The sequence below is a fragment of the Dipteris shenzhenensis genome, chromosome 27 (genome assembly GCF_047967505.1).
Source record: "Dipteris shenzhenensis isolate YYH24624 ecotype China chromosome 27, Dip_SZ_1.0, whole genome shotgun sequence".
Taxonomy (NCBI): domain Eukaryota; kingdom Viridiplantae; phylum Streptophyta; class Polypodiopsida; order Gleicheniales; family Dipteridaceae; genus Dipteris; species Dipteris shenzhenensis.
Genome location: NC_141622.1, coordinates 27,027,476 through 27,099,564, shown reverse-complemented (window position 1 = coordinate 27,099,564; position 72,089 = coordinate 27,027,476). Strand labels below are relative to the sequence as shown.

Here is a 72,089-nt window from a genome sequence, read left to right as displayed (position 1 = left end):
TGAAGATTTATAGACAAGGTGAGAGCACAAACACCAATGCTTCCCATGCTGCTATCAAACCCACCATCGCTACTAACATCATGAACTTACTCCAATAGCATGTTGTAAAACCAGCTCAAATGCACTCCGTGCCACCACCGTCGTGGCTCCTCCATCCCCCTACTCCCACATCAACCGATGGAGGGATGAGGAGAAAAAAATAAATAAATAAATTTTATTAAAGTCTTCGAAAGACCAAGAAAGGTCTACGAGATTAAAGGGGAACCAAGTACAATGAGCTGAAGGGGTGGAGCCTCCAACCGGACCACAACGCCCAGATAGAAAGATATAAGTAGAAATATAGAAACATTGATACAAGAGACATAGGTGAAGTATATGTCTATCTATCGGGACTCGAGGGGGTCTGCATCCGTGGCAATTTAAGAGCAAAGTCCGATGGAATGATAGTCTGCTGCAGCAAGAGAGATGCAATGGAGCACTGACGGGAATCAATACGTGTGGTCCGCTGTGGTCTCCTAGCGGCAACTCTACGTCAATTGTCACACCTGTTAAGCATGTCGTTGAGGTGATTAATATGGAGGAAATGTCCCTTGTGCATCAATCCGTTGGGCAGGACAGTCGGGACTCATGCTACATGTCGCGGCCCCGTCGTCTCCCTGTAATCAATCGGTCCGTCCTTCGTGTCCGGAAAAAATCCGTGAGCATGCTCTAGGTGGAGTCTGGCTATAGCCCTAATCCCGTCCATGTGTCCTGAGTATATGATCTCTGTATCGAGTCATCTCAAGAAGAAAAGTCGCCAGGCACCTCTAATCAGGGTACAAGAGAAAACTGGATTGTCTCTAAAGAGGCATTGGTAGCGGATTTAATCTCATGCTGATTCAAATACGGTCCTCCGGGGAATACCCTCGGCCCGTCCTCTCTCAATGCGTAGGTGATGTAATGAAACATGGAACTGACTGATCGATATCCGCAAAGAGAGAGTGAAGGAGGTGTATCTGTGTATATCCTGGCGGAGTGATAAAACCCTCCGCTGAAATACGGAGACAGTGGTCCCTTAGAAGCTCGTTGGGTGCCGATCATGTCTTGAAGTATGCAGGTGTAGAAGATCCTCCCGAATAACCTGGTTGCCTGTAAGAGGACAAAGGGGCATCAATACTATACTGAAAGGGAGGTAGTCGATCAACATGGAGGCCGAGACTCTCAAACCATCTGCATGTGCATGCATACCAACATGTCTGATCACCCTAATGTATATACAACCTCTCTTGAATCTATACCCCAAGCCCACACTTGTGAGACTTGTGCGCTTCGTAGGTTAGGCATGACATCTCACAAGTCGCCCTTCAGGACACTTATATACCATGGGATATGCTATGCCGTAACCTATTATTGTTGCCTTTAATTAGTAAGTTGGGAAGGTTCCTCCCTTTTATACTTCACGAGACCCTCCCACCCCATCCATGCAATGTGGTCATACTGACCCACACTCTTGTAAACGAAAAACTTAGGGTTAGTCATACATGCTAACCCCACGTTAGCATTACCCTATATTAGTTTAGGACATAGCATTATCCTACCCTTCTTTTATTTATGAAAAAGAGAACCACTTTAAGTTAACTTCGGCTTCCTATAATTCTTCGTAGCAGTTCCCTTGCTCATAAACCCTAGTACTCGAATTTAAAAATCCCTATGAGGGAACTCGCTTACAATCCATGAAGTGTAACTCTAGTAGCAATCCACTATAATTTTCAGCCATCATGCTCACAAGTAGCCGGCTATCAACAGTTTAAAGCAATTATGCTTCTCAAATTTTGTTAGTGATACTTTATCTTTTGCATCTTTACAGGGAAGGATTGGACTTCTGACGAAAAGATGTGCTTACTAGGTTGATAGCAAGGCCATAGTTCAGCTCTTGGTGAGTCTGAAAAGAGATCTTGTGTTCAAAATTTGGTGCTTGTGAGCACAGGTTGAGCACATGTCCCAGAGCAACATGATTTACTTTCTTGCATGTTGAGTTATGCTAGGACTGCTTTAATGCATTGGTGTTTGTCTTTTTGGAGTGGATATGCCTAGTCAGCACTTGTTGCAGTTGTATGAGTTTTTTAATGAACTCATAGAGAATCTCCCGGAATTTTATTGTTTGTTCTCGAAAGTCTCGAGGTGAGATTTTTGACCTAGGAATCTCCTCGAAGGGTTTGGATTCCACTGGCCTGGGTTAGCTTTTCCGCACACTTGGGAAGCCTCTCAACAAGGTTGAGATGGTTGTGTGATATGAGATAGCTTTATGGAAACTTGACGTGTGGTTTGGCCATAATTGGTGGGGTGTAAACGTAGCTTGACCACTCTTGCATGGCTCTTGGTTCATGAGGTGGACCACTTATACTTGGCAGTTAGAGAGCATATATGATCTTGAAGTATTGGTGGCCTTTTGGATGGACTTGCTCTAGGAATGCTAAATGACTCAAGGAGTCTAGCTGCTAATCCCTGATTGTCAAGAGTGTTGGTTCTCTAATCACTCCATAATAGAAATGGATTACATTTGCTTTTGCAAATTTTGGGTAACCTTTCTTGTATTTGTTTATGGATCTCACGTAAGAGTTTAGGTTGTCCGTTGATAGATCTTGATGGAAGTGAAGGGACTAAAGTCGGGAAGGAGGTTGGTCCATAGGCCTTTGTTGTATCATAGCTGACTATGTGCTACATAGTTAACCATGCCTTTGATTTGGAATTCTATCCAGGTACTCTATCGAAAGTGGTCAGTATAATGTCATCGACAGCGAGATTCTAGACCCCAAAACCTCATAAAATCTTAACTCCTTACTAACTAACAAGAGAGAAATCCATGATCAGCTCTCACAGGTCCCTCCGGAAAAAACCAATTATAATTCTAGGAACAAGGAAAATACTTTTTTGGCCAGCCATGGGAAAGTAGTTCTCACTCTAGGAAAGCATTCATCCTCACACAATTTAAGTCTTTCTCTCACTAGGAAGTAAGCTCACACATGTGCGTACCCATGGTGGGTTCTATGGGAACACCTTCCTTTAAGATGGGAGAAATCGTGTTTCTCAAGATCTTTGGCTCAACTGTTTATACTTCGCATAATGTTCCGTTGAACATGTGGGCCAGTAATGGTGCCACCAAGTCCGAAGCATGTGAAAGATGCTTAGCTACCAATCCTTTGTGGTCATGCGCTCTACCATTTTGAAGTTTCTTAATACCTCTAGATACCATGCCTACTATAAAGTACATGTAGGTAAGTAGTTTGGCAATGGGTCGGTAGGGGAGAGGTGGCATATTAGAGATAGGTATAAGAACTCGACATATGTAACCAATTGGCAGCTGATGGCAGTGGGTGGATAGCTAGCATAATTTTTACCAAGCCTCCTTGTAGTCTGAGCTCAAAAACTACAGTATAATTGGTCTTCTACCTATGCATACTGGGCTCGCTTCTTCCAGCAAATAAGGCGTCAATTAATACACTACACTTACCATTTTCTTGATCCTTACCTAGGTAGATTCGTGTGTCACAACATTCCTCATCATACTGATTGATTTGAGGTACGCTGCCACAAGGAATTGGCAGTGGATTTTCTAGTGCATGGAAAGGATGTAGTGGTTGATGTGTGTAGGACCTCTAAAAGCTACGTTGTGAGTGTAGAAAGAAAGAAAATCTCCAGAAAACCAGCAGAACAATAGCGACACTACCCCTCCATCCGCATCATAGTCACAATGAAATGCATTTCATTGGTAACAAAACATTTCAAACTTGCAACACGTTTCGAAATGTTTCATTACCAATGAAATGTGGAGTACCTATAGCTATATTAACCTAAATCAAAATTTGATATTTAGACTTTGTAATCTACATTCTAGTGTCTATATTACTGATTTTTAAAGTTCAAAGCTCACACTCTGATTTAAATTATCTTCAATCTTCTGTAACAACTAGCTAGTAACAACTTACAGACTAGAGTACTTCCAAAATCATTGGGCATTATATGCATTGTATGAAGGCATTTTGTGATCTCTTAGCTTATTTGAATAGTTTCAACATATTATATGTATGTAGGGAATAAAATTTGCATTTATTAGGACCCAAATATACAAACTGAATTTTTGAAATGCCCTCTATTTTTTTTAAACGTTTTCATGTTTCTAAGTATTGAAACGTTTCTTTGAACTATGATCTGCATCTACTCCAACCATGGGCCAATGGGCAAGCCTCCGTATGGGCGGCCAACCAGAAGAAGTAGGATATCTTCTTCGGCCGCAAACTAGACCATAACGTGGAACGGACATCTAAGTGCACTCTCTAGGCCACCCAATGCCTCTCCCTCAAAGGGATCCACATCGAAGAATCCATCCGAATCCTCTTGTCAATCCGTGTGGTGTGGGAAAATAAGGGCACCTCGTCCACCTGCTCGGCAAGGCTGCCCCTGGAGGACCAAAACCGCTCTCTCCGATCCCACTAGACTTCTCTCAAGGGCCTACCCTCCCAAAGCCAGAGGTGCCATCTAGGGGCATCCTGCTTTGAGATACTGGGAGGGTCAATGTGCCACTCCTTCCCCAAACATCCCACCACTCTGATCATCTGCCAGTGAATCCCATCAAGACTCCCATCCATCTCTGGGCCTCCAAGTCCTACACGAAAAAAACTGGGCTGCATGCTACCTCGTTGCATCATCATCCTCAAGGGAACACCAGTCCGAGAAAACTAGCCCAACCATCTGATGTCCATCCACACGTGAAGTCCCTCTCACCAGGATTCAAGGATAGCTAGGTCAATCTCTCTCATCCAGCCTTGCCTCTGCCTCCATGGGTAATCTGCTCCATCTGCCAAAGGACCCAGGCGGTCCATTGTCCCACTATGCCCAACCAATGTGAGTCCGTCGTCCGAGCATACGCCCCTCCTGATCTCGGATCTCTAGGTGCCAAACAAGGGGTTGACACTTGAACTCCTCTCTTCATTGGGGCTGAGCTCGAATGAGGCCCCCTGCTAATCTCTGCCAGACCCTATGGAGGCTCCTCATCAAGGGGAACCCTTCCTCGTAAGGGGGGCCTCTGAAAAGATCCATTTATGTGAAAGCTACCACTGCGCCCCAGTGCGTGGGGTGTTCTTAAGAAGCCCTCGCTATAAGAGGAGCTTCCAAGGCTCTATGGCAAGATACCTCAGATGTGAGGTTGGTATTGACATTATAGCAGAGCAACAGATCGCCCCAGTCCTTGAGAGTGTTCGACGCAAGCTTCTCTACTGGAGCTTGGCCAAATTCTCCCTAACAGGTCGTGCCTTAGTGGCAAACTAGGTCCTTCTTACCATGGCCTGGTGTATCTTCCTGGTGTTTTCACATAGGGTGCATTGGGCAGCTTTGACGGTTGGTTCGGAACTTCCTTTGGGCAGGCTCAGATGGCACGACGAACACTAGAGTCCGGGTTGCTTGGCAGACGGTGATCATGCCGCAGGCACTGGGAGGCTTGGGTATCATCGATCCAGAGATGCAAAGCAGAGCCCTCTTGGGCAAGTTGGTTGTTTGCGGCCTCACACCAGGTGTCTAGCCTTGCAGTATCCATCTGAACCCAAAGTCGCTCCCCCACTCACAAATCTCATGTGTCTCCTCAAAGCCTGTGAAGAAACCTATGGACTTTGTCCAATTGATCTGTGCACCCGAGGCCTCACAGTAGATAACCAAGGCTCCCCTGACTCTCTCCAAGCTCGTCGTGGTGCCCTCTACATACAGGACCGTGTCATCTGCAAACTCAGAGTCCAGCAGCTCCTCCTCCTGCCTAATTGGGAGCCTCAATCCTGTGAGGCCTGCCACCTGTGATCTCAAGTAGTAGCCCTGTTGGTAAACTGAAAGAAAAGAGTAGAGTGGACACAATTTCAGAATACTTGCATATAGAATGAAGAAGAGTGAGGTCCTTATGTAGGCACCTCTTACATGCTCACTGACATCACTGATGACTTCAAAGCTCCACAATCATCTCCTCAATCTGCTCCTAGATTCTCTCAATCATCCTATGTGGCTTACCACCACCTAACTGTGCTTATGGGCACCTAATTATGCCTCTAGCACTCACACATAGAAACCAAGGTGTGCCTGAGGCATACATCTTGAGATATCCCAACAAACCCCCCCTCAAGGGCATGCCTCAGGCTATGTCAAGGATACAACTAGCACAAGGTGTCTCAATGCCATCTCATGGTGGTCATGGATCTATCAATAGCTAGGATCTCAAGCTAGCAAGGGTTCCCATGGGTGTAAGGTAAACAAAAGGGATACAAAAAAACCTTCCAATGGTTATCTCCCCTGCATGTACATGCACACAATGTCTAGAGGAGGTACCATGGAGCAAAACACATACACATGGCCTACATCATAAGGTGACCAGAGGTGTTTACAAAACACACAAAACACAATAGTTTATTTCATTCATTTTGGAGGACTATCCAGGCTGAGTACCTTGACTCAACATAAAAAAGAGAGATCTGGAGCATACATAGAGATGATTTAAAATGCATAATCTTCAAAGGATGCCTCATCTTGTGGAGGCACATCAACTGAAAGTAGATTGGCATTTTCTATCTTTGCTTTGGCTCTGCAAAACTTCTCATGATGATTGTTTTTGCCACAGTGTTTGCATGGATTGATTTTGAAGCAGTCCTTTGAAAGGTGATTTGCCTTCCCACAATGATTGCAAGGTGAAAACTTGCCCTTCTGGATTTTTATAGCATAAGCTGTGTCATTGCCTTTCCTGAGCTCCATGTGCCTTTCTTCTTCTTGGAGAGCAGAGATAATACCTTCAAGATTAGGATTAGGAAGATTTTTCAAAGTGGTAACAATATGATCATAATCTTCAGGCATACTCTTAAGCAACACTGCCATAGCATCATCTGTAGTGATAGGAGAGTTGATAGAAGCAAGTTGAGTCATAAGACTCCGCATGTAATTGACATGGGCAGCCAAAGCAGTGCCACTGACCATCTTCAATTAAAAGAAAGAGATTTTAAGTGATAATTTTGAGATGTGAGAGCTAGCACCAAAAATCATGTCAAGCTTATGCCAAGCTTCTGAAGGAGACTCTAAGTCAGTGAATATAATCATCTCCTAAAGCAAGAGCAATGATACCATATGCTTTCTCCTCTCTAGCAGGATCCCTTGCAGGGAGTGTCGGAGCTGAGGATTCTCCAGCATTGGAGGATGTAGAAGAAGAAGTTGAAGTTGGTTTGACAAGTCCCCAAAGGTTTTCCCTCATCAATGCAAATTTCACCTTCATCTGCCATGTGTGGAAGCCCTTTCCATTGAACTTATCTATATTCAATATGGTAGCCATGAGAGGGTCTAACCCAGGTATTGGGTAGTGTCTTCTCTCTTACAAGGCTAGAATAACAACTGAAAGGCTTCCAAATATAAGCATTTAATGTAGCAAAGACTAGCAACCAAAATTCAATCAATGATGCTTTTTCTTACATGCTTCATAGAGGTGGCTAAAATGAAAGCTTTCCAATCAAAACCAGGTATAGCAACTCAAAGTAAAGTTGAAGCCACAGTTGTACTGATGTTATTGAAAACTTCAAAAACTCAGAAATGCTAGAGTAGCATCTTATGTAGCATCACTCTCAAAAACTTGTCAAAACTGTCAAAATCAAAAGACTGAACTTGGAGGGCTTGAATCTCACTCTCCAGAGCAAAGAAAAAGGGGGTTTCTGAGGCAAAAGAAAGCTTATATGAAAGCTTATATACCACAAAAGGTCCACTGAGGAGAAGGGCCACAAAATCGCGTCAAGGTGCCATAGCTTGTCTCTCCATTTTCGACTGGTTTTTCTCTATTTTCAGCTTGAATATGCAGCCATTACTGCTCAAATTTCAGCACAGGATAGCTCTAGGTATGGAGAAGCTCCCTCTGAAAGGAATTAGAGAAGCATGGAGCATTCTCAGAGAAAATGCAAGAAGAAGGGTCGATGATCTGCGTGAAATGGCGACGAACAGAGGCGACAATTCGTTGATTCCTTGTAGCCAAGGGTTCGCCCCTTCGAGGTGTATCTCCAACAGGAAGGGTGTGGAGAATGGTAGAGAAAAGGAGGAGAACAGGCTTAAGCAAGTTTTGGGAAGAAGAGGTGGTGAAGAAGAAGATGGAGAAGAAGATGATGATGTGGCAGAAATGGGATCAAGGGGGATCAAATGGCTCTGATACCATGTTGGTAAACTAAAAGGAAAGAGTAGAGTGGACACAAATTCAGAATACTTGCATATAGAATGAACAAGAGTGAGGTCCTTATGTAGGCACCTCTTACATGCTCACTGACATCACTGATGACTTCAGAGCTCCACAATCATCTCCTCAATATGCTACTAGATTCTCTCAATCATCCTATGTGGCTTACCACCACCTAACTGTGCTTATGGGCACCTAATTGTGCCTCTAGAACTCACACATAGAAACCAAGGTGTGCCTAAGGCATACACCTTGAGATATCCCAACAAGCCCAAAGCCTCCTCCACAAACAAGAAGAGGAAGGGAGCGAGGGGGCAGCCTTGGCAAACCGAGTGAAAGAGAGGAAAGGCCTCACCTGTGTGTCCTCCAGACTGCTACACAAATCCAACGAGACTACCGTTGGAACACGATCCCAAACTACCTCCCGAGCCACAAGACAACTGAAGTCATCCTCTCTGTCTCAAAGAGCTGGCTATAGAAACCTGGTTAAGTCTAAAATCTCCTGCGGGTCGTGTGCATGATGCCTTGCGGATTTGGAAGACACTGCAATTACGTTCCTGCTGATCGGGGCCCAGTGGTCTTAAAAAACTACTTCATCATCTTGTTCCCTTGTTGTACCCACCGGGCCCGAGAAGAGTGATAGGAGAACTCAGCCCGTCGAATCTCGTGTCCTGGAGCTCAAGGTGAGTGCTCTCAAACCTGTCACTAAGCCACTGAGATCCTAGGTCCTGCTCCCTAAGCCGCTCTAACGAGGCGAGGTCTCTCCTCAATGCCTGCTCGCGCTCCTGAAGAGCCCTCCTCTGCCTGAGGGCACAAACCTGCAACTCCTCACTGCTCCTCTGGATCACATCAGCCACCCATGAAGCCCAGCCCTCGCATGGTGCCATCTCTGACTACTGCCAAATCCCTATCATGACCTATTGAATCTCCTCATCCTGCAAGTCCTCTGGAATGTGGACCTCCTTTTGGTAAAGACCTCTGTGGGCCTGCTCTAAGTGAAGTACTACTGGAGAGTGGTCTGACATCGTGGTACCTGCCAAAATCCCAACAGAGCCGGCTCTATGTAATGCCCAATCCCCAACGTAAAAGTGGTCTAGCCTCTCAAGCACTCCATCATGTCTCCTTTGTCCAAAAGAGAAGAGGAGGCGGCTAGATATTCTACTGAAATCTGGCTCTCGCGCCACGGGTCTCTGCCACTGATCATGAAAATGAACTCCTCCTAGGTGCTCTGCTCTGCTACTGACATCTCAGAGAAGGAGACGCCACCCTATTTGTCCTCCCCAAACTCCAGGTTATTAAAATCCCCTCCAACAATCTAGGAATCTACATCCAGAAGACACTCTGAAAGCCTCCTCCAAAAGGCCAAACGGTGCTATTTGCACACTGGGGCATACACGTTCAGGATCCCAATCCTAGACTCTCCCATCCTAACTTGAGAGTGCTCTCAATGGAAGCAAGAACGGAAGAAGGAGAGAGAGAGAAACAGAGAGCCACACAAGTTTTGGTGGGAGCAGAACCACCCTAATCTTCTTTTTCATTCATTTATATATGTGTTTGAGTATTGTACATAACCGGGGTAAAGGCACAGTGACCTTTAACCCCCACAACCTCCCACTTAAAGGACAATGTGCCTTTAAGGGAGAACAACCAGTGAGCATACTATCCAATGCCCATTAATACACGACAATACTCAAACCGCTGACTAGGTAGACTCTTCGTCAGCATATTTGCAGGGTTATCATCTATATGAACCTTGACAAGCTCTATGCGCTTGTCCTCAAGTACCTCCCTGATGAAATGGTACCTGACCTCAATGTGTTTGGTCTTTGCATGAAAGACCGGATTCCGTGCTAGCTGAATAGCACTCATGGAATCACTATGCAATGTCGGTACACCTGTATGAATCCCCAAATCTCCCACTAGCCGATCAAGCCATATAGCCTCCTTGCAACCCTCTGTGGCTGCAACATACTCAGCCTCTATGGTAGACAAAGCAACGCACTTCTGTGCGCGAGACATCCACGACACTGCACCACCTGCAAAGGTGAACACATAACTAGAAGTGGATCTCCTACTATCCACATGCCCTACATAATCTGAATTTGTGTACCCAAGTACACGCATGTCTCCTTTACCAAAGTAGATGCACATCTCCTTGGTACCCTTCATGTACCTCATGATGCACTTAACTACCTCCCAATGCCTCTTTCCTGGATTAGCCATATACCAGCTAACAACTCCCACTGCAAATGCAATGTCTAGTCTAGTAGCTATCATAGCATACATAAGACTCCCGACTGCTAATGCATAAGGAACCTTGGCCATCATGGCCCTCTCCTCATCTAATTTGGGACTATCTGTATGACTCAGTTTCACATATGGAGGCAATGGAGTACTCACTGCCTTCCCCCCCTCCATATTGAAACGCTGCAATACTTCTGTAACATACTCTTTTTGTGAAAGCCAAAGGAGTTTCCTACTCCGATCATGCGTGATGCGCATACCAAGAATATGACCTACAAATCCCAAATCCTTCATATCAAAGGCCTCATGCAACTTGGCCTTTAATGCATCTAGCTCATAAGTATTCTTGCTAGCTAATAGTATATCATCCACATATAGTGCCAAGATTATCAGGCTATTATCCTTAGCCCTTTTAGTGTAGAGGCAGTGATCAATTTCACTCCTTCTAAAACCCTGGGACCGAATGAAAGCATCAAACTTCTGGTACCATTCTCTAGGCACTTGCTTAAGACCATAGAGACTCTTCTTCAGCTTGCAAACTAAATGCTCTTTGCCCTTTTCTTCAAAGCCTTCCGGCTAAATCCCCATGCAAGAAAGCTGTCTTGACATCCATCTGCATAAGCTCCATATCCTCTGTTGCCACTAGTCCAAGCATGCATCTAAGTGTGGTCATCTTCACTACTAGAGAGAATATCTCATCAAAGTCCACACCCTTCTCTTACTTGAACCCTTTAGCGACCAAATGGGCCTTGTACCTAGGCACATCATCACCTGTGACCTTCATTTTGTAGACCCATTTACATGGCAATGCTTTCTTTCCATGTGGCAAAGAAACCAAGTCCCAAGTCTTATTCTTCATAAGTGAACTCATCTCTGATTGCATAGCATACTCCCACTTGCGTTGATCCTCACGCATCATAGCCTCTCTGTAGCAAGAAGGCTCCCCGCAATTAGTAAGCATCACATAGTCTACCCCTAGAACAAACCTATCAGGCAGTCTAGACACTCTAGATGATCTTCTCAAGGGCATTTTAGCTCTCAACACGGTTGACTACGAGCACACTCGTGGAGCCCGTGCAACTCATTAGGATGGGGATGCAAAAAACAAGGCTCTCCTATGAGTGGGTGCATGTTCTAGAAAGACTACTTTATGTGACTGCCAGGGGTTTGGAGGGCGAGTAGTCCATGTTTGTACATCGACGTACTAAGGTGGACACCGGCTCAATGCCAATCTTCCATGCCCACGTCATCATGAAGGAGACTTCCACCCCAAACAACTTTGCACACTTCTAGAGTGGCCAATAGTATGCCTGATCAACCTTTGCCTCAAGCGGCAATCTGATAACTCCTATAGCCAAAACTACACGTTGGCTTCTCTCGAGTGAAGCCCAGCTGAAAATTCACCTCCGCACCATGGGTGTAACAAAGGTCCAGTCCCTGTCGCCCCATCCACTTGCCCATCATGCGTGAAATATGATCTCCCATAATAGCATCAAACACCAATGGGGACCAGTTCTCCAACCCTATGGATGCGAATAAGAATCTCCAAACTAGGTGTGTGTGGGAGCCCACTATGCTGATCGAGCCCCCTTTTCGTGGCTGTAGGACCACAAGGGTTACCTCTAGGGGTAGAGGGTAAGAGTCAGGAATCTCCAAATAATTCCAAGGTCCCAATCTCCAGAAGTCCTACGGTAAGGGACGCCCAGGCTAGAGATTGGGAGCTGCTAGCCGGGAGGATGAGCCCCTTCCCTGACTGGGACCGGATGCTGCGGTGAGGAAGTTGAAGGAGACGTCATCTTACCCTTGCCGGCTGGCAAGGGTGTTGAGGCAGGGGAGGGGTGGGAGGCTGAAGAACCTACTAAGGAGATTGAGGGGGGGGTGAAGGGGGAAGGGGGAGGCGGAGGTAGGGGGCGGGTGGTGAGGGTGACCATAGCAAGGGGAATCCAGGAGCGAGAGGGGGGAGTGGAGAGGGAGCGGGATCTTGAGAAGGAGGGGGGTGGGGGGGGAGTAGGGGCAACCACAGGCCCCCCTGCTGATCAAGCTCGCCGGGGCTCTGGTCTCGCTCCTCCTCAGCCGCTGTCGGGCTAACACCGCAACTTCCACCGTCGCAGCATCAGGAACTCATGAGGCTCACTGTTGATGCAAGGGTGAGTGCGGATGTTGAGCCTAGATTACGAGAGGATCCTCTGGCTGGGTAGTGGCCCCTTCTGCAGGGGGAGGTGGATCTCCATGCAAGGGCTCCTACTGCTGCTCCTCCTCAGGTGCCTCCTCTCCCGGGTGAGCAGTCAATGACTATGGAAAGTTGCTCACAAAGGGCAACGGCACATAGTAGTGGCACAGGGTTCGTAGCATAGTTGGCAAGTTGCTTAAATGTGCATATGGAAAGGGGGAAATGCACTAATGTGCCTCGTTCACATATTCATGCAGATGTGCAACAATAGTCCTTGGAAGCCTCCTTCAAAGCAAAACACATCAAGTAAAAAACAATTGGAGCATGGCAGCCATAGAAGGTTGGGTGGGCAAAGAGGCACAAGTAGCAAAGTTGCTTGAGGGAGAGAGGAGAAAGAGTGTGGGATGGATGGAAAAGTGCCCATATCCCCAAAGAGTAGAGGATCAGTCTTATTTGCAGGTGTACTATTTTGCCAAATGCTTTGTTGAGGATATGAAAAATAAAGGTTGCTTGATAGCAAAAGGGAAAAAGAAGGGCCGGATGTTTACGTTGGATGTGAACATGCCTGAATTGAGTGCAGCAATAGTTGCACATGGGACCAGTGTAGTTGCAAATATTGATATCTGGCATAAACGCATTGGTCATGTTAATGTATAGTGACTTAAATTAATGTAGGCCCAAAACATTGTTGCAGGATTGCCTAAGTTCAAGGTTGCAGAAATGCATAAGGTATGTGAAGCCTGTCAATTTGGAAAACAGGCAAGGAAACCATCTCCTAGACATGTTCAAGAGAGTAAGAGGCCATTGGAATTAATCCACTCTGATGTGTGGACTACTAAAGCTGCATCTATTGGAGGTTGTCATTATTTAATCACTTTTATTGATGACTACAGCAGAAAAGTTTGGGTGTATTTTATGAAAAAGAAAAGTGAAGTGTTTGGGCATTTCAAAGCTTTTAAAGCTATGGTTGAAAAAGAAACATGCCTATAAATAAAATGCCTAAGGTCAGATGGAGGGGGAGAATACCTCTCAAATGAGTTTGCAAGGTTCCTGTAGGAGCATGGCATAAAGCAACAATATTCATGCAGTCATACCCCACATCAAAATGGACTTGCAGAAAGGAAAAATAGGCATATTGGAGAGGTATCTCGTGCCATGCTCAACGAAAAAGACGTGCCAGATTATTATTGGGCTAAAGCAGTTGCTACAACAGTCTACATAATGAACAGGACTCCCACTGCAGTAATACATGGCATGACGCCAGAGGAGAGGTATACTGGTAGGAAACCAAATATTTCTCATTTGAAAGTTTTTGGTTGCATTGCCCATGTTCATGTGCCAGATGAGTTGAGATCCAAGTTGGATCCAAAAGCTGAGAAGTGCATCTTTATTGGTTATTCTCTGCAGCAGAAAGGTTATAGATGCTATAACCCTTCTACTCGTAAGTTTATAGCGAGTAGGGATGTTGTTTTAATGAGATGAGCAGCTGGTATAAACCAGTAAATGTGACTGATGATGTAGATGCACAAAATGGTAATGCTGCACAGAATTCGCAATAGCAATCACAAAATATTAGTGGACCTGTAGTGTCCTCTAGCAGTGGTTCACATACTTTGCCATGGACAAGCAGATTGAGATCAGAAGGATCTCCTCAAAGCAATGTAGATAGTGGTATGCAAGTATCATAAAAAGGAAAAGAGAAAGTAGATCAACCCATGGTTTATGTGAATGTAGGTCACTCTTATGTAAATGGTGAATCCAGTGGCTTAGAGCAAAGCCTTGATGATGAGTTGGGTATTCCTTCTATTGTTACACCTGGAGTAAGGAAGACCAGGGATGTTTTGAGAGCACCTAGAAGTGAGCCTATTTTGCATAGGTCTACCAGAGCTAGGTATCCTGTGGATAGGCTGAAATATGATGGATTTACAGCCATTCACTATGCCTATATGGTCAAAGTGATACAGGAACCAGAACCTACTTCTTTTGAGCAAGCCATGGGAAAAGAAAAATGGGAGAAAGCCATGGATGAAGAAATGGATGCCTTGGAAGCAAATGCTACATGGGAATTGGTGCCTTTGCCTAAAGACAAGAATGCAATTGGCTGTAATTGGGTTTATAAGGTGAAGCACAATGCAGATGGTTCTGTGAGCAGATACAAGGCAAGATTAGTTGTCAAGGGGTATGCACAGACATATGGCATTGATTATGAAGAAACATTCAGTCCGGTTGCAAGGATGGCAACCATAAGAGCAATCATTGCTATGGCTACATCAAAGGGATGGTCTTTACATCAGATGGATGTAAAGAATGCCTTCTTGCATGGTGATTTGCAAGAAGAGGTCTTTATGGAGCAACCACCAGGTTATGTTCATGCTGTTCATCTTGAGTCTGCAAGTTTGTTTGCAGGTTGAAGAAAGCCTTGTATGGCTTGAAGCAAGCACCTAGGGCATGGTTTGACAAGATAGGACAGTATCTTGTCACTATTGGCTTTCAGATTTCCAAGGCAGATTTCTCACTTTATGTGAGAAAAACAGAGAAAGGTATTATGCTGCTTGTTATTTATGTTGACGATTTGATCATCACAGGTGATAGTGATGAAGATATCCTTCATGTGAAAATGCTATTGAAGCAGAAGTTTGAGATGAAGGATTTGGGAGAGCTGCATTAGATCACCAAGTGGGATATGGCTCTTGCCTTTGCTGTCATTGCTATGGCTACATCAAAGGGATGGTCTTTACATCAAATGGATGTAAAGAATGCCTTCTTGCATGGTGATTTGCAAGAAGAGGTCTATATGGAGCAGCCACCAGGTTATGTGCATGTTGTTCATCCTGAGTTTGTTTGCAGGTTGAAGAAAGGCTTGTATGGCTTGAAGCAAGCACTTAGAGCATGGCCTGACAAGATAGGACAATATCTTGTCACTATTGGCTTTCAGATTTCCAAGGCAGATTTCTCACTTTATGTGAGAAAAACAGAGAAAGGCATTATGCTGCTTGTCATTTATGTTGATGATTTGATCATCACAGGTGATAGTGATGAAGATATCCTTCATGTGAAAATGCTACTGAAGAAATGAATCTTTATGCTTTGGGGTCTAACTTCGTCCTCTTCTCATCAGGAGTGTGCACATATGCAATAAAAGCAAAGACCTTTAGATGTGAAATGTCTAGCTTTCAGCTTGTGTACTTCTCCTTTGGTGTCATTCCATGTACTGATGTAGTGAGGATTCTATTCATAATGTAAATAGCAGTTGTGCTACTACTTCAGTCTAATAATAATCTTTTCATTTGACATTGCATGGGGAACTTCTGCAATATGTCTATTCTTCCTTAATACAACGCCATTTTGTTGAGGGGTAGATGTGCATGAGTATTTTCTATGTATGCCTTGCTCTTGGAGGTAATCATTTGAATACATCAAAAAAATATTCTCCCCCTCCATCTGCTCTTAGCGGTTTTTTTGGTAGCCTCTTTTCTTTTTCCACCATTGCTTTAAAAGCAAAAAATTATTGAACACCACTTCATCATGAAATACACCCACACCTTTCTTGTGTGGTCATCAATGAATGTCACATAGTATTTGCATCCACCCATGGATGCTTCTTTGGTAGTCCATACATCAGAGCAAAGGATTTCCACCGGTCTCTTACTTACTTCGGCATCATGTGGAAATGGATGCCTTACCTGTTTACCCAATGATAGACCTCACAAACTTTATGCATATTGTTCATCTGAGCTTTGGAAATCTTGCCGCAATATTCTAGATCTGCATCTTCTTTAGCCCCACTGTATATTCACATGGCCAATCTGGTTATGCCAAATGACCTTCTCAACCATCTGTCCAGCACAAAAACTAGATTTTTTGTTATATTTGGGACATGAAGTACAATAGCCAAGTACTCTATCTTGCCATCTTGCATAGGTAGCGTCGCCTTCCAAACATGTGCAATAGGATGCACAATATCATCCCTAGTTTCCATATATCTTGGTCTCTCTAGCTTTTTCATCTTTGTAAACCATCATCAGCCATGGTCATGTGGTTAGAGGCTCCAAAATTGGCATACCATACATCTCACGTCATAACAAAACTTAGTTGCATCATAACCAAACGTTGATTTCTGGCATCATCATGTTTGCTAGATGATGCGTAGTTGCCTTGCTACAACTTTCTACTTCTCACATCATTCTACTTCTTATAGCATTCCTTAGCCATATGGACTTGTTTCCCATGATAGAGGCATTTTGTTGTACTGTTTGTTTGTTGGTTCCTTTGCATTTTGCATTGGCCTCTTTGGGTCCCCCATAATACTAATTATCCTATGGTTGTTGTTGGCTCTGATTTCCATACCATCTGCCTAGATGGCCACCCCGCATCTAAATAGAAGGAAGTCTCAATTGACTTCGTATGGATGTACTGCCTCCATTTCTTTGCTCTTCAGAGAAATTAGTTTTTGGAAATAAGGAAAATACTCACGAACTCCATAGATGTTCAGAACTCCATAGATGTTCCATAGATCATTCAAGGTCACAGACACTAGGTTATCATTGTCACACTGGTGCTCCAATAGAAGAAGTAATCATATTTATCATCATTTGGCAACTCTTTCTCTTGCTGCTCAATTTGTCGATGAAGAAAACTAGAACTTATAGGCTTTGTTACACATCTACCATGCTTTGAAACTTTGAAAAACTTCTTTCTAATTGGTCAGACTTGTTGTCCGCCTCTTTGGGCTGCTTGCTGTCAGTCGGACTCCTATTAGACTGCTTGATGTCAAACTCCAGTCGAACTGATGTTAGAGACTCCTATCAAATTGCTTGATGTCAGACTCCAGTCGGACTTATGTCTAACTATTTGTACTGAATGTGATCTGAAACATTTGCATCCATTTGATTATGAGCAGAAATCATTGAATTATCATTGCGATTCTTACCAGTATCTTTGAAATTTGAGTCAGAATCGGAATTATTGTCCTCTTCATGCCCATATTCAGAGTGTAGAATCTGAACTCTTTGTTGAAGCTCAGCAATCTCATGAATATGCTGATTTGATCTCCAATTACCTTTGTGAAATTTGATATGCCAAGATTTTTCCTTCTCGAGTAAAACTAAATATTTGGAAAATTTATCCAAGAGCTTTCTGACCTTTCGATCAAACTTTGCCTCACATAAAGTAGAAAAGATTTCATAGAACTTGTCATCCAAAACTGAAGAACAATATTTCCTCCGATGACTGGGTTGTTGGCAATGCTTACCAAAATTGAGATAACAATTCTTTTCCATGTGATCAGAATTTGAAGACATCACACAATGCATCCTCTCACACTTCTTTTGCTTTGAATTTCCCATGATAGGATTGGTAAATGAGAAAAATAGAGATAATTGTACCTTTGATGATGCTTCAGACTGATCAGGCTTTAGAACTTGTCCATTGAAAAACTGTGTCGGACCGTCTTCCGACAACTGAACACAAGTCAGAGCTCAATCCGACAAGCAAATCTTTTCCACTTCAAAAATCTAAAAACATATACTAAAAGCTTATACAATTTAGAATCATGTCATCAAGTCGGATTTGAAATAACCAATTAGAAATAGGAGAACAATGATCAGACTTCTGTCGGACCACACAGTCGGACTGTTTCCTATCAGAGCAAGTCGGACTTCTATCGGACTGCACAGTCGGACTGTCTCCCTGCAAACCCAAAGATCAAAAACTGCATCCACTTGTGTGACATACATTCCCTTTGCTTGGAATTTGATGTTGAAAACTCAGCTTGCACTTCAGATAATCTAGTTAAGACTTCAACCTTTGTTTTAAGCTTGAGATGAGAGGCGGATTCTAAAATGATCTCTAATTTATGTTTGACTATTGCTCAGTCCAAAGATTGAAGATTTTTCCAACTTTACTTTCAAATGATCCGATCTACTATATGGTTGAATGACACAATGACTACCCAAAATAAAGAAATCTTACTCCTCCTGAAATGTTCTTGCTTTAGAGGAGAATACTTTGTCTTTTGCATCCATTTGTGTGTGGAAAAGCGAGCAGATTGTAAACCAAGAATGACATCAGATTTGCACCTCCATGGGCAATATTGAAGAGACACAAATTTCCAAGAATCAAATCTCTTGTACAGCAATAGGCCATCATACTAGCAGCTTTTGTCTTCTCTATCTATCATGAATTTGAGAAGGAACAATCCTCCTTTTCAAGGATCACTTGAATCTCCAAGCATGAGCCACTCTAAAAATGCCCAAAACAGACAATTGTAACCATCTTGAATCAGATTTTAAATTATGCAAACGTGTAGAGCTTGTTTTGATCTTCATTTTGAGCACTAGAACACCCCAAACAGACATCAGATGCTCAAGTTAGGGCCAAAATACTAAAAACTCTCCATATCACAGGCAGAATGGAATGAAAATCGAACTACACTCGAAAATGGTTCTACCACCCATGCGACCTTTGATTCTCTTCATGACCATCTTGCTGAAGTTTCCAGATCTTTCTACTTCTTTGCAACCCAATGCTGGGGGTACAAACTGAGGAGGATCCACATTCGCCCTTGAAATTAGCCACCACAGTTCAACAGAACGTCGAAAACAGGTAGAATTTTTGTCACATCTTGCAATAGCCATAGCTTTTTATGGAGAACTCGGATTAAGACGAAATAAAAATATAAAAAGTTGCTCTTGAGGTCGTCTATAGCTTTGATGAAGACAAAAACTCAAGATTCTACGCTGAACTTTAGATATAAGCATCCGACTATGTAAAATGCACCACACAACAAAGGGTAGCTAAATTTGGGATACCCCAGACCACATGGCTCTACTACATGATCAAAAATTGTAGAAGTCAAGTAAGGCAAAAGCAATTTATGTGGTTTTTGGAGAGTCTTGATTATATGACAGAGGCAAATTATTCTCTAATTCTTTCTGCTAAAAATAGACATAAATATAATTGGTCCTTATCATTCATGCCAGAATCATGGGTGAACTTATGGGTAAGGAAGCGTTATGTAGTCTAAATTGAGATAGATGGTTGGATTTTTTGCATAAACTTTGCTCTAGGCTCATTCCTTGCAGCCATATGGCCACAATCCACCAAGATGCAGCAAGACCTGATTATTTGCTCGTGCCCTTGGAGTATTTGTAGGATCGCTAGATGTGTTCAGGGTACATTCAGCCCTGAACATTTTAGAACTTCACCTTTCCAACAATAACCTGCAACAAGCATAAGCATACACAATCGGCGGATCATAGTCGAAAGACAAAGAGCAATCCAAATATAGTTTCTCATCAAAAACGGCATTCAACATTGGAACAGAAGCAAAAGCTACCTTCCCATTCAGGAAAATGGACAAATGTCCTCTTGATTCGCATATGATCTACCTTGAGCTTGCCAAAAGGAAATATGCAGGCTGAATACAGTCAGACAGAAGTCTGGCTATTACATATCAAGAACCCATTACAAAGAAGATGGAGTTATAACTACCCACTATGGTTCTTTTAACTACCACTCATGTATATGACTTGTGACCTTCCAACTTCCACATGACTTTGACTTAGCCTAGGTGCCTAAATACCCCTCAACATTGAATAGTGATGGGGCACTTGATGACATGGTAATTAGTACTAATGTGGCAGTCGGTGCTGATGTGGTAATTCTAACAAGATGGGCTGATATGGCAAAAGACTTGGATTGCTAATGTGGTAGGTGATGGGGTTGTGATGATGTGACTGTGCTTATGTGGCACTAGTGACATGTCAATTTGATATGGCATTGGTGATGATGTGGTAGCTTTGCTAAGGTGAGAGATGAGGTACCACATGGAGGATAAGCTGATCCTTGTGGGAGTGTCATGCGTCGCAAGCCGAGCCAAGGGTTGTGATGATAAGGTTCTACTCTCATTCCACTTTGATTCCATCGGAATCCACTCTAATTCCAACAAAATCCACTCTCATTCGGATAAGGTTCCACTCTGATTCCACTCTAATTCCATCAAAATCCACTCTGATTCGATCATAATCCACTCTGATTCCATCAATCCACTCTGATTCCATCGAAATCCGCTCTGAATCCACTCCATCGGAATCCACTTTGATTCCAATCGAATGGAATCCACTCTGGTTCCATCAAAATCCACTCGGATTCCAATGGAATCCACTCTGATTCGACTCCATGAGAATCCACTCTAATTCCATCAGAATCAACTCTGATTACATCAGGATCCACTCATCAGAATCCAAAAAAGATTCCATAATGGGTCACAATTTCTATCTTATTTTAGGTCGGGTAGATGCAGAGTTGATCTGGGAATTGCATCCCATTTGGTGCTCTGTGTGGCTAATGAAGAAACTTTGAAGTCGTCTGTTGTTAGTTTCTTGGCCCGATGGAGAAGCTTATGTGTCGTTGGAGTATGGTCCTTTGAGTCGTTGTAGCTTCAGTTGTAGATATGTGACCACATTGGAGTCCTGTGGGTCATGGGCTAGAGCTTTGTTAGCTGGAAGAGGGAGCTGCTGCAGCTAGTTGGGGGCATGGCTATGGCTCATTGGGGTTTGCTTATAGTTCTTTGGGTTATGGTTTGAAGCTGGAGCCGTTCATTGTTGCAGTTTAGGGCTCTTTTTTGTCGCTTTTCATGAATTCTCAAATGTCGGTGCTATTGGGGCATTGTGTCGTTGCTGTTGTGGGCTAGCTCTTGGGAGTTGACTCCGTCATGCTAGAGTGTGGCACTTCATTTGGTCATTTTTGTTTGTGGGCTGGTCGTTTCGTTTGCAAGCACCTGTGTGTCAGCATTGTTTATGCTTGTTGCATGCCAGTCGCGCTATGTGTAGCTTTAGTGCATGATTGCTAGCTCATGCCTGTCTCGTTGCCTCACTTGTTGTAAAACTTCTTGAAGTGAGCCACTGAGTTTGTAGCTTTGTAGAGCTTAGTTGCTTGTTGTAGAATAGGTTGTTATGGAGATGGCCTTGTCACCTATTGGTGTTTGCAAGAGCTCGTCGTTGAAGCTCAATGTTGGCATTTGTTGGAGTCAAGGCTATCAGTTTTTTTGGTCGAGGAATTCATTTTAGAAGCAATCTCTCTTTTCTGTCAAGATCTCTCTCTTTTTCTCTAAACTTACTCAAATAGAGTTTCTCAATGAACAAAATTGAGTTCTTTCACAAAAATGAAGAACTCTCACTCTCTCTCACAATAGAAATCTCTCAAGAGAATGGAAACCTCTCTCAATGAATGCAAAACTCGCTACCATGAGCAAAAATCCCTCTCTCACATGAATCCTCACAAAGAACTCAAGCAAAGAATAGAAATCCTTCATGTAGAATGGACGGAAGGTCTCTCACCGAAAGAGAACAGAATGAACTTACAATCACTCCAGAACTCTCAATCGCTTAATCTCTCACAAAGATTGTGATGCCTCAGCGGAAAACAAGGGAGAAGAGAGGAGATGAGTGGAGGTGAGGAGAGAGGGCACAGCTAGAGAGCACACCACAAATGGCTATACACTAGATTTAGTTGAAAATAATGAATATATACAAAGTCCTTTACGGTTAGGGTTTCCAACCTTTTCCTTTTTAGCACTCTTTTGTGTTAGTGCTATGCACAATATGGAACATGATGTTGAGATGAATCCTCAACCTCATCCCCGCCCCCCCCCCCCAATCCCCAAGACACCATAGCACAAATCAAAGTTTACCTTGTCTCTTTTATGACTACTACGTTAATCAAGATCTTTTATATTGCAATTCAAAAAAATTCATTAGGTTTTCATTAGTTTACAAGAATACATAGTAGCACAACTAAATGTTTGAATACAATGTACATTATAAGCCCATTATCATCCCATTGCATAATGTGCACATCGTAGGTGCCTCCATGCTCATTTGCAATTTTAAATACACAATATTTTACAGGCTTGATAGTCATCTTAAGCAATGGAGTTGCACACATTTCCTTTGCACTTGTAATTCACTTGGCTATCTCCTTCAAGATTCCATGTCTCCATTTTGGTGGATCTCATAGCATTGGTCTCTGCATGACTACTATGATTCTATTCCAAAAGGACCTTTAAGGCTATAAGAGTGGATGCTATGGTATTTGGCACACCTAAAGACACCACTTCAACCCATGAATCCAACTCTTTTAAAACTACATATCTCAAAAGATGTGATATTCATTCCATCGTCAAACTTCCAATACAGTGGAAGAACTAGTAGCGCGGGTGGTGCAAGATATTCTGATTGACATTCCAAATATGCTCCCAATCATCAACACAAAACCATGTCCATTGTGTTTTGGCTCCTCCTAGCCTACAGTGATTCTGTTCTGAGAAGAAACACGGAGCCATTGTCCCTCAAGCACTTCCTTCAATATATCGATCACACTTGGTCTTCTCATCTACTACGAGGCCAAAGCATTTCACCTTTGAATGGAGTGTTGTTCTTCATAGTGCCCACATCAAATGGCCGATAGCCTCCTTTAAAATGCTAAGGGTCACCTCTCTCTATTGTCCAAGACCTCTGCCATCCCATTTTGTTGTGCTTCCCCTACCTGGTCACTTGGGTTTGTCTACCTTCATCATTTTCCTAGCTTCTTCATCATTTGCAAATTTAATTTTGCATGGTCTTCCTCTAGGAGTTTGCTATCTTGCTTGCATAACATACTTAGGCTTGTGGGAACTATCAGTAATGGTGGAAGCCGTGATTCTCTTTTGTTGGACAATCTCCTTATGTCCTTGAAGCACCCTTACCACTTTGAAAATGGGTGTTTGCAACTTGGGGGACATGGGGGTTTCTCTATTGGTTTCCCTCTCCGCCAAATGCTCTAGGCTTGATCCATTTTTGACATGCCTTCCAACCATGTAAACACGATGCTTTACACTCAGCATCAATGCATTCGCCATGTCTGACATGCAAGCATCATACAATGCTATCTTTGACTTATATTTCTCTCCAAATAACCAACTACTATGCATACTTTTGGTAGTATTTGTTCTTGGAGTGTGTGCCAACTCCAATGGACTCTTCTAAACTTGAGGAAATAGACCGATACATGTTAGATTCATGTGAAACACCACCTTAACCCTCAAACTAGCTCATGATTTAGGAAGAAACCGATCTTACCGCTACAGTGATTAGATTTCCCCAATGAGAATTGTGAGCTTCCCACCAACTAAGCCATATGCCCATGAATAGAATACTTACTTCGTTGACTGCCCCATTCATTTCCTTATGGCCTTGCTCCATTGAGCGGTTTGTTGCTTTGTTGTGCTTGGCCGCCATCTCTTGCACATTTATATATGCTCTACGCATTGTCGTTCCTTCACAAAATTTTGTGGGTGCTTCATAAAACTTTGTTTCAAGTGGAAAAGGTCATGTCTTCTTTTCCCACCATGACATTCCATTAAGAGACAAGGGTTGCCATTCCCACCTCACCTCATGCAGTTCACAAAATTGACCCGTGACATTGGCTCCCTGGTGGACATCTTGAAAACAAAGCACTTTTCATCCAATTGGCTCTACCCAAAAAATCTTACTGCCATGGAAGAAGTAGTACATGGATCTTTTCTCTAGTAGTAGTAGGCTATCATACACTTCTCCTACTATAGCGAGCTACTAGCCTACTGGTCTTCTCCTCTTGGTGGTCATCTTGAAAACAAAACACTTTTCATCCAATTGGCTCTTCCCAGGAAATCTTACTGCTATGGAAGAAGTAGTACATGGATCTTTTATCTAGTAGTAGTAGGCTATCATATACTTCTCCTACTAGCCTATTAGGCTTCTTCTCTTGGGAAAAAATGAGTATAAACCTATAACCAAAATCATCAATAGAATAGTAGTTGGGTGGGAGGCATGTTTTTAACATTTGATAGGGTTTATGTAAATTACCATTGATTCTACCTATTTTGATGTTGATCCTACCTATTTTGAGGAGGCAGCAAGGAATCCAAAATGGAAGAATACCATGGATGAGGTGATGGATGCATTGGATGCAAATGGTACATGGGAGCTGGTGCCCTTGCCTAAAGATAAAAAGGCAATTGGCTGGAAATGAATATACAAAGTTAAGAATAATGTAGATGGATTTGTGAGCATTGAATATAACACAAGGTTGTAAAGGGTATGGCCAGACTTATGGTATGGACTATGAGGAGACATTTAGCCTAGTTGCAAGAATGGCAATTTAAGGGTAGTCATTTCTATGGCTACACTAAGAATTGGGCTTTACATCAGATGGATGTAAAGAATGCCTTTCTGCATGGTGATTTGCAGGCAAAAGTCTACATGATGCAGCGAAAAGGATATGTGGATGATAGTCACCACGATTTTGTATGCAAGTTGTACCTCAGTTGTACAAAGCCTTGTATGGCTTGAAGAAAGCGCCTAGTGTGTGTTCTGAACAGATAGAGCAATGTCTTGTCACTATTGGCTTTCAAATTGGGAAATAAGATTTCTCTCTCTATGTGAGGAAGACAGAAAAGTGGTTGTTGGCTGTCTATGTTGATGACTTGATTATGACAGGGGATAGTGAGGATGGCATCCATCATGTGAAGATGCTATTGGGGTAGAAGTTTGAGATGAAAGATTTGGTAGAGCTGTGCTATTTCTTAGGAATTGAGGTGATCATAACCTCAATTGGGATATGGCTATTATAGAGGTAGTATGAATTGGACATGTTGTCCAAATTTGGCATTATAGGGTGCAAGCCAATTTTTATTCCATTGGAGCAAAATGTGAAGCTCAGTGTAGATATGGGAGAGCTTCTAGAACACCTCACTATGTATAGGAGCATAGTAGGAGCTTGATATATATGACCATTACTAGACCCAATTTGAGTTATGACATGGGGTTGGTGAGTAATTTATGTAGGCTCCAAGGAAGCCACATCTAGATGTGGCAAGACAGGTACTATGGTACATTAAGTCCACTTTTACGAGACTGGGGTACAGGTACAGTTGCATGGTTATACTGATGTTGATTGGGCTAGTACTATCTTGGATTGGAGCTCTACTAGTGGATTCATGTTTTCTTTTGGGAGTGTTGTAGTCAATTGGAGCAGTAAGAAGCAACCTACAGTTGCCTTGTTAAGCATTGCATATCTAAAAGTAGCTTTTGCAACTAAACCGAGATTTTATATTAATATATAAGTATAGCTTTGATAAAAACATCCATGGCCTTGTTGAGCAATTGGGCTTAGAGAAGCTCAAGAGATGTAGAGGCCTGCTTGGTGTGCAAGAGATGCAGTTGATCTTGAGGGACAGTATTGAGATATCAAGTTCATGACGTACATACTGAGGAGATTCCTGGATGACCATGTCATTATGTCACTAGCATAGTTGCTGGTAGATATGGTTGGTACACCGCCGATGAATAGTAACTATATGGCAGCTAGCATTGTACTAGAGTTAGTGGAGTATGGCATAGTTAGAGTGCTAACTCATGAGTCATTTGGATTCAATTATGAACCATGTATGTTCAGGTTAGTTCTAAATGCATAGTGTGTTGTGACTTTTCTCAAGTAAGAAGAAGAACATACTTTCAGCCCGCACCTCTTCTATCTCCCCTCTTTGTGTTGTGTGCAAGCTGCAAGCGAGACTCCTCTCCCTCTCTCACACTTTCTTCATAGGCTACTATTCCAACAACCACTAGGCTCATTTAGGACAATCACATTAACTCCAAGCTAGCTTGGTGTTTGGCCTAAACCAACCTAGTGTGACAACAAATGCATTATTAAACTATAATTATAAAATATGCAACATATATTACTACTAAGAACATTCATTAAATAATAATAAAACACACTACATGGGGAATCACTGGGCTACTTTAGGACAATCGTGCTAACTCAAGATAGCCTATTGGTCCTTGAGCTAGTATAATGGAAAAATAACTATTGGGCTACTAAGAATATTTATTAAACTATAATAAAGCATAGAACATGGAAAACTAGTAGGTTGGCTTTTTTTAAGATAAACATAGTACATGGAAAATTAGTAGGTTCATTTATTTATTTTGAACCTCCTTCCTTGTGACACTCACCACCCGAGAGCTTCAAAATGGAGCAACATGGTGCTTATGTTCAAGTCTTTGTTGGACATTCTACGAGAGATTCCATTTGAGTTGGCATTTTACAAGGAGGACCATTGAGGGCGGGGGAGTATTCAAGGGTGACTTGCATAGTGACGCATGCACTTCAAAGACTAGAAGAGAAGAAATGGGTAAGTGCATAGTTGCTTCACCACCATTAGTGGTGGTAGATCTTTAGCAGATCTGATTGTTTATATATTTGTTAGGCCCTACAAGAAAGGGGATCGATTGGGGATTCAACATCTGTCCATGATAGGATTTTGAATACGCATTGATGCCGCTCTCGCTTGATGAGAGACAGGAGCATGAGTTCGAGCATGAATATGAAGCCCCAAATTGGAGCAAACAAGAGGTGTCAATGCAATAAAAGAACTACAAGATGTAGACATTCTAGATTGAGAAATAAAAGAACTACAAGATGCAGACATTCTACAATGCAATAAAAGAACTACAAGATGCAAACATTCTAGATTAAGAAATCAACTTGCTCTTGTATACATATTTTGACTCTATCATGGGTGTCAACATTCAAGCCTTAAGACAATGCAAGGGAGTGGTGGCAAGAAGGTGAGGGGGAGAGGAGGGGGAGGAAGATAAAATATTCCCACCATTGGTGATTTGAGGAAATTTCAAGAAGTTGTCTGCTTACCAGTGCTTGAGCCCACCTTTCAAGTGTTTTGTAACCATTTTCCTTTATAAATATTATCTTCCTTTGTTTCACAAAAAAATGAAAAACTGGTGTCAATTAGTTGTGCAATGAGACACGAAAAAATGATAGTTTCATAAGTGCTTATTTAGCTCTCAAACAAGTGTAAGCTCTGATTGCATTTGTAGGAACGCTTTTATCTTTTCTTCCCTTTTAGTCTCATATCCTCTTTATGTATTTCTCCTTTCTAAGTAATAAAATTGATTCTCTTTCATAGTAAAGAAATACATATGGATTTGCATGGGTGTAAAATCTAGGAAAATCATGGAGCACAACAAGTCGGCAGCTCCAAGTTGGCTGACAATCTTGTGGAGAATCTAGAAAAAGACATTATCCTAAATTTTCCATGTCATTATCAACTAAGTTGAACGTTAGAGAAGATAAGTCGACAGCTCCAACATAGATGATAGTCACGTGGAGAATCTAGGAACATGCAAATTTTCCTCTTCACATGACTGTCAGCTAAGTTGGGCATGAGATGCCGATGGAGACTCTGAGAAGGCTTATTACATCTCGTCGCCCCTCTCTTCTTACCCCTTACTTGTCTACCACCAATCCCTTGCATTCTCATCCCCCTCTAAGCCCCTCCCACTACTAGCATGCAAGACATGGCTAAAGAAAGACTATAAAGGTACTTAAAGGCAATGTAGAAGCACTAGGTGCTGCAACTACATCTTCAATTTATCTTCAATCTCATATATTTTATTTTGCATAAATTGGCTTCAAACATTAATTTCTAATACAAACAAATAACAATGGAGATATATAGTGATGACTCTGCTAGTAGCAAACCCTTCCTTGGGCATCCATTGTATCTAGATCTTGTTGCATTGTGTGGACCTAAAACTCTAATATAAAAACACTTGGCTCTACGTGCCTCACTATAGGTCGCATGTCAAGATCCTTGAGCATGCATTGAATAGCATCATGCTCCTCTCCTCTAAAGACCACTATAGACTCAATAGTTGAGTGCAGTAAGCAACAAGTAATGCACAACATCCATCTGTTCCTACAAAAGATGACAAGGAAGCACAAAAGTTTCATACATAAGACTTTGATCCTAAAAGATAAACATAAGTGAAAGACACAATCATATTATGAGGTAAGAACAACAAATATTAATTTGTTTGGCCCAATCATATTCTATGTTCTAGGAGGTATAATCTATGACTTTGATAACACGTCCACAATCAAGGGAGGTCTTGAAAAGATCACTAACAAATTCTTTGAACTTTCCTTATGGTTTGTTTAGGAATAGCAACAAAGGACATGTAGCCCACCTAGAGAAGGGAGGGGGGGTATTCTAACTTAAATGCTTTCTGCGACAAAAATCTAGTCATACCACAAGGGTTGCCCAAAGATTGCTAGAACCAATCAAACTCCACCCTCGACCATAAGCACTAATGTCTTGGGAGTTTACATTGAAGAGCTATCTATAGATGAGATCACCACATAAGTTAAGCCCATAGTAGCTGCAATCCCGAGTGGCAAAGCGGCCAAGCATAGAAGCCCCGATCTTGCCTGATTGGGAGGTATTATTTCTGACATGGAAGAGGCACGTAAATTGTTGATAGATAGCCTCCCCAGGCCACCACCACCTGAGGAACCTCAGATCCTCACACGAGCCAAACGGAGGACACAGAATTGGCCAATAATGAACACGCACGGATTGGACTGGAAAGACGAAGAGCGAAGAATCGCTCGAAAGATTGAGCCCCTTTTACCAGGGCAAGTAATCCAGGTATGAGAGAGAGAGAGAACCTTTACAAAAAGCTTCCAAAGAGTGAGATCCTCGATGGGATTTCGTCTCAAGGAGTTTCATCCAAAACTCTTGGGAGTTACTACTGTAGAATATGTTCAAGAATTCCTGCTCGTGCCTAGCAAGAAACTCTCGTTTCACTAAGCATTGGTACTCTTCTTTGGCTGTTCCTTGTGTGGATGCCCCTGTTTGGTCTCAGAGTGCCAGCGTTTGCTGCCCATATCTCTGGATGTCCTCATAAAGTGACAGATAAGCAGACATCTGGTTGCTCCCTCCTGATATCCTAGCATACTTGGATGTCTTTGGTGGAAATTAGCATGCGGCAATGTACACATTGCTGGTGGAGAGCCTCTTGAGACGGACCCACATATACCTAGCATACACGTCTCAGTGACATATGGCTGTAGGCATGAGCGGACCAAGATCCCCACACCTCCTGACCCCACATTCCGTGCATGTCTCCATCCTGTGTATTGACATCCATGTATAGCCATGTATGATGGTTAGTCCCCTCTCTGGACTCTGGTGTGTCTTTGTGTAGACCACGAAATCAATCCCCCGGAATGTCACCTGAATGTTACCTGGTGCCAAATAAAGTCCCCCATTAACATTCCAAAGTGTGAATGCTATGGAGCTAGCCCCCTATGGGATGGGAAGTGCCTTTTTATCTTGGACGATAGCTGCCCACTTGTCTTCGCTTCTAGCCTCATAGGCCTTCTTGAGTCCCTCCTTGCGTTGCTTAATTTTCATGTGGGTGAGATTGGTTCCCTTCAAGCTGGCGCTTTTAGCAAGGATCTTGTGCCGAATTTTTGCATCTCTCATCTTGATAATGAGGGGCCTCTCCCTTGTATTATCCCGGTTGACTCTCCATGCATTAACAATCTGGTCTTTATCCACCTTGAACTTTTGATGCAAGAACTTTGTGGCGGTGTATAGGGGCTGGTTTCATCTTCTTTCTTCCCAGTTATCTTGATATTCAGGGCTTTGTTCTTTCTCCTAGAGTCCTCCTCAAAAGTTTCTTGGATGACCCTCAGGGTTGCTGTTTTTTAACAGCTTGTGTCCATGTGAGAGCCTTCTTTGCATGGGCCTCAACCTTCGCAGCAATCATGAAAGGGGCAGGAAGTGGAACCTGAGGTAAGGGTCACACAAGGAAGAAACCGTCTGCCGAGGGGCTGAGAGAGGTTGTGAGGGAGCCGACGAGCCAGAGCAAGAGAGGCAACATTAAGGGGGAAACAGAGGGGCTGGAAGGGAAGGCTAGGCAAGTTAAGAGGGAGGTGCGGGGAGCAGGTGTAGGAGCAGGTTGAGCAGCTGCCCATTCTTGCACAATATTCCCATCTCAAGTACTTGTTGCCAGGACTTGAATGGATATACACTCAGTGAAGCAATTGAAGGAGAGCTAGTCAATGTTGATAAGCTTCCTCTTGTCATCTTGAATCAAAGTGAAGAAAATGCTGCCGTGCAAGCTTCAGAATGTAGCTGAAAGGACAGCAAGGTCTTGCAGCAGAGCTGACCAGCTAGCCACACTTGAGTCCTTGACGTGTTGTTGATGACAAGCTTTCAGCTCCTCAAGGCTTGCCTTGAGAGCTGTATTCTCCTTTTGCAATTCCTCTAGGACATTTGGGTCGGTTTCCCCCACCTTGACATCTTTTCCTATGCTTGTAATTTCAGTTTTGAGAGAGATGGTTGTTGTGGCCTGCTCATTCACTGTTTTTTTGAGTGTCTCCACCTCCGTTTTGTGAGAATCAAGATTTTTCCTTTGGCTGTCCATGTTCTTCATGTAGGCAACCATGCAGTCCCTGAGCTTTGTGCGGAAATCCCGAACATAATTGTTGTTTGTTGTGAGAGAGTGAGAGAGAGAGAGAGAGAGAGAGAGAGAGAGAGAGAGATCCTACAAGAACTAATCCTTCAAACGTTTGTTTAAAGTCTAAGGGATGCAAAATTTATAAGCCGACATATGAAGAGCTCCCTCAAGAATTTCCATATAAAGACATGGTGGATCCATCAAACCAATTGGCGTTTGAGAAGATTTATCACCAAAACAAGAAGCAATGGCACGATCAGGGAAGATTCGAAATCTTATTTGATGGTGATGTCTTTAATCTTAAGTACTATATTGCCACTCCAGTTACACCGACAATGCATTTTTTATATGAATGTTGCCACAAACTGATTTGACATTTTTTTTGAAGGTGATACCTTCAACCTGGACTCCTACATTGCTCACACTTGTTTTGTATTCACTGAGGAGGCATTTTTGATAGCAACGTTGCCACTACCAACTCTTTCAGGTGCGAACTTGTTTTTCCTCTGAAATCCAAGGAGAAAACCCAAGCCTATTGAATTGAGGGCAAGTGGACTGCCATGTGTTGATATATACAAGACTGAACTACAGCCATTGCCATTCCCTTGTAGGATGCCACCTTTAGCTACAGATTCACGGAGCAAACCTTGAGCTAGACTCTTTGCTAGCTTCTTTAGAGGCCCTGACTTTGGTGTGCCAGTTCATGGAAGGTAGACCAAACTTCTGATTCTTGGACTTTTGTAGGTTGGCCTGGTTGATGAATCAGGATAAACAATAAGATACTATGAACGATATCATATGGGTAGGATTTGACTTGGCCATGCTAGCAAAGAAATCCTTGAGCATGGTAGTGATAGGCTTGAGGTGTGCTTCACCATCGTTGTTCTTGTAAGGTCCAAAAATCACAGGTTGTTGGATCTATCTTCTATTTATTAAGAGGAGGTGGTGACTCTCTGTTACGCCATGCCCAGGAGAAGAAAGGCATGCTGCTGCTGATTTTTTTTTTTTTCCATGTGCACATCTGAGATAAGAAATTTGAATGCCATCTTCTGTAAATAATTTTTTTTTTGGCAAAATAGCACACCTGCAAATAAGACATGATCTTATTTTCTTTGGGGATATGGGCACTTTTCCATCCATCCCACACTCTTTCTCCTCTCCCTCAAACAACATTGCTGCTTGTGCCTCTTTGCCCACCCAAGCTTCTACGGCTGCCAAGTCATCATGTACGACTGTCATGTGGTAGTCTGTATACTGTTTAGCCAGTTTAGCACCATTGCAGCTCTACAGATTCTTTTGCCCAATTTGTCACCCTCCCTTGTAGGCCGTACATATACATGAGCACACATTGTTGCTTGTGTCTCTTTGCCTACCTAAGCTCGTACGACTGCCAAGTCATCATGTACGACTACCATGTAGTAGTGTGTATACTGTCTAGCCAGTTTAGCACCATTGCAGTTCTATAGATTCTTCTGCCTAACTTGGTACCATCCCTTGTAGCTGGTACATATACATGAGCTGGCAGATTCTTCGGAAGCATCATTGAAAAAGAGGAATCTAGGGGTTTATAAAGTCTTCTCTTGTGCACAGTCTTATACACCTCTCTGTGTGTGTGTGTCCCCTTTTCTCTTAGACTTGTCATGCCTTGTGCGTAACCCATCATTGAGCATGAAATCATAAATTGCATTCATCATGTTTGCATGATGTTGATGCGCCAATTGTTTGTATGCGAAATCCTAAACCCCTTGTGTGCAAAACCCTAAATCACTCGCTGCTGTGGTCGTTAGGGTTTCCGCTTTTGAGTCTGCATCTACCTGTCCCTGCATATGTGAGCTCTCTCTCTCTCTCTTTGTAAAAGACACATTCTCATTCTCCCTCTCTCTCTCTCTTTGTCCCATCTACTATGAGACCTAGGGAAGGTTCCATGCTTTATTTATAGAGAGTTTTGGGCTCCTATCTAGGATTATGGACGTTGTGTAGAGGCTAGGGTTTTGCACAGAAATTCAGTATGGTGGGCTGGACACAGCATGATGGCCTAGGGTGATGGCTAGGCGCAACATGGTAGCTAGGGTTTCCGGCACAGCTAGGTTTTGCAAGCATAGCATGGTAGAGAAAGTGTCAGAGTAGAGAAGAGGGGAGAGAGGAAGAGAGTGAAAAATATATATTAATGTCTACTAAAGGCCCAATAAGCCTATGTGTCACCAATGTAAATATCCTAAGTCAAAGTACAGTTGACCATTTATTTGATCATAATTAAAGAGTTTTATATGTGTTAATTACGGTCAAAGAGTTATTTTAATGGTCAAAGGATTGACTACGGTCAAAGATACTTGACTCTAGTCAAGTAAACCTGACTATGGTCAGAGAGTGTTGACTTCGGTCAACAAGACTTGGCATGCGCCAAGAGGGGTTAACCCCGGTTAACCAAGATGTGCCTGGCTATAATTAAGGCGCCTTGACCTTGGGTCGAAGCTCTTTAATTATAATCAAGAGTGTTGACTCCGGTCAACCAGAGAAAATATATATATATATATTTATTAATATATATATATATATATTTGTTTAGATGTGCACATGTGTTCAGTGGGGACGCCCACCGTGACTAGGATTAGTCCACAGTGTGTTATTTGCATGCAAAGCGCTAACAATTAATGGGTACCATGGTGGTGCGCTTTAATTAATTGTTGCAGGTACTAGGAAGGATTATTTTTCCTAAGCGAAATGGGAGCCTGACAAGCACCTAGGAAGCGGTTCGTGTGACCGAGAGCTTTGAAGACTCCAGAATGGCCCTAAGTGGCTTGTAATAAGAGTTAGTCTAGATTGTAGACAAGTGGCATGTTGCCAATTTGAATGGGGTTTGAAGCCCTTGTAAAGAAGGATTTCTTTTCACGTATGAAAAGGAGAGAGACTTACGAGACAGCTTCGTGCTGAACTTTTGTAACAGTTTTTCTGAAAGTAATAAAGACCTTCGGGGGGGTCCAGCCCGACAATTTGTCCTGGGCCCTAATGTATGATCAGAGAGAGAGAGTGAGGGAGAGCTGTGGACAAGGGAGAGCTGTGGACAGTTTGAATTCCGTCGTTGACGTGAAGCCTTAGTTGTTTTATTCCTCTCCAACTCGGTTTTATTCCTCTCCAACTCGGTTTTATTGGTATCAGAGCGTAGGCTCATAGCCTCTCAAGGCTGTGACGATTCTAGCAAAGGAGCTTAAGAGGAGCTAGCTGGTAGGCCTGCGGACGATCGACGAAATGCTTTTATTCAAAGCACTAACGAAAAAAGCAGCCGGACAGATGGGCGTCACTGCGTGAAGGTTTCGCATCGTCAATCGATGCTCAAGGCTATGCCTTATAGACGCCTGTGTTGAATTGCAGTTTCGCAATCTGTTCCGTTGAGCAGCCCTCGTCGAAGTTCAGAGCCATAGCCATAATTACGCGAGTCGCCAACGCTGTACGCCTACCATCGCCATCGCCCGTCAAGGAGACCCCGTTTCCTGAAGCTGCAGAAAGATGACGTGGCAGATCTGACACGTGGTGCTGACGTGATGCTGACGTGGCAGCCAGCAGGTACACAGTGCACCAGATGACGTGGCAGTGACACGTGGCACAAGACACGTGGCGCTGACATGGCGCAGTACAGGTGGCAGACAGCTCATATGCTGACATGGCACTGACACGTGGCAGCCAGCCTGGCAGACCAGTGGTTAAGTTAATCCTGGTAAAGTTAAACCCTGGTTGGTTGACCCATGGTTAGTGAAATCCTGGTTAAGTTAACCGCAGTCAGTTAACTCTGGTTAGCTGAACCAGTATCTAGCTAGTTCAACTTTGGTCCAGTTAATCTGGCCTAACCAGATCAGTTTGGTTGGTGTAACCAGAACCAGTTAGTCTGGTTAGACTAACTAGCAGTTACTCCATCTGGTTACTGTTCTTTCAAAAAAAAAAAAAAAAAAAAGACAGTTGCAGAGACAGTTTTGGCTATCAATTTTCTCCTGCCTGTCAGACTTTTACTGTCAGAAAAGTAGCAGAAAACCAGAGAAAAGCAGAGAAAACAGAGATTTGCAGAAAAAGGAGTATGCATGCCTTTGAGCAGTAAAAAGAGGGAAAAACAGATGCCTTTTGAAGCCATCTGCAGCAGCCAGAAAAGGGCAACATAGTTGATGATGCTTTGGCAGTTGTGTGGGTACATGCCTTGAACTGACAGCCCGTACTGGCATAGATTGTGAATGCAAAACACCTCTTGTTGAGGTACTTTTTTCTGTTGGAAAAGCAAAGGTAGTGTGCATTAGTTACTTGCACAGTGTGAGAAAAAAAAAAAATCTGCAGATCTCAGAATATGGATCAATCACCTATCTAGTGGGATTCTCAAGATAGGGATGTGCATCCAAGACAGAGGAATGTGCCACAATCTCAACAAGAATTTGAACAAATGGTACGCACTCGTATACAAGAACTGGAAAATCTTAAAAGGGATCCCAGGGCTCAGCATTTGTTTCCAGCAGAGGCTATGCCTAATCCAGTATATGACGTGCCAATGCCAGAGGCACACTCTCGTGTACAGTCAGAGAGAGAGAGATCTCATAGATCTCATAGGAGACGGTCCCATAGTAAAAAGAGATCGAGGCGTCATCACCGATCTCCTAGTCCATCACCGTCTACCTCGAGTTCGACTTCTATGTCTTCTTCTTCCTTATCAGATAAACCATCCAGGAAAAGAAGGAAACACGAGAAGTCTGGGAAGAGAAAATCTTCCAAAACGACCAGGGAATTTAAAGAGGGAGGAAAATCTGTTAAGTTTATGACCTACAATGGACAGTATGGTCATACAGACAAAGCATTGCAGTTTATCAGACAGTTTGATGCTGCATTCGGTACTGAGAAATTTTCAGAATCCTCCAAGTTAAGAATGGTCAGCCTACACTTAACAGCAACGGCTAGTGCATGGTGGAGTGCACTGACCACAGATGGGTCAGCCCCAAGAAAGTGGAAGGGCTTCAAGAAAGCCTTCTACCAGCAGTTCATGCCTAAACAGTTTAGAGACCATGTTCTTCAAGACTGGGACAGCTTGCACATGGATGCAGGAGATACAGTGGATGGGTACAACCAAAAGTTTTGGGATGCTTATTTGCAGGTTGCACCGTTCAAAAAGATCTCCAAAGGTACCCAGATGAGGAAGTACAGAGCAGGTCTCACTCCAAGAATTCAGGCAGTAGTGAATGCTTTGGGGGCAAAGAATATTCAAGATCTTATGCATTCAGCCTCAGTAGCGAGTCTTGTACCGCTACAAGATCCATCTACAGTGCCATCCTTGCATGCAGGACGTGCTGATAAAAAGAAAACTGATTTTCAAAAATCAGAAAAGAAAGAGTCCCCTAAGGCTGAAAAGAAAGGGTTTCAGCCTCAGAAGCCGAGGGGTACTCAGTTCTCGAAGACCTATAAGGGCAAATCTCTATTTACCCCTGAACAGATAGCGGAATTCCGTAGAGATGGGAAATGCTTCAGGTGCGGTAAAGAGGGGCATGTGGCTGCCCAGTGCCCAGAAAAGCCTTCATCATCGAAGGGAAAAGAGGCAGAGAAGCCACGAGGACCGCAAAAGCCAATGGCGGGGGGTATTCCTGATATACTGGGTCATGCTTTGAACCCAGAAGAACGAGAATTGCTGCTATCATGGGGCAAAGTTAGAGACCAGCAAGCGCTAATTTTATTTGATCCAGGGGCTACTGATAATTTCATATCAGAGGATCTAGCCCTGAGGCTGGGAATAAAGACGGAAGAGCTAGGCAGGGCTTTGGATGCCGATCAAATGTTTTGTGGGAATCCTGTGCCAGTTACTCCCTTGATAGGGAAGCTCCGTCTTCATATTCAGAGTTATGTGGATCAGGAAGACTTCTTCATTTCTCCACTGAAACATTATGATGTAGTTTTGGGGATGCCTTGGTTTCACCGCAAGGCAGTGAAGTTGACTCTTCCTGAAAGAGTGCTGGAATTTGTACATAGGGGGAAAAATCAGCGTGTAATTGCCAGGAATAAAGGGGACACTATCCCCATTGTATCTGATGTTTCATGCGGTAAAGCAATAAAGTCTGCAATTTCTGCGTACATGGTTTTTGTAAAAGAAAAAGAGAATGATACGCATGCTGAAATGAATGATGCAGACAAAGATAAGTTTCAGTTTTTGGTAAACTTTAAAGATTGCTTTTCTGATGTTTTACCAGGGGAGTTACCCCCAGAGAGACCAGAAGATCATCAGATAGAATTAATGCCTGGTAGTGAGCCACCAAACAGACCCCCTTATAGAGTCAGTGCGACTCAGAGAGAGGAGATTATGGCTCAGGTACAGGACTTGCTGTCCAAAGGCTTGATTCAGCCCAGCTCGTCTCCTTTTTGTTCCCCTGTACTGTTAGTACAGAAGAAAGATGGTTCATTCCGTATGTGCGTCGATTATCGCGCACTGAACAAAATGACCATCAAGAATAGATTCCCTATTCCGCGTATTGATGATGTCTTGGATCAGCTAAATGGAGCTTCAGTTTTCAGCAAGATAGACTTGAAGAGTGGCTACCACCAAGTGAGGATACAGCCTCAGGATGTGCACAAGACAGCATTCCGCACTACATTCGGGTTGTATGAATACTTAGTGATGCCTTTTGGGTTGACAAATGCTCCAGCCACATTCAATAGAATGATGGATCGTATCTTCCGGAAGTACAGGCATTTTACGGGTACTTTCTTTGATGATATCTTAGTTTTTTCTAAGACAGAGGAAGACCACAGAGAACATCTTGCTATAGTGTTTCAAGAGCTGAGAAATCATCAGCTCTATGCTAACAGCAAGAAAAGTGAATTCTTCCTGGAAGAAATCCACTATCTGGGGCATATAATATCCAAGAATGGGATACAAATGGATCCAGCGAAGATCCGTGCCATTCAGGAATGGCCAGAGCTGAAAACTGTGCATGAAGTTCGAAGCTTTTTAGGCTTGTGTTCTTACTATAGAAGATTTATCAGACACTTTGCTGATATCGCAGCTCCATTACATGACCTCACTAAGAAAAATGCAGCTTTCACATGGGGATTATCACAGAAGAAAGCATTCAATACACTCAAGGAAAAGTTGACTACAGAGCCTATTCTGGTAGTTCCGGATCTGTATCAGTCTTTTGATGTGGATTGCGATGCTTGTGGAGAATGTGTTGGGGCTGCATTGCATCAGAATGGTCATGTAGTAGCCTATGAAAGCAGACGACTTCGGGATGCGGAAAGATATTTAGGAATCTATGAGAAAGAGTTATTGGCTGTAATTCATGCCATCCATACATGGAAACATTATCTTTTGGGTGCAGATTTTACTGTCAAAACAGATCACCAAAGTCTGAAATACTTTTTGACTCAGACCAAGCTTTCAGAGAAGCATATGAAATGGGCAAACATGCTGTCAATGTATCATTTTCAGATTGTCCATACTCCAGGAATTCGGAACAGAGTGGCAGATGCCTTGTCCCGAAGACCCCAGGTCAATAATGTAACTATTGCTTATCATCAGGACCTGGAAGGCATGAGGGAACAATATGCTCATGATTCTGATTTTGGTGAAATTTTACAGCAGATGCAAGAAGGACAATCTACCAGTCACTATTCCCTGAAAGATGGGTATTTAATGAAAGATGATTGCCTATGCATCACCCAGGAGATGAGGAAAAAGATTTTAGGGGAATGCCATGCACCTCCCTATGCTGGACATAGAGGAATTACAGCAACAACTCTAGCACTAGAGAGGTATTTCTTTTGGCCAGGAATGCGGAAAGATATACATCAGTTTGTTACTGAATGCCTTACGTGTCAGAAAATGAAGTATGATAGACAGAAGGCACCTGGCCTACTTATGCCTCTTCCCGTGCCTCAGGCACCATGGGAAAATATTACAATGGACTTTATTTTTGATTTGCCGAGATCAAAGTCAGGGAATGATGGGATTTGGACTATCATTGATAGATTCAGCAAGCAAGCTCATTTCATTCCGGTTCGCAAAACCATAAAGGCAGATCATATGGCTAAGCTGTTCATGGCACAGATCTTTAAACATCATGGTATGCCTAAGTCCATTGTTAGTGATCGAGATCCCAGAATGACCAGTCTATTCTGGAGAGCTTTATTTGATAACATGGGGACGAATCTGAATTTTGCTTCTTCTTTCCATCCCCAGACAGATGGTCAAAGTGAAGTAGCAAATTCTACCATTTTGGAGATGCTAAAATGCTACGTGGGTGACCAGAGTTCAGACTGGGAAAAGTACCTACCCTTAGTAGAGTTTGCTTACAATAATACAGTACATAGCTCTACAGGGAAAGCCCCTTTTGAAGTCATATATGGGAAGGTGATTTTGCCACCTATATTGAGGACTAAAGATGAAATATTTGCAGCTGATCAGTTTGTAAGAGACCTCCAGACAGCTTACAGCCAAGTCCGGACAGCAATTGAAAGGTCTCAAGAGAAACATAAAAGGGCTGCAGATAAACATAGGAGACAGCTAGATCTCAAGGAAGGGGACTGGGTACTTTTAAGGTTTGAAAAAGCTAGGCTCCGCAAGTTTAAAGGCAAACAGAAAGTGTATGCAAAGTTATCTCCCAGATATTATGGCCCTTTCAGGGTTACAGAGAGAATAAATGAGGTTGCATACAGATTAGCATTGCCAGAGCATTGGAGGATTCACAATGCATTCCATGTGAGTCTTCTAAAGAAATTTCAGGGACCAGAGCCTACAGAACCAGTATCAGAAGATCCACCAGAAGTGGATGAGCTGGAGGAAGTCCTTCAGCCAGAGCAAATTGTGTACCATACTGTACGTAAAGGCCCTCAGGGTAAGGAATTTTGCAGGTATCTTGTAAAATTCAAGAATTATACGGCATTAGATGCCAAGTGGATGGACGAAGACATGTTATCCGATCATCCACAGCTTTTGGATGTTTACAAGGAAGCTTTTCAGTTGAGGTCAACTGAATAGAAGCCGAGGGGATGTCACCAATGTAAATATCCTAAGTCAAAGTACAGTTGACCATTTATTTGATCATAATTAAAGAGTTTTATATGTGTTAATTACGGTCAAAGAGTTATTTTAATGGTCAAAGGATTGACTACGGTCAAAGATACTTGACTCTAGTCAAGTAAACCTGACTATGGTCAGAGAGTGTTGACTTCGGTCAACAAGACTTGGCATGCGCCAAGAGGGGTTAACCCCGGTTAACCAAGATGTGCCAACCTCGGTTGGAGAGACTTGGCTATAATTAAGGCGCCTTGACCTTGGGTCGAAGCTCTTTAATTATAATCAAGAGTGTTGACTCCGGTCAACCAGAGAAAATATATATATATATATATATTTATATATATATATATATATTTGTTTAGATGTGCACATGTGTTCAGTGGGGACGCCCACCGTGACTAGGATTAGTCCACAGTGTGTTATTTGCATGCAAAGCGCTAACAATTAATGGGTACCATGGTGGTGCGCTTTAATTAATTGTTGCAGGTACTAGGAAGGATTATTTTTCCTAAGCGAAATGGGAGCCTGACAAGCACCTAGGAAGCGGTTCGTGTGACCGAGAGCTTTGAAGACTCCAGAATGGCCCTAAGTGGCTTGTAATAAGAGTTAGTCTAGATTGTAGACAAGTGGCATGTTGCCAATTTGAATGGGGTTTGAAGCCCTTGTAAAGAAGGATTTCTTTTCACGTATGAAAAGGAGAGAGACTTACGAGACAGCTTCGTGCTGAACTTTTGTAACAGTTTTTCTGAAAGTAATAAAGACCTTCGGGGGGGTCCAGCCCGACAATTTGTCCTGGGCCCTAATGTATGATCAGAGAGAGAGAGTGAGGGAGAGCTGTGGACAAGGGAGAGCTGTGGACAGTTTGAATTCCGTCGTTGACGTGAAGCCTTAGTTGTTTTATTCCTCTCCAACTCGGTTTTACTATGAGACCAAAAGTGATACAATAAAACCCATGTTATGTCTCATCAAGGAAAAGTTACAATGAAAAAGCCATTAAAAACGAGGGGGGGGGGGAGGAGAGCTAGGCTAACCTAAAAGCCTATCAAGGATACATCATCTCTAGGTAAGTACATACCATCATAAATAAGCACCATGCAGTAGATGAGGCCCTAGAAGATGGTGGCTAAAATGTCAAGCATGGGCGAGGCATGTATGGCCAATAGATCACGCAAGTGTGAGAAAATGGTCATGTGGTGCTAGAGGATGCCCTCGGTCGAGGGTGTCAAGTGCAGTGCAATGTAGAGGCTCAATCTAGGGTGACCCCTCGTGGGCGAGGCCTAGTTGGAAGTGAATGGTCAGTTGAGGTGGATCTACTGTGGTGGTAATATCCACCTGCACCCGAAAGAAGTTGGTGATGGTTTGTTGGTGGGGCATCTGGGGGATGAAGCACTCTAAGGAGTGTATCTCTGTGTCTATGCAGCTCGCGCAGGAAAAGCCATAGCCATCGCATATATGCACTATTGGAGGCCTACGAGTGGTGTGGCAGTCCTTTATATACGTTCAATCATCAGCGTGGTATGGAGAGATGAGACAGCCTAGTACATGTGGAACTACACCCGATTGAGTGACATACATACATTGCAGTTTGCTATTTTGCCCCATCCACTTCCCATTATACAGACTAAAGCCAGAGAGCAATCCTAGACGGCAAGGACAATAGAGTGATTAGGGGCAGTAGAGTAAGTCTCCTTACATAAATGTTAGTTACATAGCTATGTAGATCGGTGGCTGCTGCCCCGCCCTTCCGCAGCCCTCTCCACCTTCCCCTTGCCCTCCTCCTCCTCCGCCTCCCCCCCGTCAGCTTCGTCCCCCGCCGTCTCGCCCACCCCTTTGCCTTCTCTCCCGTGCTCTCCCCGGCCCCTTCCGCCATGTCCTCCACCTCCCCCCGCCTTCTCTTCTTCCTCCTGTCGCCATTGCCTCTTCCGCCTCCTGTCGTCCTCCCCCTATTCCTTCCGCTGCCCCCCCACCGTCTTCTCGCCTTCCTTGCCTCGCCCCCGCCCTCTCCACCTCTCTCCCCTTGTCTCTTCGCCTCCTCTTCCCCGCCATCCCCCGCCGCCCCTCTTCCTTTTCCTGCCTCCTTCCTTGCCTTCTTTCTCCTTCCCTCAGCCTGCCCTCATCCGCTCCCCACCTTCGCCTCGTCTCTGCCTCCTCCTCTGACATCTTTCTCCCTCAACCCCCCCTTTTTCTTCTTCCTCCCTGTAGCGGGAGCATTTGTGCTTGTTCGGCGAAATAAAATCTTGGTGGTGGGCTAGAGGGGCTCTATGGCAGCAGCCTCGAATCCCACAGCCGTTAAGGTTCTTCTTTCCCCAGCTGACAAGCAACAGGTGCAGCAGGCAGTTCAATCCCTCCAGGACAAGGCGATTGTGGGCAGAATTGTGGGCCTCACTCCTACAAGGAGACAGGTGCGAGAGTGGATCTAGGCGAGCTTGGCTCTAGAGGGTGACCACATTCAGGAGGTCACCATCTGTTACACCATGCCCAGGAGAAGGAAGGCATGTTTTTTTCCTTTCCATGTGTACATCTGAGATAAGAAATTTGAATGCCATCTTCTGTAAATAAATTTTTTTTGGGCAAAATAGCACACCTGCAAATAAGACATGATCCTCTACTCTTTGGGGATATGGGCACTTTTCCATCCATCCCACACTCTTTCTCCTCTCTCCCTCAAACAACATTGCTGGTTGTGCCTCTTTGTCCACCCAAGCTTCTATGGCTGGCAAGTCATCATGTACGACTGTCACGTGGTAGTCTGTATACTGTTTAGCCAGTTTAGCACCATTGCAGTTCTACAGATTCTTTTGCCTAATTCGTCACCCTCCCCTGTAGGCCGTACATATACGTGAGCACACATTGTCGCTTGTGTCTCTTTGCCTACCTAAGCTCGTACCACTACCAAGTCATCATGTACGACTACCATGTAGTAGTGTGTATACTGTCTAGCCAGTTTAGCACCATTGCAGTTCTATAGATTCTTCTGCCTAACTTGTTACCATCCCTTGTAGCTGGTACATATACATGAGCTGGCAGATTCTACGGAAGCATCATTGAAAAAGAGGAATCTAGGGGTTTATAAAGTCTTCTCTTGTGCACAGTCTTATACACCTGTGTGTGTGTGTGTGTCCCCTTTTCTCTTAGACAAGCAACTTGCTGACTATGCTAGGAACCCTGTGCCACTACCATGTGCCATTGCCCTTTGTGAGCAACTGTCCAGTCATTAATTGCTCACCCCGGAGAGGCACCTGAGGAGGAGCAGCAGCAGGAGCCCTTGCGTGGAGATCCACCTCCCCCTGCGAAAGGGGCCACTGCCCACCCAGAGGATCCTCTCGTGATGGAGGCTCAGCCTCCGCACTCACCCTTGCATCAGCAGCGAGCCCTAGGAGTTCCTGACGCTGCGATGGTGGAAGTTGCAGACGTTAGCCTGGCAGCGGCTGAGGAGGAGCGAGTCCAGAGCCCCGGCGAGCTTGATCAGCAGGGTGGACTTGTGGTTGCTCCTACTCCCCCCCGCCCCCCTCCCCCTCAAGATCCCGCTCCCTCTCCACTCCCCCCTCTCCCTCCTGGATTCCCCTTGCTATGGTCACCCTCACCACCGGCCCTTTCCTCCACGTCCCCCTTCCCCCTCCGCCCCCCCCTCCATCTTCTTAGTAGGTTCTTTAGCCTCCCACCCCTCCCCTGCCTCAACACCCTTGCCAGCAGGCAAGGGTAAGACGATGTCCCCTTTCGCTTCCGGTCCCGTCGGGGAGGGAGCCAGAGGGAAGGGGCTCATCTTCCCGGCTAGCAGCTTCCAATCTCCAGCTTGGGCGTCCCTTACCGCTTGACTTCTGGAGATTGGGACCTTGGAATTATTTGGAGATTCCTGACTCTTACCCTCTACCCCCGGAGGTAATGCTTGTGGTCTTGCAGCCCTGGAAAGGGGGCTTGATCAGCGTAGTGGGCTCCCAAATACATCCAGTTTGGAGATTCCTGTTCGCATCCACAGGGTTGGAGAAGTGGTCCCCAGTGGTGTTTGATGCTATTATGGGAGATGAGATTTCACGCATGATGGGTGAGTGGATGGGGCCACAGGGACTGGACCTTTGGCATGCCCATGGTGCGGAGGTGAATTTTCAGCTGGGCTTCACTCGAGAGAAGCCGATGTGTAGTTTGGCGGTAGGAGTTATCAGATTGTTGCTTGAGGCAAAGGTTGATTAGGCATTCTATTGGCCACTCTAGAAGTGTGCGGAGTTGTTCGGGGTGGAAGTCTCCTTCATGATGAAGTGGGCACGGAAGATTGGCATTGAGCCGGTGTCCACCTTAGTACGTCGACGTACAAACATGGACTACTCGCCCTCCAAACCCCCGGCAAAGTCACATAAGGCAGTCTTTCTGGAACATGCACCCACTCACAGGAGAGCCTTGTTTTCTGCATCCTCGTCCTCATGAGCTGGACCATAGTGAGTCGGAACGTGCATGGGCTCCATGACCGTGCTCGTAGTCAATCGCAGTACCTGATCCTTCGGCAGGAGTTGCAGAGGGCAGTGGTAGGGTGGACATTTGACATCCTTTTGATTCAGGAGCATATGTTCTCAGACATCATACATCAGACGGTGACACCACCTCCTCTGAGGGAGAGGTCGGGAGGTGTGGTCCCCTGGAGTAGGACGGAGCGGAGGGGTCTGCATCTCGGTCTCACAGACAATGGCTCCAGAGGTCTATGATCAGGGCGAGCTTATCCAGGACGGGCAGTTTGGATGGGAGAGTCCAAGATTGGGATCTTGAACGTGTATGACCCAACGTGCAGATAGCACCGTCTGGCCTTTTGGAGGAGGCTTTCAGAGTGTCTTCCGGATGTAGATTCCTGGATTGTTGGAGGGGATTTTAACAACCTGGAGTTTGGGGAGGACAAATAGGGTGGCGTCTCCTTCTCTGAGATGCCAGTAGCAGAGTGGAGCACCTGGGAGGAGTTCATTTTCATGATCAGTGGCAGAGACTTGTGGCGCAAGAGCCATATTTCAGCAGGATATCTGGCAGCCTCCTCTTCTCTTTCGAACAAAGGAGACATGATGGACTGCTTGAGAGGCTAGACCGCTTCTACGTTGGGGACTGGGCATTACACAGAGGCAGTTTTTTCAGACCACTGGGCCCCGATCGGCAGGCACGTAATTGCAGCGTCTTCCATATCCGCAGGGCATCATGCACACAACCCGCAGGAGATTTTAGACTTGACCGAGTTTTTACAGCCAGCTCTTTCAGACAGAGAGGATGACTTCAGTTGGTCTTGTGGCCCGGGAGGTAGTTTGGGATCGTGTTCCAACGGTAGTCTCGCTAGATTTGTGCAGCAGTCTGGAGGACACACGGGTGAGGCCTTTCCTCTCTCTCGCTCGGTCCACCAAGGCTGCCCCCTGGCTCCCTTCCTCTTCTTGTTTGTGGAGGAGGTTTTGGGCTACTACTTGAGATCACAGGTGGCGGGCCTCACAGGATTGAGGCTCCCAATTAGGCAGGAGGAGGAGTTGCTGGACTCTGAGTTTGCACACGACACGGTCTTGTATGTAGAGGGCACCACGGCGAGCTTGGAGAGAGTCAGGGGAGCCTTGGTTATCTATTGTGAGGCCTCGGGTGCGCGGATCAATTGAACGAAGTCCAAAGGTTTCTTCACAGGCTTTGAGGAGACACATGAGATTTGTTAGTGGGGGAGCGACTTTGGCTTCAGATGGATACCGCGGGGCCAGACACCTGGTGTGAGGCCGCGAACAACCAACTTGCCCAAGAGGGCTCTACTTTGCATCTCTGGATCGATGATACCCAAGCCTCCTAGTGCCTGCGGCATGATCACCGCCTGCCAAGCAACCCGGACTCTAGTGTTCCTCGTGCCGTCCGAGCCTGCCCAAAGGAAGTTTCGAACCAACTGTCGAAGCTACCCAATGCACCCTCTGCGAAAACACCAGCAAGATATACCAGGCCGTGGCAAGGACCTAGTTTGCCAATAAGGCACGACCTGTTAGGGAGAATTTGGCCGAGCTCCAGTAGAGAAGCTTGCGTCGAACACTCTCAAGGACCGGGGCAATTTGTTGCTCTGCTGTAATGTCATTACCAACCTGACATCCAAGGTATCTCCCGTAGAGCCTTGGAAGCTCCTCTTACAGCGAGGGCTTCTCAGGAACACCCCATGCATTGGGGGGTAGTGGCAGCTTTCACTTAGATGGATCTTTTCAGAGGCCCCCCTTACAGGGAAGGGTTCCCCTTTGATGAGATAGGGTCTGGCAGAGTTTAGCAAGGGGGCCTCATTCGAGCTCATCCCAGATGAAGAGAGGAGTTCGAGCGTCAACCCCTTGTTTGGCACCCAGAGATCCGAGATCAGGAGGGGCGTATGCTCGAACGACGGACTCACATTGGTTGGGCACAGTGGGACAGTGGACCGGCTGGGTCCTTTGGCAGATGGAGCAAATTACCCATGGAGACAGAGGCGAGGCTTGGCGCCATAGCGCATCTACGAGGGGCAGGGCAGTGGATGAGAGAGATTGACCTAGCTATCCCTGAATCTTGGTGGGAGGGACTTCGCGTGTGGATGGACATCAGATGGTTGGGCTAGTTTTCTCGGACTGGTGTTCCCTTGAGGATGATGATGCAACGAGGCAGCATGCAGCCCGGTTTTTTTCGTGTAGGACTTGGAGGCCTATTGCAGGCACTCACTGAGAGAGACCCAGAGATGGATGCAAGTCTTGATGGCATTCACTGGCAGATGATCAGAGTGGTGGGATGTTTGGGGAAGGAGTGGCACATTGACCCTCCCAGTATCTCAGAGTAGGATGCCCCTAGATGGCGCCTCTGGCTTTGGGAGGGTAGGCCCTTGAAGGAAGTCCAGTGGGATCCGGGAGAGTGGTTTTGGTGCTCCAGGGGCGGCCTTGCCGAGCAGGTGGACGAGGTGCCCTTGTTTTCCTACACCACACGGATTGACAGGACGATTCAGATGGATTCTTTGATGTGGATGACAGAGTTTTTCCAGTCACCTAGCACGGACGAGCAGGCCCCAAGGAGATGATGGAGTTGAGACTTTGGTGCAAGAGCCACAATAGACTTGCTCACGGATTGATACACGCTTGGGGACCTTTCCTCCATGTTTACCAAACCAAAGACACGTCTGAATGGCACTCGTCCGACGCAGGGCTACTGCTAGGAGACCATAGCGGACCACACACACTGACTGTCACTGGCTTTCTATCACAAGTTTTATGCCACTGCAGACTAGCACAGGGCCGGACTCTCTCTTCGACGTGACCCCACCGCCAGTCCCTAGAGGAGTAGCACAGTGATGTCCCGAGCTTGGATAGATATCTCATGTATTTCATGCATTAGTGCTTCTATGATTATGTTATATTTTGTTTTGGGTGTTGAGGTCTAATTACAGGCCCCACCCAGTCAGCTCATTGTATCTGGTTTTTAGTCTCATAGATCCTTTGCTCTTCCAAAGCCTTTTAATAAAAGTTCTTTCTTTCTACACTCACAACCTAGCTTTTAGAGGTCCTACACACATCAACCACTACACCTTTTCCATGCACCAGAAAATCCACTGCCAAGCTTTTTTGTGGTAGTGTACCTCAAATCAACTGGTATGATGAGGAATGTTGTGACACACGAATCTGCCTAGGTAAGGATCAAGAAAATGGGAAGTGCAGTGTATTAATTGACGCCTTATTTGCTGGAAGAAGCGAGCCCACTATGCACAGGTAGAACACAAATTATACTGTAGTTTTTGAGCTCAGACTGCAAGGAAGCTTGGTAAAAATTATGCTAGCTATCCACCCACTGCCATCAGCTGCCCTGACAATTGGTTACATATGTCGAGCTCCTATACCTATCCCTAGTCAGCCCCCTCTCCCATACTGACCCAATGCCAAACTACTTACCTACATGTACTTTACAGTAGGCATGGTATCTAGAGCTATTGACAAACTTCAAAACGGTAGAGCGCATGACCACAAAGGATTGGTAGCTAAGCATCTTTCACATGCTTGGGACTTGGTGGCATCATTACTGGCCCACATGTTCAACGGAACATTATGCGAAGTATAAACAGTTGAGCCAAAGATCTTGAGAAACACGATTTCTCCCATCTTAAAGGAAGGTGTTCCCATAGAACCCACCATTGGTACGCACATGTGTGAGCTTACTTCCTAGTGAGAGAAAGACCTAAACTGTGTGAGGATGAATGCTTTCCTAGAGTGAGAACTACTTTCCCATGGCTGGCCAAAAAATTATTTTCCTTGTTCCTAGAACTATAATTGGTTTTTTCCGGAGGGACTTGTGAGAGCTGATCACGGATTTCTCTCTTGTTAGTTCGTAAGGAGTTGAGATTTTGTGAGGTTTTGGGCTCTAGAATCTCGCTGTCGGTGACATTATACTAGAGAATCTCCCAGAATTTTATTGTTTGTTCTTGGAAGTCTCTAGAGGTGAGATTTTGACCTAGGAATCTCCTCGAAGGGTTTAGATTCCACTGCCTGGGTTAGCTTTTCCGCACACTTGGGAAGCCTCTCAACAAGGTTGAGATGGTTGTGTGATATGAGATAGCTTTATGGAAACCTGATGTGTGGTTTGTCCATAGTTGGTGGGGTGGAAAGGTAGCTTGACCACTCTTGCGTGGCTCTTGGTTCATGAGGTGGACCACTTATACTTGGCAGTTAGAGAGCATATATGATCTTGAAGTATTGGTGGCCTTTTGGATGGACTTGCTCTAGGAATGCTAGATGACTCGAGGAGTCTAGCTGCTAATCCCTAATTGTCAAGAGTGTTGGTTCTCTAATCACTCCTGTAGTAGAAATGGATTACATTTGCTTTTGCAAATTTTGGGCAACCTTTCTTGTATTTGTTTATGGATCTCAAGTAAGAGCTTAGGTTCCCCGTTGATAGATCTTGATGGAAGTGAAGGGACTAAAGTCGGGAAGGAGGTTGGTCCATAGGCCTTTGCTGTATCATAGCTGACTATGTGCTACATAGTTAACAATGCCTTTGATTTGGAAGTGGTCATGAGTCCATCCTAAAACTCATACAACTGCAACAAGTGCTGACTAGGCATATCCACTCCACAAAGACAAACACCAATTCATTAAAGCAGTCCTAGCACAACTCAACACGCAAGAAAGCAAATCATGTTGCTTTGCGACATGTGCTCAACCTGTGCTCATAAGCACCAAAATCTAAACACAAGATCTCTTTTCAGACTCACCAAGAGCTGAACTATGGCCTTGCTATCAACCTAGTAAGCACATCTTTTGGTTAGAAGTCCAATCCTTCCCTGTAAAGATGCAAAAGATAAAGTATCACTAACAAAAAATGAGAGGCACAATTGCTTTAAATTGTTGATAGCCACTTGTGAGCATGATGGCTGAAAATTATAGTGGATTGCTACTAGAGTTACACTTCATGGATTGTAAGCGAGCTTCCTCTAAGGATTTTTAAATTCGAGTACTAGCGTTTATGAGCAAGGGAACTGCTATGAAGAAATATAGGAAGCCGAAGTTAACTTAGAGTGGTTCAAGAAGGGCAGGATAAAACTATGTCCTAAACTAATATAGGGTTATGCTAACGTGGTGTTAGCGTGTATGACTAACCCTAAGTTTTCGTTCACAAGAGTGTGGGCCAGTATGACCACATTGCATGGATGGGGTGGGAGGGTCTAAGTTTGTTGTAACTTACTAATTAAAGGCAACAATAATAGGTTACGGCATAGCATATCCCATGGTATATAAGTGTCTTGAAGGGTCACTTGTGAGAATTGTTGGGAGGTCGTTTGCTCTCAAGCTACCACATGTCATGCCTAACCTACGAAGTGCACAAGTCCGGCCTTGGGGTATAGATTCAAGACAGGTTGTATATACATTAGCTGTTGAGGGTGATCAGACATGTTGGTATGCACGCACATGCAGATGGTTTGAGAGTCTCGGCCTCCATGTTGATCGACTACCTCCCTTTCAGTATAGTATTGATGCCCCTTTGTCCCTCTTATAGGCAACCAGGTTATTCGGGAGGATCTTCTACAGCTACATACTTCAAGATAGGATCGGCACCCAGCGAGCTTCTAAGGGACCACTGTCTCTGTATTTCAGCAGAGGTTTTTATCACTCCACCAGGATATACACAGATACACCTCCTTCACTCTCTCTTTGCGGATATCGATCGGTCAGTTCCATGTTTCATTACATCACCTACGCATTGAGAGAGGACGGGCCGAGGGCATTCCCCCCGAGGACCGTAGTTAAATCAGCATGAGATTGAATCCGCTACCAATGCCTCTTTAGAAACAATCCAGTTTTCTCTTGTACCCTGATTAGAGGTGCCTGGCGACTTTTCTTCTTGAGATGACTTGATACAGAGATCATATACTCAAGACACATGGACGGGATTAGGGCTATAGCCAGACTCCACCTAGACCATGCTCACGGGTTTTTTCCAGACACGAAGGACGGACCGATTGATTACAGGGAGATGACGGGGTCGCGACATGTAGCATGAGGCCCGACAGTCCTGCCCAACGGATTGATGCACAAGGGACATTTCCTCCATATTAATCACCTCAACGACATGCTTAACAGGTGTGACAATTGACGTAGAGTTGCCGCTAGGAGACCACAGCAGACCACACGTATTGATTGCCATCATTGCTCCATTGCATCTCTCTTGCTGCAGCAGACTATCATTCCATCGGACTTTGCTCTCTTTGATTTGGCACGGATGCAGACCCCCTCGAGTCCGGATAGATAGACATATATTTCACCTGTGTCTCTTGTAGCAATGTTTCTATATTTCTACTTATATCTTTCTATCTGGGTGTTGTGGTCTGGTTGGAGGCCCCACCCCTTCGGCTCATTGTACTTGATTTTCCTTAATCTCGTAGACCTTTCTTGGTCTTTCGAAGACTTTAATAAAATTTATTTCTTTCTTTTTTTCTCCTCATCCCTCCACCGGTTGATGAGGGAGTAGGGGGATGGAGGAGCCACGACGGTGGTGGCATGGAGTGCATTTGAGCTGGTTTTACAACATGCTATTGGAGTAAGTTCATGATGTTAGTAGCAATGGTGGATTTGATAGCAGCATGGGAAGCATTGGTGTTTGTGCTCTCACCTTGTCTATAAATCTTCAAGTATAACTGGGATGACCAGATGGTCATTGCCATCATAACTGGGATGATCAAATGGACACTAGCATTGTAAGCATAACTAGGAGAACCCGCCATTGCTAGAGGTCGGGGGGCTTCCTCATTAGACAACAGGGGGTGTTGAAGGTCGTCTGCTCTCAAGCTACCGCATGTCATGCCTAGCTTACAATCAAACGTGTGTATACCTTGGAAAGATGGAAGCCACCACCCTTACCACAACATGCATGGTACTAAGAGGTAGTGGAGCAGTTTCATGCACATGGCCTAAATGATAGATCATCTCCTCCCTTTCTTGTATAGGGTTGACTCACCATACCTCAATCTCTCACGATAGGAGATCAGTCGGATCATTTGATAGGAACTTTTGAGTCTACACATACATGAGACAAGTGTCACTGTCAGAGTTGGGTACAAAATGCCAGTTCTAGAAAAAACACGTTTAGAGACTCACCGATGATGGATTCTTCCAGGTTCCTAGGTACACACAGATGCATGTCTTAGGTGGTATGCATATGGCCATCGGCCAGCTTAGGGTATCCTCTCATTGCTTCAGGGTAAATAGTGGAAGAGTTGAGAAAATTCAACCAAAGGAGAGGAAAGGGAGAGTATGCACCACAAGTGATGTGAAGGATGAGACACACTACATGTTCAGCTCTCATGAGATTCAAGGGATCCTCTTTCATGAGGGCCATTGGCATGAATGATGCAGTATGAGGATCAGAGATGTTTTAGGATGTACTTGATAGATCTCCGGTGACATAGATGCAGTGTTGTGGGGACCTGTAGAGAGACAGGGCTAGCCTCATGATGTTGTATAGACGCCTATCACGACCGTCTATGTTAACCACTTGTACCAGCACAAAAACTGTGACATCAATGTAGACCAGCCATATAAAAAGGACATATTTGCACCCCACAAGAGTCTTGACAGAGGGCATATGCAATTTTGCACGTTTAGGTATTATCAGATAGAAGCTGTAAGAGATCTATCCTTTCTAGACTAGTGGAAGATCTCTTGAACACATACTTAAACCAAGACTAGTTCCTGCATCCACACACGTCCCTAAGCGGAGATTCGAGAATCCCTGCTTTTTCCTAGACATCCATGCTTGACAATCTTGGCATCCTGTAATAGGGTCTGCCTGTGAAGGCCTTAACAAGCTATCTGTTCTAAGCTATGGACTAGAAAGGATAGTACTCACTCGTGCACTACATTGTACAAACAATAACCGATGTGCCCGAGCCTTAATTCCTAAATAAGCTTGCTTGTTCCCTAACACATGGTCCATGGGTTCATTCCAATTTACAAGAGTGAATCTTATTGCATAGTTGCATTAACAATCAAATCTCTGTATGTATGATTGCTTGCAACAGGTAGCATGGAGTGCATTTTTAACCTTGGTAAAGATTAAGGTGTGGTGGATATGTAGAGTATGATTGATGATGTAGCTGTGTTTTCTAATCTTATTTGTCATATATTGTCAGCTTATGTTTCCTCTTCTTTTAACCTCTGCTAGTTGTTGTACACACATGTTCAATACATTCTCTTTTTTAAACTAATTGCGGTCCATGTTATTTGTCATATATTGTCAGCTTATGTTTCCTCTTCTTTTATTCCAAAAATCTCAAAATAACCAACACTTCTCAAAAAGGTGCTAGTTGTTGTACACACATGTTCAATACATTCTCTTTTTTAAACTAATTGCGGTCCAATGTTTGCAGTTGCAAGCTCGTCCAAGATTGGTCAGGGTCTTGGTGAAATGGTAAGAGTAGTTACTTTTTTATGTTCAAGTGATGGAAGTCGTGTAAATCATGAAGGTGATGATAATATTCTTTGATTGAGGTGAATGCAAATGTTTTCAAAGTGTTGCAATATGGATTTAAATATTTGTATAGGCAATGAATGTTGGAAAGAATACTGACAGAACGAGATACAGGCAAGAAGAGAACTGAAGGGGCTGTCCGGGTCATTGGAGAAGGAACTCCACCCTCTTTTTCCCACCTCTAGATCTCCTCAGGCTGAGAGCCTTTGAATTACTAGGCCCTCAATCTCTGACACTCCCAGACAGTCCACTGCTGAATCAATCTCGCCTTGAACACCACACTCTGCTGGTCTGCATAGATTTATACAAGGTGGGAGGAGACAGGGTGGAAAAAGAAGAGGTTTCTGGCCGAAAACAGCAGCCTCTGTAACACCCCTTTTAACCTAAAACAGCCCGTGTCTCCCTTGCATATCCTCCACGCAGGTTCTGCCCTCAAAACGCCTCGTACTCCTGGCCTATAGCTCCGCACATCTTGCTGGCTCTACGACCTCTCCATCCCTCTAGGATCCTGAGCCAATCTGTGCTCTGATAGAGACTGATACCATGTGAGAGTGGTCAGCGGAATGGACACACACTGTGGGTGAGAGAGAGCAGTCAGCAAAGAAATGCACACAGGGAGAAAGAGGGAGAGAAAGGGAGAAAGACTTCACAAGTGATCTCCTAGGAAAGCCCTCTATATCACTGGGCAAAAACCACCTGAGAAGATAAAAACAAATGAGGGGAGGGATCCCTATATATAGAATCAGCCCCAGCCTCAACCAACCGACTGGCAGGGGCGCATATAGCCGACCCCCTGCCCTAGAAAACCGACCCCCTAGGGGGGGCGGCCGACTGCTCCTCCTGGCCCCTATATCAGGCCCACTAGGGGCTGGCCTCCACCTGCCCTATAAGGGGCTGCGCTCCAGCCTATGTGGCCGACCAAGAGGTCGGCCCACCTGCAGGTCGGGCTATCTGCCCATGGTGCCTCAGAAGGGGCTGCCCTGTGGCAGCAAAGCAGGCCTCAGGGAGGCCCTGAACAGCCCTGCACATGGGCAGCAACCCCTCCAGCACAGGGTATTGTGCCAACAGACCCAGAGGGCCCCGACCTATGCCATGAGCTGTGCCAAAGCCTACTCTACCTAAGCCTCACAATAGAGGGTGCACACCCACAACACTGGCCCTCACTCTATCTACCCTAGTCTTACTCACTGGATGGGCACACCCACAAGCGAGGCCCTCTCTCTAGGTGACATCATGAGATGTTGACCTCTAACAGGGTCATGTGATGTCACAAAGACCATTCATTTTTTTGATAAGCAACATGGCACTCCACTCATTCAGCATTGTTTTTTGTTGCATAAGAGATGGCTAAAAGATCAAGGATATGTACTTAATGCACATTGGGTATGATCTGATGAAGTGACATCTCAATTTGAAGCCAAGTGGCCTTTCTACTTTGCTGCTATATTTGGGTCGTTCACAGTGCTACAGATGACATGGAACACTTCTTTGGATCCAGCCACGGAAAGGGTGAGCGTGATAGGATAGGAGCTTTAATAAAGAGAGCACTCAACATGAGCATCTAAAGGAAAACAATGCCACTTTGAAATTTTCTCAAGACCAGCTTGTCTAATGGATGCCATTTCGAGTACTCTTCTCAAAGAATGCAGCTAAATAGAGTATTTTGGGAGATCAAAGAAGATATGAGTAGATAATTCCTAGTGGGATATGCGATCTTTCCCAAATGCACGCTTCATACATTGTGTCAATGGATATTCTCTATGTGATATTAGAATCAAGAGGTTGCCATGCTTTTGTTATTGGTGTGTGTAAGGACATTGGAGAAGATGCACTAATAGAACACACGTGAAGAGTTGGGAGTGTGTCACACTCTTGTCCCCTTGCAGGATATGAAACATTGTGAAGAAGAGGATGAGCACTCATTAGAGGAGAACATGAGCAATGATGGGCTCACGTATGAACATGAGCAATGATGAGAGGATCGATGGGCTCACGTATGAAGGTCATCATGATGCCTTGAGTGATGCTCCCTATGTTGGAGATAATTTTGCGATCATCCTAGAGGAGAATAATGAAGAAGATGTAGATTTTTACCTTCTCAAATACCCTATGTGGTGAAAGAGTTCACATTAAAACCACAAAAGTATGGATGATTTTTATTAGATCTTATCTTTTTTAGGGATACTACTATTCTAGAGTAGAAGAAGACGAGTACACACACGCCTTGATTGTAAGCCACTTGTTTTATTGTACTCAAATCTAGTTAGTGCAATCAAGTGTCCCATGGAACCTGTTGAGGGAGTGGCAAGTGCCCACAACCTATTTTGGCTTTTACATGAGATGGAGCCATCTACAATAGCATACCCTTTCATGTTTAACCTTCCTTTATATCATTTTGTTGGCCATATCTTATGCCAAGTAAACTAGTGTGGATGTTCTTTAGAAGGCAAACATTTGAACAAGTGTGCAGTTTCTACACTACATCATGGAGCTTTTGTTAGATGTCTTCTATTTGCCAACTAAATTGTTCTAGGGTTTTGAGAGCCTAGAGGCTAACTTTATTTTGTAACAGGGGAGTCCCCTCACTATTAGTAGCACGAGCAGTGAGCTTGGACTTCTTTGTTGGATGTCTTTTATGCCAAGTGAACTGGTGTGGATGTTCTCTTAAAGCAAACATAATAGTTGGCAGTTTCTGCCCCGCACTCTAGATCTTATGCCGAAGACTAAGTTGGTGTGGATACCGTTGGTAGCAAATGGTTGTTGAGCAATCAGCTTGGATTTTTTTATTGGTCATGTTCCAAACTAAACTGGTGTGGATGTTCTCTATAAGCAAACGTATGGATAGTTGACAGTTTGTGCTGTACATTATGGATCTTTTTGTTGGTTGTCTTTATGCTAACTAAATTGCTGCGGATATTGCTGACAGCGCACGGTTGTTGAGCAGTGAGCTTGGATCCTTTTTCTTGGCTTTTATGCCAAGTTAACTGGTGCGGCTGTTCTCCTTTAAGCAAACATATGAAATTTTTCTCTGCATTCTGTATGTTCTATTTGAAAATACAGTACAAACAACTTTGCTCTAGTTCAAGGGTTAAAAAGATTGTCTCCAATCCTGATCATTATAGAGATGCCCTTTATGGCATGTTTAAGAGTTATGCCAAGTAAACTTGCATTGATGTTCTCTCTTAAGAACTGATGCGTATGTTCTCTGGAAAGCAAACATTTGGACAGTTGTGCAGTTTCTGCTCTGCATTATGGACCTTTTTGTTGGTTGCCTTCTATGCCCACTAAACTGATGTGGATGTTCTAATGTTTTGAGAGCCTACAGGCTAACTTTTTTTTGTAAGAGGGGAGTCCCTCACTGTTGGTAGCAGATGGCTGTTGACCAATCAGCTTGGATCTTTTTGTTGGATGTCTTTTTTTGCCCAGTAAACTAGATTGCTCCTTATCGCTCCCACGATCTAAATCCATTAATTAATTACTCTCATCCGCCTCCCCCTTTAATTAGACACATTAACCTAATCTTACAACCCCCCTTCAATCTGCAAAATATGCATTAATCTACGCCTCTCCCTCCCCGCATCTGTGCCTCTCCCTCTACTTCTGCGCCTCAGTTCCCTCCGCTCACCTGCACCTCTCCGCTTCCCTCCTCCCCCTCACCTGCGCTCCCACTCCTCTCCCTCCATCCCCTCCTTCCCTCCCCCTCCATCTGCGCTCCCACTCCTCTCCCTCCCTCCTCCCCCTCACTTGCGCTCCCTCCCTCCCCCTCCATCCTCTCCACTTCAGCCTCTCCCTCCCCCTCCATATGCTCCACTCCAGCCTCTCCCTCTATGCCAGCCTCTCCCTCCCCCTCCATCCGCTCCCTCCCTCCTTCCCCTCACCTGCGCTCCCACTCCCTCAGTCCCTGTCGCCTCACCCTCTCCCCGCCCCCTCTCCCCCCTCCCTTCTTCCTCTCTCTCCTACTCTTCCTCCCTCTCCACAGCTCTTCCTTTCCTCTCCACTGCTCACACATATCACTCTCCCCCTCTATATAATTTCTCGGTGGCTCGCTGGGAATGTTCTGGAACTAAATTTCCAGAACGAACGTTCTGGAACTCGTAATTGTGCCTTACGTCAATCGTTAACCCTATTTGTGCGTCCTTAATTTTATGGCCTTACCTTACCTTAATTCTTTATGCGTGCCCCCCCCACAAACAAATTAATGAATAGCAAGTTTTTTCTCGCTGGGGGGCCCTATTGGATGTTCTCTATACAAAGATATGGACAATTGGGAAGTTTGTGGCTTGCATTCTAGATCTTTTTGTTGGATGTCTTTTATGCCAACTAAATTGGTGTCGATATTGTTGGTTGGATCTTTTTGTTGGTTGTCTTTTATTCAAAGTAAGTTGGTGTGGATGTTCTCTGTTAAGCAAACATGTCGATGGTTGATCCTTTTGTTCTTCGTCTTTTATGCCAACTCAATTGGTGTGGATATTGTTGATAGCGCACAGTTGTTGAGCAGTAAGCTTGGATCTTTTTGTTGGATTTCTTTTATGCCAAGTGAACTAGTGTGATAGTTCTCTATTAAGCGAACATATGGATAGTCGGGCAAATTCTGCTATGCATTATGTATGAAAATATAATATAAAAATCTTTGTGCTAGTTCAAGAGTTAAAAAGACTATCTCCAATCCTAATATGCATCTGAGCTGAACCATTGGAGAGATGCCCCAGAATTATGGCATGTTTAAGAGGTAGAAGTTAGGAGCTTGTATGCCAAGTAAACTGCCATGGATGTTCTCTCTTAATCAAACATATGGACAATTGGGTGGTTTCTTCTCTTCTATGTTCAAACTAAAAATATGAAATGAAAGGCTTTACTTTGGTTTAAGAGTTGAAAACACAGTCTCCAATCCTGAAGTAAACCATTGGAGAGATACCTCGGATTTTATGGCATCTTTAAGAGTTAAAAGTTAAGAGCTGAGTTGGATGGTTTTTACTTTGCATCAATGTATGTATAAGTGAAAATTATAATTTAAAAATACTTTGCTCTAGTTTAAGAGTTAAAAGCATTATTAATGCATTTGAGAGGAACCATTAGAGAAATGCCCAAGATTTTATGGCATGTTTAAGAGTTGAAACTTAAAAGCTTCTATGTCAAGTAAACTTGTGTGGATTTTCTCTACTAAGCAAACATATGGTTAGGTGGGTGGGTTCATGCTTTGCATTATGTATATTCAACTTAAAATACGATATAAAAGAATTTGCTTAGGTTTAAGAATTAAACTGTGTTTGAGAGGATCTTCTCTCCTTTAAATACAAATCGTCTGCAAGAAAAGTAAACCTTCAAAGGGACATCAGCTTAACAATAGTTAGATTAAATGTACATAAACTTCAAAGGCATATCGACTTAACAATAACTAGATTAAATATACATCTATTAACTTGACATTCATTCTCAAGATAGTTTGAATGCCCTTCATAAACTAACAATAGAGACATCGAAAGATTAAACCATTGACTCTAGTTCATAGTACATTCTAGAAAGAATCACCACTTAGAATAGTTTATGATCAAAAAAAGAATGTTATGTGTATTAGAAAGAGAGAGAGGGTGATAACAACAATATTATTCAATTCGGGAACTTGTATTACAGTTGGCTAGAGTATTCAAGGACTTTTAGAACTTCTATTACACCTGTGTTACATATTTTAGAACATTTAGGATTTACACGTTCAAAGATCCATATATGTATAGAAGTTTCAATGTGGGATTTACTCCCACTCCTTATGAAACCAAAGAGAATGATGTATGTATTACGAACATAGAACAACAGCAATAACAATCTGACAATAGCATTCATATTCTAGGGCTTGTATTACATTTAGGCTAGAATATGTATACATATTCTCTTCTTCTTCTTCTTCTTCTTTTTCTTTGTCTCGGCGATGAACTGCATGATTGTTATGGAAGTGCAAGTTGTTGCGGGAGGGCGGTGGGTCGTGTGTGTTGGTTGGATGGAAGTGAGATGTAGTAGAAGAAGAAGAAGAAGAAGAAGATTGAGACAGCGTTGTAGTGAGGTTGTGGCCACCATGGATGTAGATGCTTGCGAGCTCTCGCTCGAGTGGGAGTGGTGGTGCATGCAAACTCCCAACGGCTAGTCCTCCGTGTTGTGGTTTTGGTTTGTCTCTTTTCTTTTTGCAAAAAAGTCTAACCCCAACTCTTGAGGAGTGGTGATTACTTTTAAACTCACCACGTGCCACTGTTGGTCCTAGAAGTCCCTAAAGGTCTTCTCGATCTTCTTGAAGCACTGTTGAGAAAAGGGCAGGATTGTTGCCGAAAAGAGTATGTAGGAAGGCAGTACACGTTTGGTGCAGTACACGTTTGGTTATCACAAGTTTGGCTTATGGGGAGAGCAGCTTACCTTCCCATTTCTTAAACTTGTCCTCCATGATATGGAGACACCAATCAAAATTTTGCTGAGGGTGACTCTGACCTCAATCTGTCTAGTCCACTTAAAGCCAAACTTGTTGGTCCAATCTTGTCTTCGATTCGGCCCAACCAAAAGCGCCTCAATCTTGCTAAGCTAACTTTGGACCCTAAAACCCCTCAAAGACGAGAAGTAATTGTTTACTGTTGTCATCGGCAAAAAGTTATGCACAGTGCTTGGTGCCATCAAGGAGGGGCTGGGAGACCTGTTCCCACACCTTCTCCTCTCCCTTGTTGTGCCAATATACTTGCGTACCTATCGTGCTACTCTATTCCACATTTTGAGGTAAACTTTTATAAATTCCACATAAAATATCATAACTTTTATGTGGAATTTATAAAAGTGTAAAATTCTAAGTTTATTAAGTTATTTGATTGGAAATCATGCTTCCGTGTACGCACAAATCTGACACACTACAAGGACTTGAGTGCCCTCAACAGCCTTGGAGCATTTTCCCTTCCAAATCTGCCATGTTTTGATGCTCATGATGATCTCCCGAAGAATATTAGTACTCTATCTTGACTCAATGTTGATAGTGTGTATCTTGACTAGGGATATCTTGGAGGAGGCATCTCCGTGCTACACCACCCTTGCCCAAAAAATTGGGTCTGAATCCTTCACTTCATACCAAAGTTGTAGGTGTGTTTGTGTCAACCATATGAACTCTCATAAGATAGATACACCTCTTTTTTCCAGTCATAAGATGTACTATGGCTATCCATATCCTGTGTGCACTCCCATAAGCAATGGTAATCCATCTATGAGGCCATGAGACATCTATGACACGAGGGACTTATTCAAAGATAGTTCTCCATTGGTCAATGGGAAGTCCACCATGCAGACATAACCAAAAAACATCACACAATTGGTACAAAGTGTGCAAGTAGTATAGTACGAACATAGCATTCCAGATGTTATGCCGTGGTGTGACATATTATACATCAATAGACGATAGTGATTATTGTACTAAAACCCTAATTATATGATGTATGGATGGTTATGGCCTCACCCATGTGTACGATGTCTAGAAACCCTAGCTCAGTACTGGACACAACATGATAAACCTTGGGCTCTGGTTCCATTGTTAGGCTCTAATCGATAACAACAAACCCTTAACACACAAAGAGAGACCAATAGACAAAAGGTTGGGAGAGAGAGCAGAGGCTCACATGTGTACTGTAATGAGTGATAAGGCTAGAATGTGTAATGTCCAACTATATGTACAAACATGAAAATAAAATTAAGGGATGGGCAGACACCGAATGTCTAGGTGGAAAACACCTCGATAGTGTGTAGAGGAAAAAAGTGCCCCTTTAAGCTCCCTTTCACACGATCACTATCACATATGTAAAATCCTACAATGCATTTGGAGTGACATAATCCATACCTTTGGCCACCTCGGCTTGTGTACAAGGTGATGGTATTTTCTTCTCTATACTTTGATGGGGCTCTATTGGCAACTCAAACTCAAATTGGCTGAGAGCTATCCATACCAAAAGAGATCTCAAACAAAATGTAGTAGTTTTCACACTCTCTTTTCTAAAAAGATCAAGCACAACCTGTTTATGACAAAGTGGGATCATGATATTTTCTTCTCTACCTCTCCCATAGGGCTGTATTGGTAGTGCAGTGTCCCAATTGCATTGAAAACTCCCATATTCTAGTTTGAGATATCCTTTTGTTTCTTTCATACTAAATAGAAGTCTATTTTCTATAAAAAATTTGGGGTTTCAATACAAGTATGACTCATAAAAAATGTGTCCCAAGCCATGCCAACATAATGTGATTCCAATATTGATGGAGGACACTAGAAGTCCTTTGCTCATTTTCCACCAACCTCCCAATTGTGATAAGTTACAACTGCCAACTAGCCCTAAATACATGAAAAATGTAGGAGGAGAAAAAGTAGCAAAAGTGTGAAGAATCAAATAGCTTCTTCTGTACCTCAAGTATATCATGGTTTTCTTTTTCTACATCAGGTACTTTGTGAGGGAGTGCTAAAGCAAGAAAGTGGGTCCATTACTCAAGGAGAGAGTACTCATAGGAGGGATCATGCCATTCAAGGCCATCCTTGGAGACAGTACTCATAGGAGGGAGTACTCAACTATGTTTTTTTTTTTTTGCATACTAGGATCAGCTCCTGCGAATGCCCCCCCCTCCCCCGCTCCCGTCTACCCCCCCTCGCGCTGCGCGGCCCCTCCCCTCCCCCTCCTCCCTCACCGTCGCCTCCTGTCGCGGTCCTCCGTCCCCCTCTCCTCCCTCTCCGCCTGCCGTCCCCCCCCGCTCCGCTCCTCCCCTCTCCGCTCTCCGTCCCCTCCTCGCCTCCCCCCCTCGCGTTGCGCTACCACCCCCCCCGCCCCCTCCTTCCCCCCCGGTTGCGGCGCAACGCTGCCCCCCCCTCCTTCCTCGCCTCTCCTCCCCGCCCCCTCTCGTGCGGCGCTGCCACACCCCCTCTCTTTCCCTCCTCCTCCCCCCCTCCCTGCGCTGCGATGCCCCCCCTCTCTCCTCCTTCCTCCCTCCGCCACCTGCTCCCTCTTCACCTCCTCTCCCCCCCCGCTTCCCCGTACCTCTCCATCCCTCCCTCTTCCCTCCCCTGCCTCCGTACCACTCCCCCCCTCCTTCGTCTCTGCCGTTTCCTTCTCTTTCCCCCGACTTTGGAGCGTTCGTAGTTTTTCAGTGCGGTATGGTGGCCAAGATCCCGGAACCGGCGGCCTAGACGGACCCCCCCCTTCCATCAGCCTACCGCGTAACACTGACAGAGCACCAAGTCTCCTTGGTGAAGTAGGCTGCCACGGACTTCTCCCAGACTTTCGTTTATGGGAGAGTCATTGGCTACTCCCCTTCACAAGCAGACATCAGGGACTGGTTGTAGTCCACCCTCTACCTTGAGGACAGCCACATTGAGGAGGTTGCACTCATGGGACATGGTATCTTCTGGCTCAAGCTCTCCTCAGCACAGGCTGCGAGCGATATGGTCAGACGATCCCCTACTTCTATGGGTGGGAAGATCATCCTTATGGTCCCATGGTATAGGGGCTTCAGTGTAGCGGAATTTGATGCCCGTGTCCGCATTCCTTGCCATCTAGTTACCCTAATTTTCCCAGGCCTCGCAATCGAGCTTCGCCCGATCATCAAGGACCTGGGGGCGCACTTTGGCTGGCCCATGCAGGACACCTACATTGATGCGGCGGCAGCCCAAGGGGTGCCACGTGTCAAAGTGACAGTCCTCGATCCGCAAAGTATCCCCTCGGAGTTCGAGATCGAGACGGACACAGCTATGGTGATGCAGCGCATTATGGTCACTGGTCGCCCAGATCAGTGTCTGAGATGCCACGGCTTTGGGCACCAGGCGTGCTCTTGCCCTCGCTTCACGAGGAAAGAACCTCAGAAGGCCCCCATCCAAGCAACTCAGGATCCCCCCCGCAAGGCATCGACACCCCCTCCCGAAGGGGAAGGCTGGACTGAGGTCAAAAGAAAACGGAAAGGAAACAAAGCAGGACCAAAAAAGCCTTCCCATCTACGGCAAGAGCCCCCCCCTGTGGTCACCAATCAGTAGCAGCTCGGTAAGGGGAAGGAGAAGATCAGCCAGCCTCCCCCTCATCCTTCACCCCGCCCTCCCTCCCCTCCCCCCTCCTCCTCGGTCCCCTGACCTCCACCCCCTCCCCTCTCTTCCTCAAGCATGATCCAGAGGGAACCCCCCTCTCCGCCTGCGCCACCTGCAGCCCCGAAGCCAGCACAGACCTCCCCCGTGCCTATCCCTCTTGGCCCGGCGGAGGGGAGAGGCCCTTCCCTGTAGAAGGCCAGTACCACTCCAGCTTGTTCGACAGCCAGTACCCCTCTCTCTGGTTCAGACTCCTCATCCTCGTCCCCACACCCAAGGGCTGCTCCTAGAGCTCTACCTTTGGAGTTTTGCCGAGCAGGACCTTGGGATTATCTAGATGCAGTGGGTATTGGCTCCTTCCCTGCATGCCTAGACATCAACATCTTCTTCCTTCGCAAGGGGGCGGAGGGTAAGGTGTCCATCCTTGCCCCCCACGATGGTCCTAGCTATTCCTTCACTATCACCAGTGACAGGAATGAGCCATGGACGAATGAAAATGTTTGGGAGACGATTCGAGATCAGTCCCAGGAGCAGGTGTAGGACTGGATTGGTAGCAGAGTAGCGGAGCTTCTTCAGCAGCAGTGGAAGGAGGATGACGTTTGTCTGAGATGGCGCCACAGCGCCAAACGATTCCGCCTTTTGGTCATTATTCGGCCGCCTCTGGAGTGGGTCTACGCGGAAGGGCTCCGCCCGTGGAGGACCTCAGAGGTAGCGGGCTTCTACAGTATTTCCCTAGCAGAGGCATCGAGCTGGTTAGAGAGAGCTTACCACCATGGGACAAAGGGCCTCTCCCCTCTGTTGAAGGTTTTAGAGGATGGGTCCGATGATCCGGCCTCTCCTTCGAAACCCTCACAGAAGCGCCTTCGTCTGCACACTGGACATCCTCCGACCACCTTGACATCGACCGCAAGCAGACAGCTGTTTGTGGCCCATCTCCCCTCTTCATGAGTTTACGCATTATCTCTTGGAACGTCAACGGGTTCCACTCATTAGGAACTTGCGGCCCCAGGAAGATGGTGCTCAGACAGGAGCTCCAGCCAGCCTTGGTGGGAAGGGTAGATGTGCTCCTATTGCAGGAACACAAGCTTTCGGCTTCTCAGACTAGTAATTGTGGGAAGATCCTCACAAGACGCTCCCACACCTACTGGGAACCTTCGATTGGCGAGTTGGGGAGGAGCGGGGGTGTCTGTACCTCCATCGACACTTCTCTAGTTCAGCATGTGTATGGTTTTGGCACCCTGATCCCAGGACATGCACTTTGGGTGGGCTTGATTATTGAGGGATCTCGTATCGGCATCCTCAATATCTATGCCCCGATCGACCTCAAATGGAGAGCCGCTTTTTGGAGCTCTTTGACAGACTTATTACCAGAGATGGATTCTTGGATTGTAGGAGGGGACTTCAACAACCTTGAGACCTTAGAGGATCAGCAGGGACGGGGCCCAGAGTTCCTCGGTATAGCTCAGGCAGAGCAGGCAGATTGGGACTCCTTCCTGTTCGCAGTGGGAGGTCGGGACAGCTGGAGGGAGCCTTCGTTTCGCAGATGGATAGGGAGTTTGGACTTCTCTTGGGGTTACAGGAGGGAGGGAGGCAGACTTCTGGAGCGGCTGGACCGTTTCTATGTCAGCGATTGGGCGCTTGGCAGAGGTGGAGAGTCAGGAGTGGTTCTAGGGACGACACTCTCTGACCATGCCCCAGTCATCCTAGTCCTGGACTCAGCCTCTCACTCCTCACTCCACGCTCATGCCGGATCCCAGACTCCATCTACTCCAGAGCAGCGGTTCGCAGCAGGATAGTGGACCTGTGGGAGCAAGATTGGGACCCCATGGGGGATATGGCAGCACAGGTAGCTCAGGCGCTTGCCGAGTCTAGTCTCATCTATCAGCAAGAGGTGATTCAGGTCAGGCAGCAGTGGTGGGCGAAGGAGAGGGGTCTCAGATGAGATCTCGCCTCGATTCAACGGATGCAGCAATCTTCTCCAGGCTCTGAGGAGCTCAGACAGTAGGAGGTTCGAGCCCGAGCCATGCTAGAGGAGATCACCCAGTGATGCACAGAGTTCTCGTTTCATGCTTCCAAGTCCTTTTGGGCTAGGAAAGGCGACAGGATGTGTAGAAAGTTCTTCAGGACTCATGGCCAGAGGTCAGCAGGGGAACAGCTCCGATCTCTTAGAGCGCAGGATGGTAGTGTCAGGACAGATCTAGACGAGGTCCGAGACTTGGCGATAGATTTCTACAGATCCCTGTTCCAACAGGAGCCCCCAGACCCTCGTGGCCACCTATATAGGGAGGAGGTGTGGAGGTATACACCATTGCTCGTGCAGCCTAGCATGAGTGATTCCCTTCTCGCCCCTTTCACCATGGCAGAGATGCAGGATGCGGTGAGCGCTATTGATGGGTAGAAATGCCCAGGTGAGGATGGCCTCTCTAGAGCTTTCTTCACCACCTTCTGGAAGCAGGTCCACCAGCCCCTGCTCACAGCCTTCCAACATATCTTCTCCAGCGAACAGATGCCAGAGAGCCTTGCGACAGGCTTGATTTGCCTCATCCCTAAAGGGGGGGACCGTCAGGAGATCAGATAGTGGCGCCCTATCACCCTCCTCCCGACTACCTACAAAATCCTCGCTAAGATGATCAGTAGCCGCATCCGCCCCCTACTACATGACTTGATCCATGACACCCAGAGTGGTTTTGTCCAAGATTGCAGCATTTTGGACAACATTTTCACTTTCTCAGAGGCGACAGAGTGGGCCCAGCATAGTGGCCAGCACCTTACCATACTCCTTCTTTACTTTGAGAAGGCGTACGATAGGGTAGACTGGTCCTTCTTGGAAGGTACACTCTCTCGGTTCGATTTCCCGGACGAGTGGATCAGAGGTATTGCTAGCCTCTACAAGTCGGCCTCCAGCCGGGTTATCATCATCGGTAGGATGGGGGAGAGATTCACCCTCGAGCGCTCGGTGCGTCAGGGCTGCCTGCTTGTGCCCTACCTCTCCCTATTTTTTGCAAAGGCCATGACCCACTTCCTACGAGCCCGTACCACTGGTCTTCGCGGGATGCGTCTCCCTATTCGAGACGATGGAGAACTTCTGGACTCCGAGTATGCAGACGACACAGCCCTATATGTGCAGGATGATATCGAGTCACTAAAGCGAGTGAGACTGTCCTTAGAGGTTTTTTGCCTAGCCACTGGGGCGAAAATCAATTGGCATAAGTCAGTTGGTTTTCTTACGGATTCGGGAGCCAGCTCACAGTGGGGTATTTTCCTCGGGTTTCGCTGGATCCTTAGAGGATAGACGACACATTACCTGGGATTCCAGGTAGGCCTGGACATCACGCCGGCTCAGCAGTTCTTACCGGTCCTAGCCTCCATACGACGGAAGCTAGCCTTCTGGAGCACGGCTCGGCTATCCTTGGCATGCAGGGCCCTTGTGGTCAACCAGGTCCTTCTTGCCACCGCTTGGTATGTGGCCTCTTGCTGGTGTTTCTCGAGATCATGTGTAGCCCAGCTGAGGAGACTGGTGCGGAACTTCCTTTGGTCTGGCTTAGATGGTTCCGGCACCACCAGAGCCCGGGTCGCCTGGCAGACGGTCATTCTCCCCCAGACAAAGGGCGGCCTTGGCATCATAGATCCAGAACTATAGAGTCAGGCACTACTTGGCAAGTTAGTCATCCGTGGTCTGACCCCAGGAGGGCAGACGTGGAAGCTCTTGCTTCAGCATGGTCTCAGTGTGTGTGTACCCCCTAGAGAGGGGGTGATTGGCAGCCATCTATCCGGTGGATCTTCACTTCTGCCCCATTGACTCAGCCCCATTCCCCCTTCCTCCGTAGCCTCGTCTCGGTCTCAAGGAAAGTGCGACACAACCTCTCCCAGGTTCCCCCTAGCTGCCGAGAGGAGATAGACAGACAGCCCTTGATCTGGAGCAGCCAGGTGACAGATGATACAGGTCGCCAGCTTGGAGAGAGATCCCATATCCCTTGGGCGCTTTGGGCGTGTGGGCCCGAGGGACGTCTATAGCCAGCTGAGCCCAAGTGAGCTGGCAGCAGCAGTAGGTACGGCACGTGGGATCCAGGCTCGGTGAGCGGAGATCGATGCTGCCATTCCTGCAAGTTGGAGGACTCCCATGGTCACCAAATAGCTCTTCCCAGGAGATGAGAGGTGGCTAGGACAGTTCACACCCCGGGGCATCCCTTTGATGGTTGCAGGCCTTTTCTCAGACTCCTTGATCCACTTCTTCTCCGTCACCGATGATAGCCGCCTCTAGAGCAGAGAGGCCGTGATCGACCCCCAGCTTCCCTGGCAGTGCCTTCGCATCATAGGGCTGCAAGGGAAAACGTGGCATATAGACCCCCTGATTATGCAGGACCAGGACTGGAGACTCTGGATATGGGAGGGCCGTTCCTTGACAGAGGTGGAGTGGCACCCAGGGGAGTGGCGCTGGCCACCATTGGAGACCTCAGAGAACCCTACCCCCTTCGTTTCTTACAGTGCGCGTACTGGTAGGCGTGCTCTTAGGGCTCTCTAGCGCGAGCTACCCACATAGGCACATAGTTGGTATGCCCAAGGGATATCTCTGGTCTTTCTTCGCACATTCTGAAAGACTCTTTGGGCAAGCTAGCGGCCGAGGAAGATCTCTTACTTTCTTTGGATGGTGGCACACAAGGTGCTACCAGTTGGCAAAACCCGGAGTAATCATCACAGAAAGTATACATCTTACAAATCAGTCCCTACATCAGCATTCGACACCTCATTCACCTCAGGGACATCTTATGCATTCATAGTTGTACTTCAAGCTTCTAGGCCTTTATTTTATCAAGATGAGCCTACGAAAGATGCTAAATCCCGTGCCGATGGATGTTTAGCCATGTACACATTAGACGACCTTCAACTCATGACTGTTGAGCATACATGTTCGGCAAGTTTACAAACCTTGTCAGTTTCACGAGCCTCTTATTCAGCAAAGCAGCATATCATACCCGCACCTTCAGCCCCAGATTTTCAGCCCCTAGATCACTATGTCCACACAGACTATGTGCTCTTCTTTGACCCCGCATCATTCGACAGAGATTATACCTCTACTGCAACATACCTCAACATTGCTGTCAGTTCTTTTGGGTTGGTGACACTCTTGTATGTCACAACCTATCGGATTCTTTTTGCATCGCTACATCGACTAGCCTCACATTCGAATGCCTCAGAGCAGCTATACAGCCCATGGCAACTTATGACATGTTCAGCCTTGACATGTTTAGCACGCATCCATACACACAGTTCTCCATGCAGTCATATTTTGATTGACCAATCTTTGATCCTTGATCCAGGTGGACTTGACTTTTTGCATATTTCCTTCCTCTTCCTTCCGGCCTATCTTCTGGGTTTTATTCCCAAAGGCGAAGGATGACCCACAACTTAAGAGGGGGAAATCAATGTTATGTACAGGATCGTAAGTTGTACTCATTGTACATGGTTTCGCTACGTAGTCACTATGCTCACATACACACATACTACTCTGATTTCTTTCAGTTTTCTTTTCCATTTTGGATGCTATCATACACACCAAACAAAATCCACAAAAGGGTCTTGCACATGCACCCTCTACTTACAAGTGCAATTTAAGAGGTGGTGTTAAAGATAGTGTAAATTGCACTATCCACATAGGGCATAGGGGCAAACCCTAACCCTAAGGGCTTCACATGTATATCTTCATGTGTGTGTGTGTGTGTGTTTAGATTAAAAAGTCCCATCAATAATTGAGCCATACAATTAATTCCATCAATTGGATAAAAAGTTAAAAAAGGAAAACATTTAAGGAAAAAATGTTTGAGACATCTAAGTTGAAAAATGCAACTAGAGTTTGCAAAATTTTTTATCAAATTAAGAATTTTTAATAATATTGAGTTTGACAAACATAATATTGAAAAAAGATATCAAATCCTCAGGCAGTCCAGGTTCCAAAGTCGGGGTCCACTTGCCACCATCCAAACAAACTAGGTGTTAGAACATCATAGTTACGTTTGGGTAGACAGGTAATGTCTGTTTTCCCCAGCTTATTATCGCTTTACCTATGAATATAGATAACCATATGGATTCTTAGATAATTTCAAAAAATAATTTAGCCACAAGTGAAGTTTAAGTCACAAGTGGAGTAAGGAGTGAATGAGTGCATGGGTTAAGAAGGGATTAGAGGAGGTATGGGATGATTAGTGGGTTTGGTATGTGGGGTGGTTAAAAAGAAAGTGTAAAGGGAAGATTTCACGGGGGTACATAAAAGAATAATTCATAGTTGGGGAAGTATACATGTGTGTGTGTGTGTTCGTGTGTAAAGAAATAAATGTATTATTAGATATCAATGCTCCACTCTCGTGTAACTATGCGGGAACCAGCTAACTCTACTTGTAAGCCCCCCATATGAGGAGAAGGCATTTGAGTAGCTAGGTTATCCGGTAGGTCCTAGTTGACACCAGATGGGGGCCATGTGTGGCCTGATGGCTGGACGGCTTCAGATAGAGTTGGCACACTGCCAACTAGGCTACATGCAAGTGTGAGGAGGCATCCCATGACTGACTGCACACAAAGTTCACTTCGATAAGAATGGCGCATAGATTTCGGATCTTCAAGGGAAGGTCATTGGTAAAGGTACACGGCACAACAACATCTACGAACTCTCAGCTTTCACTGCTCGAGCCGATGTGAGCAACACTAAGCTGTGGCGTGAGATGTTTGGTCATCTAAACCTTAGTTCTTTAAAGGAGATGCATAAAAGTGGAATGATTGCAGACCTACTAGAAATTATAGATTTGCTTGATGTATGTGAAGCTTGCATGATGGGCAAGCAGCATCAGTAGGCCTTTCCTAAAGAGGCCAGTAGGGCAAAGGCTCCTCTAGAGCTCGTTCACATGGACCTCTGCGGAAAGATGGAGACGGAAGCTTTGGGTGGTTCCTACTACTTCATGACGCTGATCGACGAGTACAGTAGAAGGATATGGATATACTTCTTGAAGACTAAAGATGAGGCTTTTAGTAAGTTCAAAGAATGGCATGTAATGGTCGAGAAAGAAACGGGGAGGAAGGTGAAGAAGTTGAGATCAGACAGAGGTGGAGAGTTCACATCAAGTGAATTCAAAAGTTACTACAAAAGTCACGGGATCAAGAGGCAGAAACCCCTGCCACATACACCACAACAAAATGGAGTAGCAGAGTGCAAGATGCACGTCATCTGTGAAATGCGCAGGAGTATGATGAAAGGGAAAGATTTGCCAAAGAATTTCTGGGCTGAAACATGTAACACGACAGTTTACATTCTGAATCGTAGCTACACGAAGGCTCTGAACGGGATGACTCCACTGTAGGACTTTTCCGGTAAGAAACCTTCAACTGCACATTTCAGAGTTTTTGGATGTGATTGTTTTGTGCATGTCCCGGATGCTAATAGGACCAAATGGGAACCAAAGAGCCGGAAGTGTATTTTCTTGTGCTACAGTGAAGAGGCGAAGGGTTACCGCCTCTATGATGCTGTTACCAAGAAGGTAATAGTGAGTCGTGATGTGGTCTTCTCAGAATAGTCGCATCAATTGGAGGAGGATGCTTCCTTCCCAGACAACTAGGACCAGGATATCCATCCAATACAACCACCAACAGCAGACCAAACTCCCCCAACGGTGCTTGGGAGGATTCAAGATAAAGAAGAGGAAGAAGAGCCTACAGAACCACAATGGCAACGGCCATTCCTGAAGTGGGTAAAGGAGCTTTTGGACGGTAGAGAACCTCTAGCCATTGAGGAGGAATCATCCGAACACCGCTGGTCCAAGAGATTAGAGGAGCAAAGAAGGGCGCAGGAACACTTGGTCAAGTCCGCTTTGATGATAGAGGTGATCCGTGCTAAAGAATCCAAGTGTCTTGAAGAGGCACAGGGTGATGATAGGTGGATGGAGGCTATGCAGTTGGAGTACGGCTCCATAATGAAGAACAACACTTGGAACCTTGTGGATCGACCACCAAAATGCAAGGTAATCGGCACCAAGTGGGTGTACAAGACCAAGTACAAGTCCGACGGCACATTGGATAAGTACAAGGCTCGGCTCATGGCAAAAGGATTTGCACAGGTACATGGTTTTGATTATCAAGATACTTTTGCTCCCACAGCTCGACTAACCACAATTTGTAGTGTTTTGGCTTTAGCAGCACAAGAAAGTTGGCTCGTGTTTCAGATGGATGTAAAATCCACCTTTCTGAATGGAGATCTCAAGGAGGAGGTATACGTGGAACAACCACCAAGTTTTGTGATCCCCGGTTCAGAAGGTAAAATCTATAAACTAAAGAAGGCACTTTACGAGCTGAAACTGGCCCCACGAGCGTGGTACTAGTGGATTGATGCCTACTTTCTGCAAAATGGATTTAGGAGGAGCCCATCTAATGCAAATTTGTATATCTATAGAGAAGGAGGCAGGTGTATGATCGTGGTCCTTTATGTGGACAACCTTGTCATAATAGGAAACCATGAAGAAAAGATCTCGCAAACAAAGCAGCTGCTAGGAAGAGAGTTTGAAATGACAGACCTCGGACTAATGCATTTCTGCTTGGGGATTGAAGTTTGGCAAGAGCCAAAACAAATCTTCATCTCACAGTTGAAGTATGCTGGAGAGATACTTAAGGCATTTGGCATGGCTGAGTGCAAGACAGTTGGCACCCCTATGGAGGTTGACGTGCAGCTCTCAAATGAGGATTCATCATCACTGGTGGATGAAGCGAAGTACAGAAGGCTTGTGGGCAGTTTGATTTACTTGTGCAACACGCGGTCGGACATCAGCTTTGCGACTGGTGTACTAAGCAGGTTTTCCAATAAGCCCTGAGAGAACCATTGGAGGGCAGGGATGCGGGTGCTGAAATACATCAAAGGCATTATGGCATCCCTATACCAAGGGCAAATCTTGACCGGATTCTGTGACTCGGACTAGGCAAGAGATGTGGACAGCAAGAGATCAGTGACAGGTTATTCTTTCTCACTTGGATCTGGAGCTGTGTCATGGGTCAATAAGAAGCAACCTACAGTTGCTCTTTCTTCTACCGAGGCTGAG

The 72,089-nt window shown here is 45.1% G+C and overlaps 1 protein-coding gene across 5 annotated transcripts; it reads left to right on the top strand.

Moving 5' to 3' along the window:
• The first annotated feature begins 28,750 nt into the window (after positions 1–28,750).
• LOC147884103 (uncharacterized) lies at positions 28,751–56,337 on the top strand. Of its 5 annotated transcripts, none has more exons than XM_087399078.1 (5): positions 28,751–29,154; positions 31,096–31,258; positions 31,362–31,460; positions 52,852–52,892; positions 55,897–56,337. In XM_087399078.1, the coding sequence occupies exons 1-5, from the start codon at positions 28,960–28,962 to the stop codon at positions 55,897–55,899; spliced, it is 501 nt and encodes a 166-aa protein (XP_087255204.1). In that variant the 5' UTR covers positions 28,751–28,959; the 3' UTR covers positions 55,900–56,337. The 5 variants fall into 5 exon arrangements, with proteins under 5 accessions (XP_087255204.1, XP_087255202.1, XP_087255201.1 ...); XM_087399076.1 differs by having other exon boundaries at positions 55,879–56,337; XM_087399075.1 differs by lacking the exon at positions 55,897–56,337 and adding an exon at positions 54,839–55,855.
• Positions 56,338–72,089: the final 15,752 nt, after the last annotated feature.

Excerpts from the sequence above, each read along its gene's own strand:
- LOC147884103 (XM_087399075.1), top strand. The coding sequence starts at position 28,960 with ATGGAAGAGGCACGTAAATTGTTGATAGATAGCCTCCCCAGGCCACCA. Across the intron at positions 29,155-31,095 it reads TACCAGGGCAAGTAATCCAG|TCTAAGGGATGCAAAATTTA; the intron begins GTATGAGAGAGA and ends GTTTGTTTAAAG. Across the intron at positions 31,461-52,851 it reads GCCACTACCAACTCTTTCAG|TTGCAAGCTCGTCCAAGATT; the intron begins GTGCGAACTTGT and ends CAATGTTTGCAG.